The 72089-nt window shown below is 42.5% G+C and overlaps 1 protein-coding gene across 1 annotated transcript; it reads right to left on the bottom strand.

The window, feature by feature from the left end:
- Positions 1-37322: 37322 nt before the first annotated feature.
- Positions 37323-59865, bottom strand: SLC35B3 (solute carrier family 35 member B3). Its single transcript, XM_081918292.1, has 10 exons — positions 59727-59865; positions 53969-54224; positions 51973-52094; positions 50736-50890; positions 48830-48937; positions 44810-44907; positions 43932-44024; positions 43338-43449; positions 39974-40043; positions 37323-38416 (listed from the first exon to the last, which is right to left on the bottom strand). The coding sequence occupies exons 2-10, from the start codon at positions 54167-54169 to the stop codon at positions 38266-38268; spliced, it is 1110 nt and encodes a 369-aa protein (XP_081774418.1). The 5' UTR covers positions 54170-54224; positions 59727-59865; the 3' UTR covers positions 37323-38265.
- Between the last annotated feature and the right edge of the window lie 12224 nt (positions 59866-72089).

Below are 72089 nucleotides of genomic sequence, written 5' to 3'. Positions count from 1 at the left end.
AATGGAGACTGGGCACCTAACTGTCCTATTTGTCTGTGAACATTTCTCTTTTTCATATATTGTTGCTGTCTATCTTCATTCATGTGAACAGCCTCGGGTTGAAGGCGTCATCCACAACGTTGGGATGAATAAGTGCTTTGCATAGGGCTACACTGCGTAAGAATACATGGGGGCACGTCAACTCTGACTCTATTCCACTAATAAAGAGTTGGATAAAACAGTTCAAAAAAAAAGATGCATGGGTAATCAGAAGAGTTTCCACCAACTGGTGCTTTCAGATGACGATGACTAAACTGAGGAAAATATTCACACGATTTCTAGGAACTTTGCAGGCATGTGGGGTGAAAGCATGGACAATGGTTACACAAGGAAGCAGCTGAGTGTAATTGCGTCGGTGCAAGCCTAAATCCATGCTTTCTCAATGCCGACAGACATTTTTACCACTCTGTTTTGAAAACTGTGTTTGCCTGTGTGGACATACTGAAATATCCATGGGCACTAGAAAAATAGGTGTACATATTTTGATAAACATAAATATTTGGATATTGGATGGAACGTTCTGACCATCACCTTTGGTCCATTCCAACTCTGCCTTATCTGGCAGTGGCTTTCCAGGATTTCAAGCAACAGTTCTCTCTCAGCCCCACCTGGAGATGCTGAGGATTGAACCTGGCATGCAAAGAAGATGCTCTATCATTGAGCTATGGTCTTGCTCCTTAGACTCATTTTTGTTCCAATAGATGCCGGCTTAAGTGGCAGCTGCACTACCGCCAGCCTGGCCATTGTGAAATTCAGTAAAGAGTTTGCTGCTTCCTCTAGTGACCTACCGTGATGGAGCAAATAATGTAGTGTCTGCGACTTGCTGCTAGAATTCTTTGTTTTAAGACCCATGCTGTCTTAAATTGGAATTTTTCCCTATGGTTGGGATTGCTAACACGCCAACTTGCTTCCCCATCCCAATATCCAAATCAAGAGTATTTCATTCTATTCTGAATGAAGTAAATCCCCATAATTTAGCCTTTGTCTGCTGTCACTCGCATATTCTTCCATTTGTTACAGTGGAGTTGTTCTTGGTTTTATATTACAGTGAAGTAGAAAGAGAAAAGCAAACCTTGATTTGTGGCTGGTAGCCTGGGAGTAATATTTCATGGTGTTCCCGTCAATGTCCCAAATGTACACAGTAGTGTATATACAGACCGCCAAATTTGTAGGTAGCCCTTCTCGTTTGTTCAAGCTCTGATCTGCTAAAGTTATGATACTCATGTGTGTTTTGCTTCTTTTCTATATATATATATATATAAATAGCATTAACTGGGAAGCAGATGTTCCCATCCTCCCTGCGAATGCTATACAGTGAATCATCTTAGCCTCTCCGTAAAATTTTAACTTAATGGAGTCCTGGCATTTGTGATGAGCTGAGGAACTTAATTTTATAGAACAACCTATTGAACAAGCTGTTCTTGGACATTCCCATCTCAACTAAATGTTAAAAGTATTAAAATTCACATTAGCGCGAGAGGAAATTTTGCATGGGTAATCCTTTAATACAGTGTTTTATGGCTCTATTAGCTGCACAGCAGCTGGTGACATGATGAATTTAATCCATTAAAAAATTCAGTAAGAGGTTTAAAAGTCAGCTTTTTTAAAACATAATCTTGCTGCAAGGAAAGAGAACTTCTCCTCGGGGCCAGAGACATGGTGGGTTCACAGTGTGGCAGGTATAGCTATGAAAGACACCTGCATGACTGGGTTCCATATGCTCATGGCTTCACACCTAGCTGAGAGAGGTTATGGTGATGAGAGGAAACTCAGTGGAACAAGCAAATTCTAAAGGGGGCAGGCAGACATCTGCAGATAGCTTTCCCTAGCTTTCTAGCAGGAAAAAAAATATAAATCAGTTGTACTAAATAAAAATGTTTTATCTCTGGGTCAGGCCCACAACAGCTTGTGATCCACTAAACTGAATGCAGACTGCCTCCTTTGTATTGTAACCTGCTCTGTGATGGACAGCCCCTCTGATTTTGGAGCCCCAAGGATGAAGCAAATGAAAAAAAGAAAGGTGGGAAGGGAAGCTGTGAGCTCCTTGTGGACTTACATATGGCTGGTAGGCCAATTCATTGAATGCATCACAACTTGCACAGACCTACTGTAGGAACTCCTCCTCCTCCGACCCATTCCATAGTGGCTTTGGGAATTTCTCCTGCCAGGTGAGCTCTGACACTTTCAACAAACATTTTTATAGCTTGTTCGAAGTAAAATAGCACTGGAGACCATTAGATACTGAATCCAGTGCCCCCCTCCCACATGGGTCCCACTATAGTGTTATGTTCCTAACCCACAGCGGGGTAAAAACACACACAACTTCTTTTGTATTCCTTTTGGGAATTATAGGGTCAGAACTATTCAAACTGTATAGAAATTTATTCATCTATGTGACTACAGCAGCAAGAATGTTACTTGCCCAAAAATGGGAAGAAGTCCCAGCAAAAGAAAAATGGGTACAAAAATTTATGGAATATGCAGAAATGGCTAAACTCACTGAAAAAATAAGAAATCAAGATATTTTTTTTTAAAAAAATGGAAATGGTTTATTGAATATTCACAGATAAACTGTAAACAGATAAGAACATTGGCAGGGTTATTGTCATAACCTGCAGTTTTACAGGAGTATATATTTAAAGTAGATGGAATAAATGAGCAAATTAGGTTAATTTGGATATGCAGAAAATATTAAAAATAAATTTAAGGAACCGCAGAAAGAGGGGGAAGGAAGTCAAGTTTTGAAATGTTAAAATGATTGTAAAATTATTGAAATGCATAAAATTGAAAATCACTAAACAAATCCACAACTCAGTAATCCAAATAATCTGAAAATGGACTGAGTGACAGTGTACGGAACCAAGGTCTGCATATATGATGGAGTGTAAAGGGGATCTCTGTTTCATGGCATACCACAGGGGCAGCCAATATGGTGCCCTTGAGACGTTACTAGACTCCACTTCTCATCAGCCTCAACCAGCATGGACAATGCATTATGCATCTGCCGTATTGATTTTATTTCAGAGTGTCTATACAAATTATTTGTGTGGCCTGATCCTATATACACAGTTTCTTAGAAGCAAATCTCATTAACTTTAATGGGACTAATTTCAAAATAGATGCCCTAAGGGAGAACTTTCTTAGAAGGCGAAAATGGTGAAGAAAGGTCGGATGGTGATTTTGACTTCAGGTATCAAAATATTTCACATAAAAATCAACAGCTTTTTTCCTTCTCCAGTCTTCCACTAGGGTGAATGGTAAAGGTAAAGGTAAAGGTACCCCTGCCCGTACAGGCCAGTCTTGCCAGACTCTGGGGTTGTGCGCCCATCTCACTCAAGAGGCCAGGGGCCAGCGCTGTCCGAAGACACTTCCGGGTCACGTGGCCAGCGTGACATTGCTGCTCTGGCGAGCCAGAGCCGCACACGGAAACACCGTTTACCTTCCCGCTAGAAAGCGGTCCCTATTTATCTACTTGCACCCGAGGGTGCTTTCGAACTGCTAGGTTGGCAGGCGCTGGGACTGAGCAGCGGGCGCGCACCCCGCCGCGGGGATTCGAACCGCCGACCTTTCGATCGGCAAGCCCTAGGCGCTGAGGCTTTAACCCACAGCGTCACCCGCGTCCCAATTGTACTCACAATTAAATATATAGGAATGAGTTATTTGTGCCTTTTAAAGCTTTATTAATATCAGCCAACTAACCTCCACTGTGTCTATTTAGCGTATAAAAATCTGCACTCGCATACTCAGGAGTAAGCTGCTTGAAAGCAATGGTACTTCCAAGTAAACATGATAGTATAGTGTTGTAAAATAAGCATTGTTGTTGGACTCAGAATGCATTAAAGAAAATCTAACAGCAAATAAAAGAGAAGCACCACCCCGTTCTTAATTATTGATACACATGATTTTAAATGCTTACTGTATACTATAAAATACGTGCCTTTAAGCACTGTCTGGAAAGCACGCATTGTCTTTATTGTTATAATAATAATAAATGTTACTGCCTTTTCTTTTATGTCTGGAAAGAGCTTTATATAAATAGATACTGCACTTTTAAAGACTTTCTGCAAGAGACATCATTTAAAATAACTTTTTTAAAAAACAAAAAAACCCCAAACACCCTGCATTTTAGAGCCTATTATGTTTTAAATATGGCCTTGGGCATTCTGCTGGAGGTAGTTTGGAATCGCTCATGATTTTATTCTTAAAAGGATTGCCTGACAACAAAATTTTCAAGAAATGCCAACTTAAACCACCCCACCACAAAATTCAGAGTAGGGTAATTAAGCCTTTGCTGGTGGGTTGTGCTTGCCTTGGTGAGGTCAAGTTGTCCAAATCCAATGAGATGATCCTCTGACCCTCAAGATGTATATAGTATCTGCACAGAAGTTAGCCAGCTCTTGAAAGCAGAATAGTGATTCAGTTAACACTCTTACCAGCAACATGGCCGCTTCTGTGAGCTATGAAGAGGACGAGACTCTCCTGGATTTCATTAAACTAGATGGTGAAATACAGTAGAACAGACCTTTAACAATCTGTGTTTTCTAAGCACTTCTTTTCAGCAGTAAGGGATAGCAATACAATTATTTCAGTGTAGTTTTCATGGAAGCTGTGGTGGTATTTTCATAGCTTTGACCTTTTCAAGTGGGGATGAGATATTTATCTTCCCTAACCTCAACTGCCGTCAGCAAGGTGTCCCTCAGCTTTGAAACTTTTTTTTTTTTGCATTCTGACAAAGGCTCTTTCTCGACGTGTCAGTTCTTGTTATCTACTTCATCTTCTTGACATATGACACATTTGTCAGCTCACATTCTTTTCAGGCCTCCCTTTGTCCGCCCTGTTATAGGTGGAATATTATAGCAGCTTGCAGGGTACATAATTTATATTTTCTAGTGTTTTAGTGGCTTTTCTTGCTTAATAATCTCATTCTCGTGTCACGCCTACACTCCAGTCCAAACACAACCATTCTAATAAATTCTGGGGGGCGGAATCAGAACAAAATTGGTTTTCTAAAATTTCATTTTTATCCCATAAATGTGCCTCTTGGGAGCCAATGGGTGATTTCCACCCCAGTGCAAAAAATAGCTGCAGAACAGAGATCACACACACACCCCGCCGCCGCCGCTTTGGACTGCCGCATTGTAGGAAATGTTAAAACCTCTCCCCAAAATGTTCTAATCCTATTAATTATTTTTATTTTGCTTATTTTATTTCAACAATGTATATATCACTTCATGACAATCGTTTCTAAGCAAGTGACTCAATACAATCATGATAAAAGTCAGTTAAAAATATAAAATCAAAATTTAGTTAAAATGCCTACTGAACTTTTTAAAGAGGTCTTCAGTAGGTGCTGGATGTTCAGTAGGGAATGGGGCTGTCTGACCACAAAGGGAAGGGAATGCCATAAAATTGGGCCCACAATACTGAACCTGGTGGACATGAGCAGTTTATCTGATCTATGTAGTCCCATTAACAGTGACGTCCCCCAAGACCTCAGTGGTTGGGTAAGGATATAAGTCAAGTTGTCCTTTTTCAGCTACCCACCTCTCCACCTGTTGTATTCTGCATTTTTAAGAACTCTGTGTAATAGATGCAAAGGTGTATTTAACGGCATGTGTAGTGCAGTCCTTAAGACACATGTCTATAAACATATTGAGAGAGATTCCTGTAGTAGAAGAAAACTTGTTATGTTTTGGTTTTTGAGCTTAGCACACTCACCTTAATGGAGTTTACTACATTCAGGGGGTATGTGATCAATCTCCAGTAAAAGATGGTTAACATTTAAATAAAGAACTTTCCCACTTGTTTCCCTCTAACCTGGTCTTGGTGATTATATTATAATGAGCTGGTAATAGAGTTTTTGGATTTGATATCCCGCTTTATCACTACCCGAAGGAGTCTCAAAGCGGCTAACAAAAGTGTGACTAGCCCAAGGTCACCCAGCAGCTGCATGTGGAGGAGCAGAGACGCGAACCCAGTTCACCAGATTATGAGTCCACCGCTCTTAACCACTACACCACACTGGCTAATAGGATGTTAGCTGAAGGTGGTACTGCTTTATAAGAATTCAGTGCAGGCTCCATCTTCACCAACAGAAAGCTCCTTTTTCCCAAGGAGTCTTGTAAGGCAAGGTGGACAAAATAGGAAAGGACAATGTCACACTTCTGAAACATGACAGTGCCATCTGGAAAGCGACAGAGGGAGAAGAAAAACAACTAACTCATCATTACAGCACAGGCTTTTCCTCTGCACTGATGATGGACTGCTAATATTTCACATTTCAGCAAATGCAACAGAAGGTGAAAGAGGCAACTGCTAAGTTAATAGCAATGGCAAAGAGTAGGCAACACATTTAGCTCGAGTAGTTTTTAATTTTATGCTGCAAAGGAGAGGAAAGGAACAAGAAGATCTTGTTCTGTGTGTGATTCAGTAACATGACCAGTGGCTATTGGCAACTGAGCTAAAGAAAAAGAGTCCACTTCCTCATGATTACATTACCGTATTTTTTGCACCATAACACTCACTTTTTTCCTCCTAGAAAGTAAGGGGAAATGTCTGTGCGCGTTATGGAGGGAATGCCTACGGGTGGCATGCCTACAGATTTTCCTCCTCTAAAAACTACATGCGTGTTATGGTCGGGTGCATGTTATAGAGCGAAAAATACGGTAATTACTATAGACCATAGGTGCTGCCTCCTTATTCTTCCTTTTCACCCTTCTCCACATAACCTACTGTTGGTACATTCAGTCTGCAATTCTTCTCCTTAATCTTCTGCTAGCTGTAGTAGACTCTCTAGAACATCACCACCATACATGCAGCGTCGGCCTGTGCAACATCATACTTGTAGCTACGGAAAGTGCTTTTTATCTAAAAAAAAATGTTTAGGGGTACTCTCATTTTCCTACTCATATTGAAATACTGCCCCTCAATGAGGCCAAACTTAGATTCACAAAATGTTTAGGGGTATGCGTACCCTTGTCCCCCCCAGAAAAAAGGACTGGCTACGGACGAATGTTCCAAATGACAAGAGTATTTTAGAGTAGCATCTTAGAGTTTCTCTACCATATGGGGGTGGAGACTGGCTAAAACAGAGACATGTCACCATAGCATAGCTGGGCAGTATCAATGTGCATTGTAGCATTGCTAATCTATCTATGAGGCATGGTAAGCACGGCTGGTTGGTAGCTATAGCACAATAAAAAAGCTTGCTCCAATAGAGGCTGGAGGTGGAGGCCCCTGTCCTCAGTCCACCCCTTGTAAGCTCCACTCCTTTGCTTAGAGAATATAGTTTCTTAAAGGGCCAACTCCCAGGCGTAAAGACAGGTGATTATTCTCTCTGTGGCCTCTCATGTGGCCTTCTCCCTGCGAAGTTGAACAGGAACAGAAGTGGAGGAGGCACTTGCTTCTTTGAGCTCAGGAGAAAGTGCTGATGAGGGTCATGGCTGTGGTTTGCTGGGCCAATGTGGTGTAGTGGTTAAGAGCAGTAAACTCGTAATCTGGTGAACTGGGTTCGCATCTCCGCTCCTCCACATGCAGCTGCTGGGTGACCTTGGCTAGTCATACTTCTCTGAAGTCTCTCAGCCCCACTCACCTCACAGAGTGTTTGTTGTGGGGGAGGAAGGGAAAGGAGAATGTTAGCCGCTTTGAGACTCCTTAGGGTAGTGATGAAGCGGGACATCAAATCCAAACTCCTCCTCCTCCTCTTCCTCTTCCTGTCTGCCAATTCCAAGCTCAGCCAGTTCCTGACCTCCAGCTTCAGGCTAGCCCCCAGTAGCCCAGTCCAGTTCACCAGCCACTTGCCCACCAGCCATGTGCCCAGCTGACTTCTGCTGCTCATCTGAGCTTGAAACTGGGGGGTCATGAGACCCTAATGGCAGCTAGTTGTGTGCAGTGCATATGATACAGTTCCTGGCAAGCCACAACAAAGGACGCATTTGCTGACGTGCTCAAATCTGAATCCTGATTAGCAAATGATACAACCACTTAGTAACATGTGAAAATGCAGCACATGCAAAATTTCCAAACAGCTTTCCTGCAACTAACTCTTACCTAGAGCGGTATGAATTGGACTTCAGCATCAAGCATTGCTGGGAATAACCATGTAACGAATGTTTCTTCCTCTGTCAAGGACATTTCTTCCATTTCATGAACATGAAGGGACAAATACAAAGTTGCATGGTGTTCGCAGAGTTTCATGAACACGGAGGAACACGTACAAGGTTGCTCAGTGTTCACAGAGAGTCACAAATCACATTTCATTTATCAGGCCTACGGATGACAGGATATCATCTAATCTCCAGAGAGTCATATTCATTAAAAAGAAATCTTAAGTAATTACAACAATTAATTGACTTGAAACAGTTTCAGATGGCGAAGGTTTACATAATTCATTTTCCAGACAAAACAAGCCTGATGAAGTCAGAAAAGCATGTTACTTAGAGCATTACAGTAAACCATCCCAACCATAATCTTGGTAGTGGATTTGCAATAATTACATTCAAGTAGGTAGGACTGGAAATAGGTTTCATTGTACTGTGATCACAGCAAAAAATATGCTAGATAATACATGTTTTAATTGTTATAAAAAACACTACTGTGCAATCTTATGCCTTACTGTTTAGAAGTCCCACTGAGTTCAATGGGGTAAGTGGGCTTAAGACTACAGCCTCAAACACTTTCTTCAAAGCTATAACCAAACATGTAATTGCTTCAGGTGTTTCCCATGTGAAAGAGTATCATTCAAAAACATAATGCAATGTTTCATCATTTGATGGTGTGTATAACGTGTACATTGTCTTTGTCGAATAATAATAGTTCCACATGACTAGGGTCAATAGTCATTATACCCATTTGTCACAAGAGCAAAGACTTCAGGCATGCTTAAACCTGTTGATTTCAGTACAGTCAATCACGCCTGATTCAGCGTTGGAGTGTGACCAATGTGTCTAAAACCAGGGACATCAAACCTGGTTGAATGGTCAGCTAAACAGAAATACTGGGAAATGAGTAGGACATTCAACTATGTCCTACTCATGGTAAACGCGTTGAAATCAATAAACCTAAGTGAGTCATGTTTATTACCTTCAATGGGTCTACTCTGAGTAGGACTAACATTAAATACCAACCACAGTGCAGTAGTTTCAAAATATTTAAGGTGAAGTAATGTGAAAGTTCTGTCTGTGGCATATAATCTGTAATGGTTTCTCAGTAGATGTAAATTCTCACTTTTTCTCACAAGGGCAAATTCTCTGTGTGTATGACGTCTCAGGTCCAGAAACAGAGAGCTTGAAATCAGTTCTTTTTCTTGTCTTTTACATTGCATGCGACCCATTTTTTTATGTGTGTGGACTACAGCTCCTATCATCCTTGACCTTTGGATGAGAGTTAATGAAAGTTGGAGTCTGGCAACATCTGGAGGGCTACAGGCTCCCCACCCCTGTTTCTCATATTGTGCCCCTGTGTGTTATTTGTCCATGTGGCTTTTCTATGCTATGTATAGATTCACTGTAGAACCTCAAGGACAATGTTCCTCAGCCTTGAAGTCCCCACATGCTACTGGATTACAGCTCTTAATATCTGTGGCCATTATCTAAGGTCAAAGAATATTGTTTTAGAATGAGGCGTTTGTGTGTAAATGATTATGAGAAAGGTCCTTGTTCACATTGCTCCATGGAATAATGGGGAAGCTGGGCCATGACATTTCTGAGTGTTGGCTCTGGCTATTATTTATTCATTAACATCATTTGTATACCACCAATTAACAATATCTTCTGGGCAGACAACAATAAAACATAACCATGAAAAAGCCGAACCCTCAAAATCAAACAGAACAAAACTACTGTTCAGTTTGAAGCTAGCTAAATAAAATAATCAGCAGCAAGAACTAAACAAAAAGAACTTAAAACAGTACAGCTAATAAAAGAAGAAAAAACATGAAGAACTTAAAAGGATCTTGAAACACCTATGGAAATGAAAAGGCCTGCATCCGGCAATGAAAAGGCGATAACATCAGTACAAGGGGAGCCTCTCTGTAGAGGGGCCACTCCCGAAAAGCCCCTTTCTCTGGTGGCTACCCAATATACAGTGGTACCTCGGGTTACATATGCTTCAGGTTACATATGCTTCAGGTTGCACACTCTCACACTCCACTAACCCAGAAATAATGCTTCAGGTTAAGAACTTTGCTTCAGGATGAGAACAGAAATCATGCTCCAGCGGTGTGGCGGCAGCAGGAGGCCACATTAGCTAAAGTGGTGCTTCAGGTTAAGAACAGTTTCAGGTTAAGAACGGACCTCCGGAACGAATTAAGTACTTAACCTGAGGTACCACTGTACCTCATTTGGTGGGGGACCTTGAGAAGGGTCTCTGAAGCAGATCTTAGTGTGGCAACCTAACTGTTTGGGGCTTCAAAGGTTAAAAGCAGCACTTTGAGTAGGTTCACACTGGAGGTTTTGTTTATGGTAGCGGAAAATGGGCAACCTCTCAGCCATGGTCTGGAAAGGTAGTTAGATGGACATGCCAGGTCCTAGCCACAGAACTGATACCTTGAGGGTGTGTGTGTGTTCCATTTCTGTGGGGAAGGACCCATACGACCAGTTCCCTACTTGCGCTGCTAAGCAATTTAAACATTGCCAGTTGCTCGAGAATAAGCAGATCCCACCACACAGCTGAAGTGATGTTTAGAAGAACTTGTTTGGGAGACCCTTAACCACAGCTGGGTTAACAGCCACCCCTGTGATGTAGTAAATAAGGTGAATGGGTTCTTCTTATCTCATTTCACAGCTGAGCAGCATACGGCAAGATAAATCAAATCAGGGTAAATGGCTTCATCTAATAAACTGGGTCAACATATAATGTATTTGTTCAAGTTTACACATTCATTGATTCTCATTTGATTTAAGAAGTGATATTTCAGTTTATGTCTGCAACATTTTTAGTATCGTCTTGGAGAGAGGTGGAAAGAGGGAGGGAGAAGCTGCGTGAACTGGCGACATGAACTGGAGAGAGAAAGTTTTTCTGCCCTTAGTTCCTTTTCATCTTTATATGATGAGGAAAGAATTGGTAGGCTGGACTTGGGGGTGGGGAGAGGAATCAGAGAGTTACGGCTATCTCTTCATCTGCATTTTCCCAATAATGTTTTAGTGATGTTTGCTAATGTATCATTCATTAACCATCAGCCACTATAAAAAACATAATCTGTCTCACAAAGTGGACATTATTATCACATTAAATCATTTCACAATATACCTGAACGGTTCCACATGATGGGCCTGGCCTGACTGCGCTCGGCTGCCTTGGGGGCAAACTCTTCAACAGTAATGAGATACGAGGTCTGTCTGTGATGAATACGATATTACTCGTGTCAGTGGCTGTGGACTGCACCCAGAATATTTCTTCCTACAGGTCCCTCCTCCTCCCTCCACCCCCCGACTATCGCAAAGGAACTCAGGCAAAGCACTATTAACCCAGTAAATGAAGCTCTAAAGATCACAGAGTGTGTTCATTAGTTGACAAGATTGTGACTAATCCAATTTTTCTTGCAGGGAAAAATACGCATACATCTGCAGCATCAGGGTTATCGCAGGCTTGGCAATATTTCAGACATATACATGCAGAGGATGGTGTTTCATTTTTTTTTTAAAAAAGCAAACAAACAATGTCTCTTTTCACCCTCTGTATAGGCCATTATTATTTTATTCTTCAGCTGTTATTAATATTTTATTCTTTGGAGGAGATTAAAATGTTTGTGGATGGCGGCAGAAATGTGAAGATAAAAGCCAAGGAAGGAATGGATTTTTCAGCTTATTTTTGCTATTAACATTTACTTTTGTTATTAAATACATTGCATTGAATTCAGTACAGGTTCATAAGCCAAAGTCTAAAGGGCTTAGCAGTAGTTCTCCTGTACTGCCTTTTGGAACCTACTTTCTAGAGACAATTGTAGCTACATTTATTTAGCAGAATGCTGGTTTCAAAAGGCAGTGGAGAAAAATGCCCAAAAGATCATTCTACTCCCTTATATGCCCAGACAATCACTGTTCTGTGCAGGTGAGGGCCTACTGTAAGTCCATGTCATACAACATAGGAGTCTTGCCTTTAGTGTGGTGGCACAAACCCCATACCCTTCAACTGTCCCGATAAAACTGGGGCAACCTGTTTTTTCATGTGAGAGCATGGTACCAAAAACCATGCATCTTTGGAGACCACGATCTCAGATGGGTCATGTAGCTCACATAGGAATGCAGCCCCAGAAGACACATGTCCCAGTTTTTCGTCTTGACATGTTGGAGGGTATTCTACCCTATGGAAATTCTTCTGGGTACATCTCAGGCTCCATCTCTGTTTTGGTTTTTTTTTTTGGCCTCTATTGAAGACCATCCTCTTCCAGCGAGCTGTGAAGTGGAGATCTTTATCCAAGTCTGCATTTGTATGAGAACTGTTTTTACTTTTTCACATATGGAGTTGTTTTTAAATATTTTATGCAAGAGGGAGGGCCGTAGCTCAGTGGTAGAGTATCAGCTTCACATGCAGAAGGCCCCAGGTTCAATATATTCCACATCTCCAGGTGGATGTTAGAGAGAACCCAGTCTGAAATCTAGGTCCTGAAGAGTGTCAGGGGGCTGTCAGGAATGCAGGTTCATCCACAGGTCAGGAAGAGGACTCGGGACACAACCAGTACAACCAGCTTTTATTCACACAAATAAAAACACAACAGAGTTCATCTAGGCTAATCTGCCCTAGTAGAAGATGTTGCTGGGACTGGTGTCTGGCTCCTGCTTCCCTCTCTAGACTCCTCCCAAGCAGCCATAAACTGTGGCAAGCTCTGGCCCTTTCTGGCTCATTGCTCAGCAGCTCACAAAGCTCTTCGTGATCCAGGTATCAGTGGAGGAGGACAGCTAGCTAAAGTGGGACTGTCCATCTGGCTCTTCTCTGTCAGGGTCTGAGCTCACACTAAGACCCTCAGCACTGTGCCCTGTCCTTGCACAGCTTTCCTCTTTTGAAACCCCCCTCCCCATGTTCACTCAAATCTCCTGCCTCTATCACCCTCCCAGCTTGTCCCTTCCACAGGCCGGTCCTCAGTGTACCACAACCACTGTCCTGGGTCTAGGTTTTCTCTCTCTTTGCCATCCCTGGGGGGTTCTTGGGCTGGTGTCTCCCACCACTCTTTATCATCCAGCCAATCCCTGACAAAGAACCACTGCCACGCATAATGGGCAGCTTCCTATGTTCCTATAATTTTTTTTTTTTACAGTTTTCTTATTTTACAGTTGTTGTTTTATAATTGTGTATTTCATGGTTGTTACCCACCATGGGACCTTATGGTAAAGGATGGCGAAGGTGTTGAGTGAACAAACAAATGCTGACCAAAAGAACTCATTTCCACATGGAATCTCAGAAGTATGCATCCATGGTCTCTACATTATCAAATGCTGCTGAGAGGTCTGGGACAATCAATAGGGTCACATTGCTGTTCATCCATTTTCAAGCATAAGTTGTCCCTTCCACAGGCTGGTCCTCAGTGTCCCACCACCACTGTCCTGGGTCTAAGTCTTCTCCCTCTGTGCCATCCCTGGGGGGGGGGCGTTCTTGGGCTGGTGTCTCCCACTACTCTTTATCATCCACTGCTCTAGGCCTAACCTGTTTTAGGTACTTTCTTTTCAGACGGACCCCAACACGTAAACATGGAAGCAAGAGATGATCAGTGGGACTTGTTTTGCATTGGTACCAACTTTTCCTCACTTAACCATGTTAATATATTAAAATATCATAACAGCAAGTCTGGAAGAAAGGTGAGGATTGCCCTCACACTGGATGTGAGAGACTAAGGCAGCAGCTAGCGTGAAACCACATGGCTGAGAGAAAAGATTCATAGCAGGACTTCACAACTCATTCTCTGGGGATTAAATAAAACCATAAGAACTTTTTAAAAAACCTGAGAGAAAGTGAAAGCTGCCCTTGCACATAGCAGGTATATAGGGAAGGGGGCGGGGAAAGCTTAAAACACTTAAAGTAGGGAGCTGAGATAAATAAATAAATAAATGCAATAGTGACAGTAAAAACCCCAAATCAAAACAAAACCACATCAGACTTCTTTTCTCCCTCTGAAACTAGAAATAAAGATCCCACTATTGTACTTCTCTGCCCTTCCTGGAATAGGAAGATATCTATACTGCTCCAAGAGATCTTGCTCCTATGAAAGATTTCTGAACTATTTATATCTCTAGAAGCTGGACTCTATGAGGATGAGTGAAAAAATAGAAATGAAAAGGCAAAGTCTGTGCAAGGTATATTTCTTAATTATTATTTCCATTAGGTTTTTGTGAGACAAGTAAATATTATTGATAGCTGTTCATGTTGCATACAGGTCAATTTACAAATAAAAATGAAGAAGGGAAAATTATAATTCTGACCTTAGCGACTCTGATAAGATCAGTTCTTTACTGATTTAATATTGTTTCATAGTTTGTGCTGCTAAATCAAAAGGTTATCCATAATACATAATGTGAAGATCAGGGGTATTCAACAGACATTTATTCATTATTAATATAGATAATAAAGGATCATTTATGAGGCTACAGATGAGATTTTTATCCTCAAAAGCTTAAAAAGGGAAATTTATTTTTGCTCCAGGACAAAGATGAAAAGAGTCAGTAATGGGAAAATATAAGCACCAGCACAAAACTGTCAGACTCATTTTGTTCCCAAAGATGACTCGCACTTTACTTCGACAGATTAAAACCAAAATAAAATGTCTGCAATGTAAGAAAATATGTTTAAAATCTTAATTGATGGGGAATTTGGGAGCTTGTTCTGATTTTGTCCTTTTGTCTCTCTTGGAGTACAGATCTTGAGTGCCTTATGGAAAGACTTACCAGGCAGAAAATACATCACTGTCTGAAGAGCTTTGGGAAAATTTTGACAGATACTTTCTGAGGCGCCAATGTCAGTCATTGGACCATTTAATACACAAATACCAGAATTTGAAAAAGTGTTGTGGTCGCACACACAATGTAGCTTTCTCATTAACCCGATAGGACCAGCCCTCCCTGCGGGTTCCTATAAAAATAGACTGGAAGCTGGTTCAACGTATTTTTAAGTTTGAAGTGCAATCACTACAAGTTTCTTTGGTTTTTCCATTCACAGGAGTGCCCCAGGATCCCTTGCAATTTATGCTGTGATTGTTGTTCTTTAGTCGTGTCCGACTCTTCGTGACCCCATGGACCAGAGCACACCAGGCACTTCTGTCTTCCACTGCCTCCTGCAGTTTGGTCAAACTCATGCTGGTAGCTTCGAGAACACTATCCAACCATCTCGTCCACTGTCGTCCCCTTCTCCTTGTGCCCTCCATCTTTCCTAACATCAGGGTCTTTTCCAGGGAGTCTTCTCTTCTCATGAGGTGGCCAAAGTATTGGAGCCTCAGCTTCATGATCCGTCCTTCCAGTGAGCACTCAGTGCTGATTTCCTTAAGAATGGAGAGGTTTGATATGCTGTGATACAACTCCCCAATTTAAACTGTTTCATTGATGCCCCCTGTCAAGCTATGAAGTGGTAGCTTGGGTGACTTAATATAGGTACCATTTGGGTACCAATTTTTGTCTTTTTTTATGCTCCACCATCTCCACCACCAGCCTCAAGCTTGTTTCTGAATGGTAGGGCTGTCTCCTCTCTTCTGCAGCACAAGAACTGCAATATTACTTAAGTTGAGACCTTGGAGAGTTGTTGGTGGTTAAGGAAATCTTCCCTCTGGGACTAGGGTGGTGATTTTTACATGTGATTGCCTTCTGTCTTTAGCCCTAATGTTGCTGTGATCATGGATTTCTCAAGTCACTGAGAAAGCGGTTCATACTCTATATACCATCTATTTCCTGAAGCAAGGAAAACCCTATCTTATAAATTGGCCATATTTTTACATGTGTGTGTGTGTGTACTTGACAAGATGCAAAAAAATCCCTGCTATCACATCTGGCTCCACACTAGTCCTTGTACGCCGAGAAGGTGAATTTAACATTTGATTAACCAGAACAGTTTATAATAAGAAAAGAGGCCTTTAAATTAGAAGTTAATTTAGATAATTTGTCATCGCCTACCAGTGTCCTCCTCTGCCTTTCCCTACCAGCAATATGCTAATGCATCACGTAAAGTAATTGTCAGTCACAATTGCATATCATTCTGCCACTGGAACAGTCCAAGATCTAATTAAAGCCACAGCGGCAGCAACATCTGGGGTTTCTCCTGGATACTGATTAGGGACACCTAGGAAGAGGCAGCGGCAACCTTGAAACTGCAGTGAACCTTGAGAAGGCATGGGGAAGGCAGAAACCTGATAGCAACATTACACTACCTCCCCTGCCCCCAAGCATAATGGTTGTGATTTGTGATATACTTTGCCACTGTCGGCTCACTCCTTATTTTCCAGCCTGGTCAGATGAGCTTTTGACTACAGCCAAGTCACCAGCTAATGTTTAACTTGGGCCACACTAGCAAGTGCTGAAGCACCAACCACTTTGGCTCTGCCAGACTTCGATTCATTCTTATGAGAGCCAAGAGATTCAAAGGGCACTCCTCTCTGGTGCGAATTCTCTGATGTACCTCAATAGTTCACTATTATTGCATTCATTTATGACATTCATGAGGGAACCAGGTGGCGCTGTGGGTTAAACCACAGAGCCTAGGGCTTGCTGATCAGAAGGTCAGTGGTTCGAACCCCCATGACGGGGTGAGCTCCCGTTGCTCGGTCCCTGCTTCTGCCAACCTAGCAGTTCGAAAGCACGTTAAAGTGCAAGTAGATAAATAGGTACTGCTCCAGTGGGAAGGTAAACGGCGTTTCCGTGTGCTGCTCTGGTTCGCCAGAAGCGGCTTAGTCATGCTGCCACATGACACGGAAGCTGTGCCACATGACACGGAAGCTGTACGCTGGCTCCCTCGGCTAATAAAGAGAGATGAGCGCCGCAACCCCAGAGTCGGTCACGACTGGTCAGGGGTCCCTTTACCTTTACCTAAGACATTCATATCCTGCCTTTCCTCATAGCAACTCAAGGTCACGTACAGAGGTTTCCCCTTCTCCATTTCTGTCCTCACCAAAACCCTGTGAGATGGGTTGCGCTGACAGACAGTGACCAGCCCAAGGTCAACCAGTGGCCTTCATTGCTGAGTAAGGATTCAATTAGGGTTTCCTCAAACTTATTCTGACACTTGAAACATCACTTTACAGTGGCTCCGCTGCCCTGTGTCTTTCTTTGCTTGTGTAGTCAGTCAAGCTGAGATGCTTCTGACAGAGCTTCTGTCCATGCTGGAGAGCGAAGGGGATTAATGAGTTCTTTGCCTAAGGCGAGCTGACTTGTGGGGTGCATAATATCAGATTCTTAGAGCTAGAATGGACCACAAATGTCTAGACCAGCCCCCTGTCAATGTAGGAAACACACTGGGGAAGAGGGTCCATTAAGGCAAACAAGGCACTGCCCCACCAACCTCAGTTTGTCCTTAACCAGTCCAGGGAGTGGCACTAGCTGCTTGCTTCCTTTTCTGCCATCTCCGTGTTGCACTTGCAGAAGTCAGCAAGGAAGAGGATGGGGACAAAACTAGAATTATTTGCTTCCATTTATCATTGGCTCTGACTGCCACTGGTTCCAGCTATGCATACTGGTGGCCTCCCTGCCTGCCAATGGACAACAGCCACCACTGAAACCCACTACTACAGCATCCTAGAAAGATGTATCAAATATCGCCAGTTTCTTCTTGAAAACCTCAAATGAATGAGAGTCTACCACCTTCCAAGGCAGACCATTCCATTATCAAACAGCTTATACAGTGAATAGGGTTTTCCCCTTATGTTCATTCCAAATCCTTTTTCTTGACAAATGTAGCCAAGAGCATTCCTAATAGCCTTTTTCTTATTAGTAACCCAATCAAGCAATGATTTTCCCAGACCTAGGTTTCTTTCTTCCAGAGGGATCTTCATACTGAATATTATAGATAGATAGATAGATAGATAGATAGATAGATAGATAGATGATAGATAGATGATAGATAGATAGATAGATAGATGATAGATAGATAGATGATAGATAGATGATAGATAGATAGATAGATGATAGATAGATAGATAGATAGATAGATAGATAGATATAGATAGATAGATAGATATAGATGATAGATAGATGATACTGTATATAGATTCATAGTCTTCATTGCCCTTCATCAATCAGATTAATTTATACAGAGGGCATGTAATTAATTAACACTTATAAATTTTGAAATGAAAAGACCTTTGCAGAGATTATCCCTGATTTTTGTTTGTCCCATTAAAAATGGAAGAGGCAGAAAGACATAAAAAGGGGGACAGGAAGAACTCTGGAGCTGGGCTTTTTGAAGCAAGTGTTCCCTCTCTCACTTCTTTGATCTCCAGACAAATGAAAACATCAAATGTTGCCCCACACTGAGGAAACTGCTCTAGATGGCTGCCATTCTATTAACTGATTATTAAGCAGTATATATATATATTATTCAGAATGACCTTTAAATAGTTGGAAATTAAATTATAATTTACAGAGAGAGATAGCCAAAGCCATGTAGCTATTGCAAAACAACTAGCTTTTTGGTAAGTTGCATAAAAAAAGTGTGTGTTAATTTAATAAAATCTACAACAAAAGTGGGGATTTTGACAGTACAAAGAAAAACAACTTTCTGACTTTATTAGGCATGATTTCAAACAATTATATTTGTCCCCTTTACCAAACAATCCAGGCAGCCTGAAGTTGCATGAAAACAAAACCTGATGGGCTGCAATGACTTGAGGCAGCACCCAGGATTTTGATATGAAGGTATTGTCAGATATCAGGGTTTAGATAACAAGAGGGCAGTGCTAGTATATTTAATGCTAGCAGCACCATATGTGGTCTTGCTCCAGGATAATGAAAATAAATAAATCTGTGCTGTTTTGAAAAGTTCAGTCCACCATCTTGATTCAAAATGGCATCCAACTGAATCTAAACAGTCAGTCCAGTGTCCTACTGCCTGCCTTTCTCATCTGGTTAGCATAACAGCTTCCTTCTGAGGGGTTGCTGAAGATATTACTTTAATCATACTTCCTATCCCTATTAACTTTTATATCAGCTTTTTCCCTTCCTCCCTTACTGATAAGTATAGCATCCGATATACACACATTCAATGATACAGTGGTACCTCTGGTTATGTACTTAATTCATTCTGGAGGTCCGTTCTTAACCTGAAACTGTTCTTAACCTGAATCACCGCTTTAGCTAATGGGGCCTCCTGCTGCTGCCGTGTCGCCACCGCATGATTTCGGTTCTCATCCTGAAGCAAAGTTCTTAACCCAAGGTACTATTTCTGGGTTAGCAGAGTCTGTAACCTGAAGCGTCTGTAACCTGAAGCATATGTAACCCGAGGTACCACTGTGTATGATTATATGTGGTATCATGAAGCTAAAAAATGTAGGGAGAAAAAAAGATTTTCTTCAGAAACTAGTTAACTCGTTTTGATGTCAATGGAATTGGCAATCCAATTCTGCATAAGTCCTTCTGAGTTGAAAGGATTTGCTATGAAGGAAGTGCTGACACCATTGTTTATTCTACCTTTATATTTCCAGGTGATGTCTGAATCTTCAACTATAGACACATCTGAATCTCTGTATCCTCTGAATCCTCTCCAAATTCCTGGACTAGATGACCCTGTAGGGCCCTTCCAGCTCTAGGATTCTTTGAATTCAGTTTGGGTGACTGCCTAGGAATGAGAGCACACAACTCAACCCCTAAATTGTGTTTAATTGCCTGTTTCTTTCCACTGAATCATCATAACCATTGAAGAGCCTCCAGGCAACCTAATTACTATGTCACACGGGACTGCATACATTAATGTTGCTCTTATTTCTTCACTGCACTGGAAACCTATGGCGATTTTGGGAGGTGGTTACTGCGGATGTCAAAGGGGTCAGGGGTTCGCTTCAAGTGCAAAATGTCTGATATTCACAAGACTTGGCTGGTTGGCTGCTTTTCTCTCCAGAACCAGTAAAAGGAGACCAAATCACAATTATTTGGCAGTGTAATTGTTGCAACCAGGGCTTTCAAATGATTTGGGATGAAGGATGCTGAAAGGTTCTCTGGCTCCCACCCCACACCTCATGATAACCTTCTGGTCCCAATTGTAGATCTGCAACTTCTATACACGTGATACAAAACAAAGGAACAAACAGCAGAATTGGCCATGACTGAAGAATGTGCAATGGTTGGATACAGATGAGCTCTCAACCACACGGAGAGCTGGTATTCTCAGTGGGGTCATTGGTGCAAACCTTTGGGGCAAACATCCAGGTCCTCACTTGGCCAAATGTGCAGGAGGGTTCCTAGATAGCCATGTTTTGAAGTAACTGAAGCAATAAAGACACATTGCCATCTAAATCCACCGGCTTAAAACTTTCTTTTTTACCACACACCCACATTGAATGAAAACTGGCGATCATGAGTGTGGTGATAAGATTCTGCTCAGCTCACTGTGGATTCTACTTGGCCATTGCAAAAAAGGCTGCCCATTGGGAAATGGCTATATTCACCCAGTTTTAAGACAGCTTCATTCATACAACAGGACCAGTTCCACAGCTCCCATTAGCATTCCACAAGTGACAGTAGTTTCTCCATTTCATTGCTCTGCTGTCCCTGATCTAAATCATGCCGGATGCTTTTCTGCTACAAATCAAACTCAATAAAAATCTAATCCTCAAAGGCAGTGACGGGGAGGATAAAAATTCCACAATATGTATTTATGAAGTTGATTGAGCATGGCAATCTCAGTTTAATAACCTTATATGAATTGGTTTTGAGCTGTAGGGTATTATTTCAGCAGTTAAGCGCAAGTATCCAAGGCTATATACTAGTTAGGGAGATCAAAGTCCATTTTTGCAGATGGTCCTCAGTGCTGATCACAAGATATTAGTGGCACTAATTAAGGTTGGAGGAGGGGCAAAGAGAGAGAAATGCCGTAATAGGAAGTGCTATTTTCTAGGGAAACAGAGACACTCACAATTAGAATAATAGCATTTCCTTTGTCTGCACTTGCTATTAACGTATTGTTGCAGAAGTAACTTTTTGTTTGCTACTGAAAAGCGACCCATGGCAGTAGGAAATGTCACTTATTAGTAGGGATAGATATACCTGCCAACTTTTCTTTCTTTCATTTTCTCGTTTTCCCAGTCTGTTTGCCCCAAATCTCCATGAAAAATCATATGCATGTCTTTGATTGCACCTTTGCCTAATACATGCTCCCTCACAAGTCAGTTTCTCCTAATATAACACATTTAGTATGTTATTTTAATTCATGTACACCTGTACACATTTAAACAAATGTGGATTTCAGAAGATCACAGTATTTCCGTTTGTATATTGGTTCAGAAAATGCAGATTAGGCGGGTTTTCATTAAAATGTGTACTGTATGCATTTCTCCTTCATCCCTACTTACAATTTTTAAAAAAGTTTGAAGTTCTTTTACAAGGTCTGGTCTAGAGCAGAATGGTGAAGCAGTAGAATCCTGAGGTTGTGGAGTGGACTGTGCCATTTTGGGTTGTAAGTGACCATTGTCTTTTAAATATTCCCCCATATTAATGTTCTTTTAAATGTTCCTCTAGCAGAGAGAGATATTATAGTCCAGTCTGTTGCTTGTTGTCCTGGTTTCTATCAAGAGGGAACTTTTAATCCTATGGGATGTGGTGTGCATTCATTACCTCACTTATTTATAGATAATCTTTTTCCAATAGGCATTCAAGGTGAGTCAGCTGATTTTCATTGCTGAAGTCCATGTGACCGTCTCCTTCTTCCCACCGACAATCCCACCGATTTGGAATTTCATGTTCTATTGCTGGGGATGGAGGAGACAGGGAATGGGGGTAGCACCATAATGAAGATGGAGGAATGTGTGTTTTCAACAGGGTGGGCGAGTTCCAATTTCAAGGGCTTCTCCTCCTTTCTGGGGTGATCCCAGCTAATCAGAGAACACATAGTGAGCATGACACCACGCAAGTATGGCTGTGTGATGATGTCACTAAGGGCCAACAAAGGCAGACCTCACCCTGAAACCTCATTCTGGCTGTTGTCTACTCTGTTGTCAAGAGAACCAGGTCAGGGATAACCTGCCTGCTGCACCCGTTTCTAAATAATCTTGCTTTTTCTACAGGGGACTGAAGGCACCCTTGGAAAAATTACTGGAAGGGAAGTACTATTTTTAACCTCTGTTTAATATGCTAATACCCCCACCCTATTTTTGGTATCTTACCAGTAGCACAATAGAGGGTGGGGGTTTGACCCTCCAAGCTTGCCTTCATCATGTTGTGCACGGGACCACACAGCAATAGGTCTTGAATCAAAAAGGTATACTTTTGATATTTTTAATGCATATAAATGCAGGGCAGCTGGAAGTCTCCAATTTTGGCAGCCCCAATAGGCCTGTGAGCACATGTTTCAGGGCTTACTGGAAAGCTACCAAATTAAGGGTGCACCATGGCCTTTGGCCTTTGGAGGGTGGCCTTTTCAACTACATTATTAGCCTTTTGCTGGTGCTTAGTGTATAAGACACACTGCCCACCCTAATAGCTATTTAAAAGGTCTGTGCATCCCAGCACAGTTGCATTGCAGCTTTATTATGACTCTTTGCTAGCAGGGCTACATGGCGTTGGAACATTATAGCAGGGGTGTCCATTAATCTTTAACTAATGAGAGCAGACTAGTTAAGATGTTAAGATTCACAGGAGTAACAACACCAGAAACCTCTCCAGGTGATTTATCAGAGCCTGCAAGGTACTATAAGAAGAGGTAGAAACCCTGATGAACGGAATCAGGATTTGCATCTTAACAACGTCACGTAAGAGCGTTACATGACATGACATTCTGCCCGTAGCCACTTCAACATTACTCATGTTGACACCGCTCCATGTTATGACAAAGGGAACAAACCAAATCACAGCTGCACTTACTGTTTGGAATTGGGCTGAGGGGGGAAGGAGAGAATCAAACACCTGTCGTTATTTATTGGCTGTCTACTTGATAACAGCCGCTGCAGTTCCGGCCAATTGTGACTAGAATCAGAATATTGGAATTCCATCCTACAGTGTTTGAAACTAAAAGCCAATTTGCTACGCCATGCAGAATGGTAAGCATAAACGTAGCGGTAAACATAAACAATATTGATAGCAGGAAACATATAGCAATTAGGTAATTAACAGAATAAATGTTAATAATTTCCAATAATGCAAAACAGTTTTCTAAGTCTGGTCTACAACCTACGTATGAGACTTACATGCCTGAAACCCTCTCTCGCAGGGATGAAGCCCTGCAGATGTTGTTGGATTGCAAATCCCATAATACCTGGACATTGGCTGTTCTGGATGGAGCTGTTGGGAGTCCAACAAAACCTGGAGTGCCACAGCTTCCCAATTGCAACTGCTACCTGAATCCTACAGACTTTTTGAAATGAGTAAACCAAATCATGGTATGGGGTGCTTCTACCAAATGGAGGTAGGGTGGGTTGGATTTTCACCTTTTTGGTTGTGGCGCCCTGGTTGTGGAGTGCCCTTCTCAGAAAGGCTCATCCGGTTAGTGCAACTGGGCATCAGTGGTCACCTTAACTCCTTAGATTAAAGAAAAAGAAATGAAAAGAGTAACAGTGGATTGTCTGCAAATGGACATTGCATGAGTGTTCTCTAGTCAGTACATATTAGAAGAGGATGTTCAGAGCAGTCCCCGGACTTGCAGTTAACCAGATTTCTGTCCCTGTCAAGAATGGCAGTGCTTCATTATTACCATTATATATTTTTCATTCTGTTTCTATACCACTTTATATTTTTAAGAAAAATTAATAGTCTCCAAGCAGTTTACAGCCTACATTAAAATATCAAATAAAACAATTGAGAATAAAACATTACAGAAGAAAGTCAAGGATACATTCAAAGCAACATAATTGACAGAAAACTAAAATATTAAAGATTTTTTTTAAAAAAAACATTGCTAAAGGAAGTCAAATATAAAATGCCAATGGTGGTCATGGCAGATGGTGGTTGTGGAAGCACAGGCTCAGTGACCTGGGTCTGCACTTAGAGATAGCTAAGAGATAGCTAGGGTCTCCTCAGCTGCCTCAGCTTCTGTAGTTGGAGTCAGTCAGGGCCCCGCCCTTCCAGGCCAGGTGGAAATAAGGCCTACAAGGCAGGGAGCAGGTCTTCCAGGACCAAGATGCTTAGGTCTTGAGGACCTTTTTATTTTATTGAGGTGGGGGCGAAACTCCCTCAGCCCCTAGGAGTTGGCTCCTATGGGAGTCTGCAACATTAGGCAGGTACCATGAACCTATTGAACCTGATACAAATATTGCCAGGAGGGCTACCCTTTAGCAGTTGCCTGGACTTCAGGCTCAAAGCTTTTGATCTTCAGGGTCAAAGCTTCAGCTACTGACGTCAAGTTTCCTGAGATGGGGAGCACACGCTCAAGGTCTGTGTTTTGTGACACTGCCTCCAGCCCCTAGTGTCACCCAGACAGGACCTGTAGGAATGTATAATGCACAACTACACACATATATACTAGGAGGCAGTATTTTACAGGCATATATTCCACAACTCCCCCCCAAAGCTAGCAAATGTACGAATAACATGATAGCAAAGTCTGTGATAACAGTAGCAACATCCATTAGCCGAGTCTATGGTGACGGCGATGCCACCAATAATGTTCCATCTCAGGCAAGGCAACAGGAGGGTTAAAGCTGTTTGTACCAATTATTGACTCCAAGATCTACAAACGATTGCATAAAATTTTCCAAAATATGCCTGCAAGCTTTTATTATTGATGTTGTGCCTTAAGATGTGCACATATGGGTTTAATTGTCTAAATGGTTTTATTAATTAAATTGCTATGATTTACCTCTCCCATGCTAGCATTTACGGTGTATGAAATAGCCCTGTAATTAGAAAATGACTACATGGATGTTGCTTGTTTACTTTGCAAGCAATACATAATAGCACCATCTCCTGCGTTTGAAGCCGCCCTCCTAGACTCCTGTCCCCCCCCCTTTCCTGAATAATAGGCAAATGCTGCTGGTGCGTTAAATTGCTTTTTGGGTGACGAGGAGAAGATAACTGTGCAGGGTATTTCTCCCCCTGTTGAAACGCATCCATTTGTTCAGGCAGAGTTTGATCCAGAACATACATACTTTTAGTATTTTCTGCTAAAGTAAGACTGAGTCCATAAAGGAGGGATTACACAAATTTCTTTCATGAAGACAAGCTAGCCTTAGGCTGAAACTACAGATGACAGCAATAGACTCACGTCTTTAAACCTGAACGCGTACCAATCACTGCGTCTGTGTGTCCAATTTTAAAAGCAAAAGGGCACATAAGCAGTGTGCGCTGAATCTCCCCCACTTGCACCTTCTCCTCCCATGGACTATGTACACATTAGCGGCTTTCGATGCATGGAGGTGATTTCCCTGCAGCTGCGTTCAAGTCACATGTGCATGTTGCTGTACACACCAGAGAGGGGATGGGATTGTCTTCACCTGATTTGGTTTCTCCACATCTGTACCCCCTTCTGCCCCAACTCCTCTCATCTGAGAATGTGCAATGGCTGTCTCAAATGTACGCCCCTCTGATTAACTGCAAAGTGAATGCAGCCTACATTTTCAAATGTGGTGGACGCAGGGGTTTTTTTTTGGGGGGGGACCCACCAAATAGCTGCATTTCTCAAGGATTAAAAAAGCAGGGAGATCACCTTGCCAACAAAGGTCCATATAGTTAAAGCCATGGTTTTCCCAGTAGTGATGTATGGAAGTGAGAGCTGGACCATAAAGAAGCCTGATCGCTGAAGAATTGATGCTTTTGAATTATGGTGCTGGAGGAGACTCTTGAGAGTCCCATGGACTGCAAGAAGACCAAACCTCTCCATTCTGAAGGAAATCATCCCTGAGTGCTCACTGGAAGGACAGATCCTGAAGCTGAGGCTCCAATACTTTGGGCACCTCATGAGAAGAGAAGACTCCCTGGAAAAGACCCTGATGTTGGGAAAGATGGAGGGCACAAGGAGAAGGGGACAACAGAGGACGAGATGGTTGGACAGTGTTCTCAAAGCTACCAGCATGAGTTTGACCAAACTGTGGGAGGCCGTGGAAGACAGGAGTGCCTGGCATGCTCTGCTCCATGGGGTCACGAAGAGTTGGACATGACTAAACAACAACAACAAAGGTAAAGGTAAAGGGACCCCTGGCCATTAGGTCCACTTGTGACCGACTCTGGGGTTGCGGCACTCATCTCGCTTTATTGGCTGAGGGAGCCGGCGTACAGCTTCCGGGTCATGTGGCCAGCATGACTAAGCCGCTTCTGGAGAACCAGAGCAGCACACGGAAACACTGTTTACCTTCCCGCCGGAGTGGTACCTATTTATCTACTTGCACTTTGATGTGCTTTCTAACTGCTAGGTTGGCAGGAGCAGGGACTGAGCAATGGGAGTTTACCCCGTTGCAGGGATTTGAACCACCGACCTTCTGATTAGCAAGTCCTAGGCTCTGTGGTTTAACCCACAGCGCCACCCGCGTCCCATAATCATGGTTGCAAACACCAATGGTGCGCATGCACTGCAGCCAAAGTAAAGGGTAATGTGTATGCTGCTATAGTCTACACAATGAAACCACTATTCTCTCAGCTGGGCTTTAATAGAAAGAGTTAGATTGGCTGGGACAATGGTGCCTGGGCAGTTTAGGGGTCTTGTTGGGGGTAGAGGATCTGGATGGGTGTGCAAGCCTGAACACTCCTCAGTGGAGCACCTTTTTTTGCTCTTTAAATTAGAACCTAATCCTTGCTTCAGACATGACTGTAATAGATCTTTAAGCATATGGCTCTGCCACTACGACACGTAGTTTGAGCCTAATAGCATGAAGTCAAAATTCTGCTCAAAGAACCTTTTTATGTTACAGCTAATGGTGTTTTGATTTTTCTTTCTTTAATGAGTCATTTCATCATTTGTTTAAAAAACGTTACAGATGTCTGCCTCGAAGTCATGCACATCTGGATTTACTGGATTTCTAAACAAGTGCAGAGCTTTCGGTATATGTGAAAATCATCTGACTGGACCTTGTGATTTATAAGTAGATGTCTTACTGGCATAGACTGTTAATGCTCTTGTTCAAATAGCCATTCCCCCCCTCCCCTTCTTGATTGTTATTTCTAGCGAGCTTCTAATTAGGTTTAGATTGGTACATTTTTCCTCTGTTGTAGCGCTTGTGCATTATTATTTTATTAAATCCCTCATTAAGATTATAAGGCGAGGCAATTTTTTTTTGAAAACGATCAACCATAATCCTATGCTTTTCAAACCAGATAGTTTGTAATGTTTTAGTTTGCATGTTAGGACAATGACTGAAGACAAAACCAGCTCCTCCCCAGAGTCTGCAAAGCTGTTCGACGCCCAATCAGGCGAGCTTCCTCTGCCTACCCATGAAACAGCAGTGGCGGCAGCAGCGGCGGCAGCCTCTGGGAAGGTAAGCGCAGTGGCTGGGGCTGGGGTTGGCGGTGGGTGAGGAGGAGGACTACTTGTCCCCCTCACCTCTTCTTCCAGCTCCCCCCCTGTGCTGTTTCTCCGGCCCGCCACAAGGTCTGAGGGACAGTGGACCGGCCTGCAGCTAAATTTTTTTGCTGACCCCTGGACTAGGAGGAGTTAACAAGGGAAGCAGTGGAAGTGAAGGAAGCTAGCATGGGGCTGTCTGAGGTGACATTTCCTGGAGTTTTGTGGTGAGGAGGAGGAGGGAGCCAGCAGCGGACATTTTGCCAAAACCTAGACATTTTGACAAATTTTAAAAATCCACCCGGACAGACATTTTAGCCCTGAAAAATAGAGCATGCCCAGGAAAATACAGACACATAGCAACCCTAGCCTATCTAGGAAACATGTGTTGTTGGTTTGACTGCATTGTAAATATTCCACAGTTGCATGCAATGGCAGAGCTTCTTGTAGGCAGGGGCGGGGCTGGCGCATGTCCTGGGGGTGGGGCGCCCAGCGCAGGCGGGGGGGGGCAGCTGCAATGGCACCCTGCTGTGATCACGCTGCCGGGGGCAGTGTGCTCCCCCCGCACGCCTCTTTCTCCGCCAGTGGTTGCATGGTACTGATATGTCTTCCCTTTGCTCAAAGATTGTGAATATATTTCTACGAGGGGAAAAACCGGGCACCTATGGTGCTTTTACCAAGTTGTTTTCCTTTCATATTTAATATCGCTCCATTTATATTATGCATGGACACTGCTTCTTTGAGTGGCCTATATTTGGTTATTATACATGAGTATATAACAGTGAAAAGTTGGAAAAAAATCAGGCTCCCAACTATGGTGCAAATAGTTAACCTTTATTAATTGCCACCAATGAAAAGGTGAGTCCATGTACATTGTCTCTTTGATAGTATCCCTTGTGCCAATATTAATCTTACATTTCAATCTATGACTTTTGTGTCACCACTTTCCTTCTCATTAAGTGCTATCCAAATCCTATATTACTTCTGAGAACAAAAAGAGCCACTGGTGTGAATTCGTCATTAACATGCTAAAGAGTTCTGCTCTAATAACAGTGTGACCTGCTCCTTTGTATGTTAATACAGCTTGTGTCTAGGAATCTTGAATGCAGCCCTTTGCTAAACACAGGGAGACCACTTGAAGACACAAAGGGAAAAGAGAGGTGAACCAATAATAATGGTAAATGGTTAATGCATTGCTTTTCACCAACACACACTCTACTGAATGCTTCTGCAAATTAATTATACATTCCATTAAGGAAGTTGTTTGCAACAAGAAGGTTAAGGGGAGAGAATTTTGCCCGCTGGAAACAGAAACCACTCTCCCCGGAGACATGACTTTTCACATCTAAGCAGCACCATTTTGCAGGAGCTTGTGCTTTAGCTGGTGCAGCAACCTTGGAATTTCCAGCCCCAATTCCATGCATAGGTTTCAAGGATCCTCTTTGCAGGGCGACAAGGGGCAAAGGATAAGGTACCTTGGGTTACAAACACTTCAGGTTACAGACTCCGCTAACCCGGAAGTAGTACCTCGGGTTAAGAACTTTAACTCAGGATGAGAACAGAAATCACGTGGTAGTGGTGGCAGCGGGAGGCTCCATCAGCTAAAGTGGTACCTCAGGTTAAGAACAGTTTCAGGTTAAGAACAGACCTCCGGAATGAATTAAGTTCGTATCCAGAGGTACCACTGTACATAAATGTTGACATGGGAGTAAACATGCATGCTTGGCCTTAAGAGAGAGGCAAATGATCTCCCGTGTGGGCATTTCCAGTAGCAGCCCATGGGGTGGGGCAGGGCTGCCCTCCCAACACCGTTGCTGCTAACCTAGAAGGGGTGGGGAGCAGGGTGGTGGGGTCAATGTGCAGGTGCACCACTGGGACTGCCTGACTGGCCAGTGGTGGCCCCTCTGGTGGCCCCAACCTCATTGCCACCACAGACCAACCTCAGCTGGGGAAGCTGCACCAATGCTGTGTTGGGAGGGCAGTTCTGCCCCACCACCCACACCAGTTCTGCGTCAGGTCCTGCTTGAGGGCTTGCCGTAGGCATCCAGTTGGCCAATGAACAAACAGGATGTTGGCCTAGGTGGGCCTTTGGCCTCATCCAGCAGGGCTCAGCTTGTGTTGTTAAGAGGAGGAGAAGGAGCTCCACTCATTCAAACGAAAACTAGCTATTTATAAATTATTATTATTCTAGAAGACACCTGAAGGCAGGGAGGTTTTATTGTATTTTTATATGTGTTGGAGGAGGCCGCCCAGTGTGGCTATCAAGAAATAGTTGAGAACTTTCTGCCCTTAAAATCCTACAGAGGAGCCTTCCTCCTGGTTGTGCCTGTTTGTGTTTGGCAGGAACTCCAGAAAGTCCCAGATTTTGGCACTCCCTACTAAGGGAGACTTGTTTCACTGCTGGATTTCCACTAGGAGGCAAAAAACTCAGTTTTTCTCTACCACTCTGTGTTTTAATCTGCATTTGTAAAATTCTGTTTTTAAGTGGCTGGCATTTGCAGTAAAGCATATTAACCAACTCATACCTCATTTTTATACAGGTTGATTGTGGAAACGCCTTATTATTTCACTGGATTGGCTTAATGCTGAGGATTTTATTGTTGCTAGCCATCTAGAGCTTTATGAATAGAATGGTGAGGTAGAAATATCATAAAGAAATGAGAGAGCACTGGACATTTACCAAACACTCCCCTGCCTGCCCAATTAGAGGCACAACAGTGTGAAAATTTAGGGAGGCCCCAACACGGATGTGGAAGACCCAGTTTAAAGCTCCATTCAGTAATGGAGCTACTGGGTGGTGTGGGGCAAATCACTACAAGGAAGCCTAACTTACCCTGCAGATGTAATTCGAATAAAAAAATAGCATAACTTCATTAGAGTCTGAGCTGCTTTGAGGAAAGACAGGTTACAAATGTGACAAATACTTTGAATTGGGAATGAAAGGATCTGTCAATTTCCAGGTTTTTTCAGTTTCTCATCTTTCCAGTCTTAAATTCAGTTCCCCACCTTTCTGTAGCAATTTGCCATTATTATTATTAAGAAAAATCCTCATTAAAATCATTCAGCATTTTAGTGTAGTTGTTTTCCTGCTAAACACGTTTTTGTATGCAGCTTTGACAAACGTACACATTTTTGCAACAAATTTCTTTTAATATAATTCATTTTGGTATGTTATTTTCACTAACATCTTCATTTCTTATGTCCACTTTTGCCTAGCACATATATTATTGAAAACACTGGCTGGAAAACCGCATTGCAAAATTCAGATAACTACGAATTTTGAAGGATGCCTGTGTTTCAATTCTCATTGTTTTTGGAAGATAATAAAGTTGCCTTTAAAGGAGAACTGAATCGAATCCTTTTTTTTTTTTTTTGCCCCATCCCTATTCTCGGTTATAATCTGTCATAATTTTGAATTCTGATTCCATAGAAAAGTCACACCTGAGGGGAGCAGGATGTCTGTATTACAGCCAAGCATAGAAGCTATGAGATGCGAGAACAAAGCAACACGAAGCATCCGTTGCGTGCCAGTAATCCACAGTAAATAATTGTGAGAAGAAACCCAGGATGTGTGAAGCGTATGAGAAAAGAAGGGAGACTTCACTCACCCCCTCCCCTTTTGCCCTGGGAGAAGCTGCTGAGGTAAATATACAACAAGATTCCCCACCTTCCCCCTGTCAGCAGGAAGCTAGGAGTCTATGACAACAGCAAGAAGAACAGCAGGATGAAGGGAGGGAGAGGGGAAGAAAAAAAAAAAGACTACCTGCAGCTAAGTTCAAAAAAAGGTAAATCTTGTTCCTGGACTTTCAAATTGTTACTGTATGTATTTATTTTTACAGAAATACAAATGCCCTTTTACATTATTTAAATGGCATGTAATTAAGTCGCAAGGTTCTTGGCTGCTGGAGAGAGAAATCCAGCTTGTGCTATGATTCCAAGCCCAGAGGGCTACAGCAAAGCACGAGAGGAAGAGAAAGAAAAAAGAGGGAGGAAGGGGGGAGGGAGGAGGGAGGAGAGAGAGAGAGAGAGAGAGAGAGAGAGAGAGAGAGAGAGAGAGAGAGAGAACAGAGTGTTTAACATTCAGAATTTGTCCACCGCCGATAATTTATTGGAACTCATCTGTAACAAGGCCTGGCACTGATTTATAAGTTGATTTGAAAAATAAATAAAAGTGATAGAAACCTGCATTCGGTTTTAATGATAGACTGTTGCAGCGTGAAAAGTAAGGATATGAGACATTGCAAGGAAATTAGATATTATGCCCTCAAGACAACTGCAGCTACCAGCCCATTAATTGTTAGATATTTATTATTAAAAATTTCTTTTCATGACTGACTGCAGAATATTTGCGCTGTTAAAGTTGTTGAGTTCTGACATGAATGAAGTGCATGGAGGAACTCATTCTCTCTTCCTCTCTCTCTCTCTCTCCCTCTCTCCCCACCCCCACCCCGCCTCGCCTTCAGCCCTTTTTGTCTGTGGGCTTGTATTGTGCGCGCCTGACAAGGCAACTGACCTGAAAGAAAGGGTGGATTTTTATTTATTTATTTATTTTTACTGCGCAAACATGAAAAAGAACATATACGGCTTCCAAACTTCTTGGTAAATCTTCAAGGGCAGGAAGTTATATCCTGAGAAAGTCCCATTCATTTCAGTGGGGCTTGTGCAGAAGGACATAACAGGTGGATTGGGCCCTCGTTGTGTGTGGTATGTTTAAACTTGAAGTCATATTTCTGCTAACACTCAAGTCTAAGATGCTGGCTCTGGTGTAGTCAATAGCAAAATATTACACCTGCTATTCTGACAGAAGTGTGTTTCTAGTCCCAACAGAAAGTCCACAAACTAAACAGATGGGCAGCATTTGAAGCTATTCAAAACCACATTATTATTTTTTTGATAGTGCCCTTTCTGAATTTTCTTGGACCACAGCCTTCATCATCCCTTTCCATTGGACATGCTGGCTGGGGCTGAGGGGACTGCTAAGTTGGCAGGAGCAGGGACCGAGCAACGGGAGCTCACCCCGCCGTGGGGATTCGAGCCGCCGACCTTCTGATCGGCAAGTCCTAGGCTCAGTGGTTTAACCCACAGCACCACCCATGTCTCTATTAAGTAACAGTAGGATAGACTATAATAATAATAATAATAATAATAATAATAATAATAATAATAATAATAATAATAATTTATTATTTATACCCTGCCCATCTGGCTGGGCCCCCCCAGCCACTCTGGGCGGCTTCCATAAAAACCAAAAATACAGTAAAATCACACGTTAAAAACTTCCCTGAACAGGGCTGCCTTAAGATGTCTTCTGAATGTCAGGTAGTTGTTTATCGCTTTGACATCTGCTGGAAGGGCGTTCCACAGGGTGGGCGCCACTACCGAGAAGGCCCTCTGCCTGGTTCCCTGTAGCTTTGCTTCTCACAATGAGGGAACCGCCAGAAGGCCCTCGGCGCTGGACCTCAGCGTCCGGGCAGAATGATGGGGGTGGAGACGCTCCTTCAGGTATACTGGACCGAGGCCGTTTAGGGCTTTAAAGGTCAGCACCAACACTTTGAATTGTGCTCGGAAACATACTGGGAGCCAATGTAGATCTTTCAAGACCGGTGTTATATGGTCTCGGCGGCCGCTCCCAGTCACCAGTCTAGCTGCCGCATTCTGGATTAGTTGTAGTTTCCGAGTCACCTTCAAAGGTAGCCCCACATAGAGTGCATTGCAGTAGTCCAAGCGGGAGATAACCAGAGCATGCACCACTCTGGCGAGACAGTCCGCAGGCAGATAGGGTCTCAGCCTACGTACCAGATGGAGCTGGTAAACAGCTGCCCTGGACACAAATTTAACCTGTGCCTCCATGGACAGCTGTGAGTCCAAAATGACTCCCAGGCTGCGCACCTGGTCCTTCAGGGGCACAGTTACCCCATTCAGGACCAGGGAATCCTCCACACCTGCCCGCCTCCTGTCCCCCAGAAACAGTACTTCTGTCTTGTCAGGATTCAACCTCAATCTGTTAGCCGCCATCCACCCTCCAACCGCCTCCAGACACTCACACAGGACCTTCACTGCCTTCACTGGTTCCGATTTAAAAGAGAGGTAGAGCTGGGTATCATCTGCATACTGATGAACACCCAGCCCAAACCTCCTGATGATCTCTCCCAGTGGCTGCATGTAGATGTTGAAAAGCATGGGGGAGAGGACAGAACCCTGAGGCACCCCACAAGTGAGAGCCCAGGGGTCTGAACACTCATCCCCCACCACCACTTTCTGAACACGGCCCAGGAGGAAGGAGCGGAACCACTGTATGACAGTGCCCCCAGCTCCCAGCCCCTCAAGACGGTTCAGAAGGATGTTATGGTCGATGGTATCAAACGCCGCTGAGAGATCCAGCAGAACTAGGAAACAGCTCTCACCTTTGTCCCTAGCCCGCCGGAGATCATCAACCAGTGCGACCAAGGCAGTTTCAGTCCCATGATGAGGCCTGAATCCCGACTGGAAGGGATCCAAATGGTCCGCTTCTTCCAGGCTATATATATTTATCGAGAAAACATAAATCATTGGCAAGTCTTACCGCGGTTTCTGCTTCAACACTCAAAACTTTGAGCCTCTTTAGATTTGGATGCTAAACATTTTTTCACAAATTTGTCACATGCTAAGAGTACTTTGCTGTCTTTTTAGTTGCAATACGACTCCTTTGCCACCACGGAGGCCACCTTTGGATTTCTTGATACCCAGCCTCATTGTGGATCCAAAGTTATTAGTGGAAATGAAAAATGGTGTTTGTGTCTCCAACTGTGAATATTCATATTCATTCATCTTTCGTGCATGAAAGCCTCCACTTAAAGCAAGAGGAACATAACATTTCTCATCAGTTCTGATCTGTTTAAACTTCATGGTATGTATAGTCAAACTGTTGACAGGGAGAAGGTACTGTTCTTCCCCCTGCCAATAAATTGTCTCTTAATGGCATGAGCTGCCAAATGCTAAGTGTTATCTTTTGGCTTAGCAAAATATAAAAGCTTTCTCTCTTTCGATGAAGCAGTAGAATACCCCACCCTCAGGACCACCAGCACCATAGCCAAGAATCAACACAGGAAAAATCAAGATATCTATAGAAACTGGATTTCTAACATTTGGAAAACTGTCTCCCCTCACAGATGAGTGTGATATTTTTATTTTATTTCAAACATCATAAAAACAATGAGAGGGCTGAATTCAATGCTCAACAGCTGCTCCTTTGCACAGTATGGGCTCAGTTCCACAGAACAGGGGTGGCCAATGCTGTACTCTCCTAAAACTATGGACTGTATCTGCCATCATCCAAGATAGGAGGCCATGCTGGCTGGAGCTGATGATACCTCTAGTCCACAAATACACGTTGGCTACCCTTGCCACAGAACTACCACAAGGAATCCAGCCCACCATGGAATGGCCAAAGGGTCTAGTAATCAGTGTAACAAGTAGTTGAGCAGAAGGCTCTCTTACTTCAATTGCTGCAGACCCAAAACTGATTCACAGCTGAACAATTCACAAAGTATTAGTGACTTGTGATGGGTGGGGAGTAGTGAGGAAGAATCCAGTGGCAAACACTTAGCAATTCGAGCTATACTTGTACATATAGTTATTCCAGGAGTTAAATTCCATCTATAGCAAGATTAACTGGGCTGTTTCTCTGCATGTGTGTACATCACTTGTGGGGTTTTTTGAGACTTCTTAACTGTACACACTCTGTTTGGCTGCTATTTGAGATGGTTACAGTAAAAAGCATCATTAGGAAAGGTCTGTGATAATAGATGAACAATAGAACAATAGATGATAATAGATGAACAATGAACAATAGATTCACAGTAAGACATCAGCCCAGACTATGTTGCCGAGCTGGACCTGGATACAGGTAAGTAAACTGTCAGAGAACGATGGACTTCATACCATCTACTCCATATAAAAACAAAATGGAAGCTTCTCCCGTCTCCCACACCCCGCCAGCAAACAGTCCATTTCCCTACTCTTTATTTTAAAAAGCTACATTGATTGGGGTCAAACTTCCGTTTCACCAGTTCCTCTGTTCAAAATTCTAAAGAGCACACCTTGGCAGGTGGGCAGGGTATCTGCTGCAGGAAAGATAATTAAAGATCCTTCTCATCTTAAAAAGAACTTTTAAGAGATAGTGGTGCAACGTTATGATTGTAATCTATTGCCATTTCTTTCCCTTCGCTTTTTAGCCCGTTATTGAAAATACCTGATATTCTTCGTCTCTCTCTTCTCCCATTTGCCCCTTCATCTGATTTGGGTGACCTCTACTATTTCCTCTGTCTTGTGCAATAAATAATGGGAGACTCGAAAGCTCATCACAACAGCAAATAAGGTGCTGTATAACACATCATCCTCTCAAAATTGCCACAGCAGGAAGGACTGGCAGCCCATCCATTACCTACATTATTTCAGGGACAAGCTTTCCCTATTTGTCCTTGGACATGGTAAGGCAGCAACTAAGGGATGGAATAAAGAGAGTGTTTTAATGTAGCAGTCTGAATCTTCTTCACAAGGACCTAGTCTTATTTGCCATTTTAAAGATGATTCCCACCCCCCTTTTTCTAGGTAAAGAAAATAGTGATGGTTATATTACACATTCAATATTCAGCATGTATTGTCCACTGTATGTAGGCGTCCCAGTGAACTGCAGTCATTTCTTGCTCTCTGCTACTACAAGTCTACATGTGTTGGGAATTACAATTCTGGAATGAATATCTTACATTTTTATATGTAAAAAAGTAGGCCATTCAGTGACAGCTGAGGCTAAAGGTCTAAGCCCTACATAATGAGAAGTACTGTAGAGAATGCACAGTGGCGAGTAGTTCTTATCTGTGTATATTTAGAGATTTCTGGCTGTTTCACTTTGCAAATGCATACATATCAATCCCTTTTTAAGGCAGGAGACAGATCAATAAAAGGTTACAATATATGTGCTTATTTTGGTACACCATACTTCAAATGTCTACCTTTTCTAGGGTCTGCTCTGAATACATCTGTTTCTATTTTGTTCCTCTTTTGTGTTGTTGGGGGTGCCTTGTAAAACCTTTTGTTAGTCTGCACACACCTCCAGTTGAGTTCTTCAGGTTTCAGAGTCTCCCACTTCTCTCTAAGAGTTTAAAAAAACTCTCAAGATGGTTAATGGTTAACCTCGATGGTTAACCTCCATACCAATGCACATCTATGTAAATAGCTTCACGCAGACACAAAATGTCATCTTCTCCTTTTGGAGTTGGAGAATCTGTGGCTTTCCAGTTTTTCTGGCCTCCATATCCCATCAGCCCCTACCAGCATGGCTAATGGTGAGGGTGTATGTGATCTGTAGTTGAACAACTGGAAAACCATAGGTTCCTCATCTCTGGCATAAGCTATGAAGAAAAGAATCTGGTAAAAGACAAAACCATACCTGTTTTGAATATCTGTATACAGTACAGAAGTGACTGTAACAGCTCATGAGATTATAAACTAATGTCAGGATTGCCTATATTTTTCAGTTGCAACCCAAGGAAGTGAAAACCGGGATTATGTGCAGTATTCAGCACCCTGAGAATTTTCATATTTGTTTAAAAGAAACTTCAAGCTCCTAAGTCTATATATAGGCTTAAATGTGTTAAGAAGTTAAAAGGGAAAGCTAAGTAACAGGTAAAGGTTTGGCACGAACATTCTACAGAACTATAGTTCCCCATGATTTGCAGAAGCAAAAGGAAGAATGTAAAACAAGCAAATACACACATGTGCAGAATTTATTCACGTTGCGGAATTCAGCTTTTCATGGCACAGAATTTGTTAAAGTGCACAGTATAGAAAGCGCTCCACTGAACGAGCCCATTTCTAAGCTAATTACAATATGCAATAATCAAAGTAATCCATCCTCCACTCTTTTAGCTACTTTCCTAGGTCCCACTCATTTCATTACAATATGGAGAGGTAGCAAGGAAATGAGTTGTCCGGTGCATTAAGACCTTCTTGATACTTTAATGTGAAGGATCATTCCTTATGAATCAACGAGAGAGAGAAAATGCATAGACAGGAGGCTGGTTCCTTTAAACGTGTTTCAAAGCCATCCACTTGAAGTGAATTTCATTTTGCTTTTTCCTTCAGAAGAAAACCTTCAATACCAAAAACAACGGGAATAGAAGCTTTAAGACTTTTTTCTTTAAAAAAATCAAAAATAAAAAAGTTATGGCATAATAATTAAAACCTCGTCGGCTTAACCTTTCAGTTTAGTCAATCAGGTTCTGATTAGTTTCTATCTTGTTTCAAAACAGCGTTACATTTAAATAAACTGATCCCAACAATAAAACACAAAAGACCCACTTGATTTCAAGAGCAGCAGCAATTAAAATGCCCAAATTAATCACACACGCCCTCTCCTATGTGCCCTATTTGGAGTGAAGATTTCAACAGCTCACACAAGAACCACTGTCCCTCAGAGCCCATCGTCAAATGCCATTATCCAGACCGGGCCCCCACACAGGATGAGACCCGAGAGCTTCCAAGAGAGGGTTTTCATAGAGACGCTGATGTTCGCCATCTGCAAGTCGACGAAATGCCTTTGACTCCTTTGGTTTTAGTGTCATTCCCTTTGGAAAACGAGTCAGCTGGAGACTATTGCAATGTAGTAACAGCAACAAACAGTCCAGCGCAACACATGGCGCAAGCCACTGCCTACACCGTTTGGGACAACGTCCTTGTCTGTTTTTCTTCGGTACATTTATTCCAGAGACTGCGCACTGAAGGGAGTCTGAGTTTATCCATGTTCTTGCTGTAAACATTGAGGAATATACCAAGGACAACCAGCAAGCCTGACCACACGTACCTAAAATGGAGAAAGAAGGGTGGAACAACACATTAGCAACTGTATGTATGTATGGCAAGGGTCTTGTAGGAAGCAAAGCGGTAGTCCCAGAATTTAAAATTGAATTTGTAAAGGAGTGGAGGAATATGGTAGACCGAAAAAATTAGCTTCCATAAGTATTCATCTGCCTCGGTAGAGCTGAGACTCTTAATGTCAGGGCTGTGGGTCAAGCCACATGTTGGGCAAAAGATTCCTGCATTGCAGGGGGCTGGACCAGATGGACCTCGTGGTCCCTTCCAACTCTATGATTCTAGGATTTATAATGCATCTTCTAATTTCCATATAGCAAGATGGGTTTGTATTGTCTCTGAAACCAAGGTTTCCATTTATTTCACAAGTCAGTTCACTGCTATTACAAAATGTGCGTTTTCCAAATTTTGTGAGTGCTAGGACATGTTTTTGCTCTAAAAATTGGGTGAACACTTTGCTGTTATACCTATAAAGGTTTATTCTTAGTGACAATAAGCTCTGCCTGCCTTCTGAGCATCCCAGCTTCTGTGTATGGGTCATGGAAGGAAGGATGCCACACACACAAAAAAGAGGCGGCTCTCTATGGGGGGGGGAGGGCTCTTCAGCTACATCTCTGTATGGAGAGCAACTGAGTGCTCCCCCCCAATCGTACCTGGTGGAGAGGTGGGCAAACATTATCAACCCCGGTGAAGACTGATTAGGAAAAGAAGAAGAAGATTTGATACCCCACCTTTCACTTAAAGAGTCTCAAAGCGGCTAACAAACTCCTTTCCCTTCCTCCCCCACAACAAACACTCTGTGAGGTAAGCGGGGCTGAGAGACTTCAGAGAAGTGTGACTAGCCCAAGGTCACCCAGCAGCTGCATGAGGAGGAGCGGGGAATCGAACCCAGATTACCAGATTACGAGTCCACCTTAACCACTACACCACGCTGGCTCCTGAACACATAACAAAGCACACATCTTCTTTGGGTGGGGCCTTAGTTCATTTTAAAAGTCCGTTTATGTTTGTGATGGCATATCATTTTGGGGTTTCTGCCAAACAATGTAACAACCTCCCATTTATAGTCATGTAAAATTAATTTCTCCAAGTGCCCCTTAGTTCTGTTCTTGCTTCTGTTCTTCATGTCTTAAGCTCATGCACCCCGCACGAGTCAAGGACGCAACAAAAACAGAAATCCCACTGCGGGTGTAGCAAAGCATAGGCTTGCTTATGGGGTGTAGTGGTTAGAATGCAGGATTAGGGCTTGGGAGACCAGAGTTCAAATCCCCACTTGACCAGGAAGTTCAGTGACCTTGGGCCAGTCACTAACCCTCAACATCGTTGTGAGGACAATATGGAGAATGGGAGAGCCATCTATGCTGCCTTGGGCTCCATGGAGGAAAGGTGGGATACAAGTGGAAAATAATTAATAAATAAAAAATCCCTGCAGGTGGGCCATAAATTATCAAAAATTTTTATAGGATGCATTCGGTGATTACATTTAAATCACAACATTACATACATTAGGTGTATTAATTAAAGTCAATACGTGTAGATGGATACTTACTGGAATGTAAATGGCTTTGCAAAAAACAGAAAAGAAAGTACAATTGTCATTGCTTTTCTTCCTGTTGTGACTGAAGGAAAACAAGTCCGTTAAAACATTAGTTCCATCCCAACTAAAATGCAGTTTCAATGCACCAGAACAGAAGCATCATGCAAAGGATGGCAAACGCGGTAATCACAACCTCACGCCTCACTGCAGCTTGCATTTACTTGCAATAGACTGACATCATGGCCCCCAATACAGAGAAAGTTAGCTGCACTTCAGCTCCATCAGAATGAATGGCATTTAAGTTAGGTATCACCAACTTATTCTACTGTTTTCACATCTGATTTTTTACTAATCTTCTCTGGATTTAGAGGGCTGGTGGCCACATGGGTGCTGCTTTACATCTGCCACAGTGTGCGGTCTATGTAATGGCAAAGCATCAAGGTAAAGTTATTCCAATAATAACTTTATCAACATTCACCAGGCTGCAGTCACAATATAAAAACCATAACCCTTTTCTTAAAAAAGAGACACACAAAAAATCTGCTTGATCTAGAGCTCTGATCCAATGCTGGAAGAAAGCTCCCATTGCAGGCTCTCTCAGCTGGGATGATGATGTGCAATGCTTGAAGGTGCTTCTAAAGGGGTCCCAAAATTTTGGGATACATGGTCGCCCAGAGGTGGTGAAGAAGAGGAACCAGAGAGACCAAAATCATTGCATGGGATCTCTTGTGTCTAACTACATAACACGGGTTTTAAATTTGTGGATCAGTCAGCAAAAGGTTTAGTTGCTTAATCAATGGGGAACCAATTTTAATTGACAAGAGTACATTGTCATTGGTGAGGTTTCCAGTTATGCTTTATGCTTGTTTTGATCATGATTCATAACTGCAATAGGTTTTTTTAAAAATAAATAAAAAATAATGCATTAAAGGTAGTTTGCTGAACTGTGAGTGGTAAGGTTTGGTTCTATAATACAGTGGTACCTCGGATTACATATGCTTCAGGTTACATACACTTCAGGTTACAGACTCCGCTAACCCAGAAATAGTGCTTCAGGTTAAGAACTTTGCTTCAGGATGAGAACAGAAATCGTGCTCTGGCAGCGCGGCGGCAGCAGGAGGCCCCATTAGCTAAAGTGGTGCTTCAGGTTAAGAACAGTTTCAAGTTAAGTATGGACCTCCGGAACGAATTAATTACTTAACCCGAGGTACCACTGTAAACTGCAAGTCTCTTCCTTCCTTCAGTATCTCAAAATGGGACCTACTGTCTAACCAATTCAACTGATTAACTGGGAAAAAGGCAGATGATCAATCTATCAACTGGATCGATTGCTCTAATAAATCTTGCAGCATTGCTGGCTGGTTACTACAGCTCCAGCCCATGGTAAGCTCCTCGTCCACAGCACCTTTAGGCATCTATACACCCAAGCAGACTTCACAGGGTCTATGACTGTGCATGCTGGAATTCCCCTGCAGGCACAACAAGGTCAGCAAATTATGTTGCTCAGGCTGCCTGTCAGTCTTCGGCTTGAGCAGAAGATTTTGTAGTTATGAAGCCTTTTTTATAGGGCGTCTTATCAGCCTTTCACCATACCGTATATCTGTCTCATTCTGCCACAATCCCCTGCAATGAAATAATACGCAGCAGTAACACAGAACTTTCCCCCCCTTCTTCTTCAATGGATAGCCAAAGCACTTCTTTATGGATGTGTTAAATATTTTATTCCCATTTTATAAAAAATGAAAAATGGAGGCACGAGAAGGTGAAGCGATTTGTCCAAGGTTATTCGGCTGTTTGTTGCTAGAATGAAAAGGGGAGCCTGACTTTAATTGGGGAGGAGGAGACTGTTCCTCCTATTTATGCAATTTTTAAAAATAAAAAAGCATTGTTTTTCCAGGTCTCTTAACTGCATTTACCTAATGGCAGGGCTCAATGAAGGCCGACAATTGAGCAGCCTAAGCTCACACTTTAGCTGCTGTGGTATAAAAGTGGAGACTTGTATAGCTGCCAAAACTGCATCCTCTGCTGGACAAATGGAGCAGTAATATGCAGCACTGGCCTGTGTGCCATTTAAACAACTATACTGCAGCATGCTTGGCACTGGCACCAGTCAAAGTGACCGCAACAGCTTTCAGAAACCACCAGGCAGATGGCAACCCTTTCTATCCTTGCTGACACACTCCTCTCTAAATGGGTTTGCATATACAGCTGCTTCCAGGGAAGGCTTAGGACCTGAAATGAGAGATCCTGTGGCTCTTCTAGATGTGTCTGGCCCTCACCTCCCATGAGCCCTGACCATTGGCCATGCCAGCGGGGGCTGATGGGGGCTTGGAGCCCAACCTCTTGGAGGTGGGGGGTAAATGATCCTTTTCACCTTCTCTGTCCTAGTGCAGACACAGACTCCTTGCCTGTTGGACCTAAAGATGCCTGGAAATGTTTCCAGGGGAATGTTTCCTGCTGGACTATAGGGTACAAGGCCGAACGACCCATCTCCTCATCAGTGCAACAGTAGGCTATCTGTCCAATGTGGGTCATTTGATCATTCTCCCCAAGTCTACTATGCTGTCAGGGAAAATTCTTGGATGTGGATTTAAAGTAAGGCAACATATGCTTCTAATATACAAAGACTAGCCCCAGAAGTCAGTTTGATGTATTTTTCTAAAATAAATTTTATTAGGGTTTATAGAGAAAAAGATAAAGCTTAATATCTTATCCCCCCTCTTTTTTTTAACCAAACCAAGACTTTTATCTGCTTGATAGATGGGTATAGGATCCTTCTAGAGCTCACCCCACCCCCTTTCTAAGGTTAATATTTGGTCCCACCCACCACCAAATTATTTCCAGTATTGATTCTGAGAACGTATTTGTCATGCCTGTATAACTGAGCAGTGAATGTAATGCTTTAATGCTACTGAATTGACAGAATTCTTATTCGTATATAATTGGAATCCTGTTGAAGTAAGGAAAAATGAAAGACACTCCCCCCCTCCCCAATTTACAGTCAAGGAGCTTAGAGATGTTATAATTTAATCATTTCTTTTTCTCTACCTCATTTGCTTTTATACACATTTCTTTTCCATTTAATACATATCTGCCGTGCATTTTTGAATTGCAAATGTGTGGAAGGTGACATTTACCTCTGCTGCAATGATCTATGTATTTGCGCAAGCAGTCTGGTAGGTGGAAGCATTGGATCAAAACAAAAAAGCGGTACGTATCTAAGACACGCTACCCCTCGCCACATGAACCCATTAAACCATTCACAGAACAAAAGAACAGGAGACGGAGCAGAAATAATGTACAAGCTTTATCCCAAATCAGGATTTTTTTATTCAATTCTTCTATTAAAAAATGAACTAAAAAAATTGAACTGTACCTGTCACAGCTAAAAGAGCTCCAAAGATTTTAATCAGGGCTAGGACAAAAGAGATTCCAAAATAGCCAGTCAAGGAGAACAAGAATGCGTAGCCGTATGTTTGAACTGGGTGCTGCAGGAACAAGACAAAATATTAAACGGAGGAAGATGCAAAACAAAGCCCGAGGTACTGCAAAATGAAATAAATGCCTTTAATCAACTGCCCGAACCAAAATAACAAAATCTTAAATCATTCACGATTTTATTTATTCTTATTGGAAAATTGAGGAAAGTCTTAATGAAATGATTAAAAAAATTACTCCTGGACTTTTTGAAGAATAAAAGTAATTTCTGATGAGGCTGGGTACATATACCCAAGTCAAGGGATCAAAGAATCAACTTTAATGCACATTTGTTTGTTTGTTTATTTATTGCAGTATAATAAACAACCAACTCATAAGAAAAGTATCAAGTGCAGTGAAAAATCATGAATGCATCATAAAAAAAAGTTCAAGCAGGAATGCAAAGCTTCGTAATGTGATTTGGTCAAAAATAATCTAACAGCACATGAATGGAGGGGGGATCACACTTTTTTAATGGAAAAAAATTATTTACCTTTGAGCAAAATGTTACTGCAGGGGTTAAGCCACTAGTGCATGTCAGTCCCAATAAAATATACAGGAAACCTATTGAATAGGAATACAAAACCTGGAATAGTTACAAAAACAAATTATTTTAATCTTGTGGTATTTTTAAAATGCCATATATATTGTGCGCTCTATTAGCACATCTCTTTGCTGGAAGAATGTAATCTCTTTTGAAAGTTACGTTTTTCAAGTATAATACAGGCAATAACCTCAGATATTAGCTTCTGAGTGACTTGCTTGATAAACACGCCTCAAATGGCAATTGATATACACTTACAAGGTGATTCTCTGGTTAACAGATCTGCCGTTTTATACAGCCTTGTTCTGAGTGATAGTTACAGTTATCATGAATTAAATGGCAATTGCGTGCATTGGCCTTACCCAAGCTATACAGCAGTAGTTGTTGGTTGCGAAGACAAATCTTTTAATTTTTAATAAAACTCTGTCTGAAGTTGCGCTCCGGTCTCTTATTTTTAAATTCACAATTTCTCTTGCAATTAACTTAGGCCAGAGCAACAAATGTTTACTATTGGCAACAACCAGACAGGACTATTCCTGTACAGGCAACCCTCCATTTACGTGGGGGTTATGTTTCGAGGTACCGTACACTAAAGTGAAATCGCGTATATTTGAAACACCATTGACAAAGCCTAAAAACACTCTGTTCTGCCTCTGCCTCACCCCATTCCTCAATGTTTTTGTGATGTTTTCAAGTCACTTCTGGGTTCAGTGCAATGCACATTTTTAAATCATGGCTGACCGACTTAAAATAGTAGACAGAAATAGAACAGAACTCCGCCCCACAGCTCCCATAACTGAATGAAATTATAGAAGGGGAACATTTACCATTTCAGAGTTGGAGCCATTGTGCAACTTCATAGCCTTTTCCTGCACATTTCCTATAATGGCGTCTGCACAGAGGGCAAGGGATATAAGGACCACACCTTCAAGGAATCAGAAAAGGACATAACATAAAATAAAGCAATAGACGCATACTCTAGCATCATGGATAAAATTCACTGTTGCACTAAGGCAATTGTTCTGTCAGTACAAAAGTTTTTGCTCGCCAGATCAAACTCTCTCTCCTCCTCACCAAAACTGGAATTGTCTCATTTGTGCAAGTGGGATGCCACAAATAAATATTGCCCATGGTTCTTCTGGTGTAGACCTATTGGAGTCATAGGTGCCAACTTCCTGGGGCCCTGGGTGCCTGAGCGCCCACAAAGTTCCCCATGAAGGGGCCGAGCACCCACAAAATTCTGCGCCAGGGCCATGGGGCCAATTTGGCACTCCTGATTGAAGTTTAGAAAACAAGGGTTATACATTCTCTTATTCTCTGCACTATTAAAATCTGTGTAAGACCTGCTTTTTACATATGATGCAAAGAACAACACAAAAGCAACCATATTCTCCATTTTGAGGGGGGGGGGGGGAAGCAGAAGGGAAGACAAACATTTAGAGGGATATACTTTGCAATATATATTCTTTCCAGATAGCAAAGAAAGCAACAACAGCTTGACGTGCAACAATATTTAAACATTTTAAATCAATCAAATCAATTAATTAATAAAATTAACAGAATGTGTATTGCTGCATATTTAGACTTATTGTATTTCCCCATTTTTACACAACATCGCTTACCATGTTCTTCAATACTATTAAAAGAGCCTTAAATCTAATTTTCCAGTCTTTGATGGACACAATATGGGTCATACTGTTCACACAGCCGATACTTTAAATTCACTCAGTTTTTATGTTTCTAACATTTGTATCAGCAAAAATTACAAGTTCCGTTTAACCTCAAAGCTCAGTTTTGTCTCCTTGGGCAAAAGCTGTCACATGTAAATAGATTTGCCCTTGACAATGTGAATGTTTAAAGAATTTTGATTAAATTATGCAACTCAAGAAATGCTTCAGCTAAGAATAATACAAGCTTGAGTGTAAATGCTTCCACAACAATTTGATTATAAACTAGTGAAAGGAAATCTAATATTATTTAGTGACCAGGAATAGGGCTGCATGCACTGCAAGGCAAGTTAAGAACTTGACATTGTGACTGACTTATGAAAACTTTATTTCAGCACAATGACAGCAAAACATTTTGCTCGAGACACATAATTTTTTAGCAGGACCCAAGGCAAATTTGAACACAATGGCCGTACTGGGATGTCAACAAAACCATAGCTTAGTGATGAGATCAAGCTGCCTTCTGTGCTCCTTGCTCACACAATTACAAAGAAGAGTTTTGAAGCGTTTGCTTAGGTTTGATGTTGACTTGTGACGTTAACATTAGCCACCGTTGACAATGCCATAAGCCACAGTTAAGCAGAAACAAAATTGGAACAGTTCTGAATTCCTTGTGGAGGAGGGACAAAGGGCAGAGTTTAACCTCAAGGCTTGTTTTGATTTGTTCATATCATGCTAAACTATAAGTTGGTGCAAGGGTGGATAACCTTTAGGTTCTTCATATTCCCCCACTTTTGACAAGTGGGCATCTCCACCCATCATAATGACATCAGGTGAGTTATCCCACACACCTGTTAAAGGTGGTCCACAGGGTTGCGGGAAAATAGTGACTTCACGGCACTACACAAAGTTTGCACAGTGTTTCAAAGTGCTGCCGACCAGCAGGCTTAAACTCCATCGCCCATCAGCTGAGAGGGAGGGAATTCAAGGCTGCTTTCTGTGGGGATCAGCTGCATGCACAGGTTCCCAGTGGATAACTTCTGCAGCCAAACCAAGCAGGCTTGAACTCGCCACCTATCAGCCGAGGAACTTGGTCAAGTAGCTGAATCAGCTGCCACTCTACCTGCCCCACATATGACATCGGGGGGCAGGTAGGTGCCATTTAGGGGGAATGATCTGGTGGGTCGTATTTGGCCCACAGACTGGTGGTTGCCCAACCCTGGTTTTACTGTGACATCTGAATTGGCAGACTGAATTTCCTGCTATAGTGTAAACGTTATTTGTTCTACACCAGGGGTCAGCAAACTTTCTCAGCAGGAGGCCGGACCACTGTTCCCCAGACCTTGTGGGGGCCGGACTATATTTTGGAAAAAAATGAATGAATTCCTATGCCCCACAAATAACCTAGAGATGCATTTTAAATAAAAGCACACATTCTACTCATGTAAAAACACCAGGCAGGCCCCACAAATAACCCGGAGATGCATTTTAAATAAAAGGGCACATTCTACTCATGTACTAACATGCTGATTCCCAGACCATCCACGGGCCAAATTTAGATGGCGATTGGGCCAGATCTGGCCCCCGGGCCTTAGGTTGCCTACCCATGTTCTACACCCTACCATCCATGTACGCAATACTTTAAAGCACAAGCGAAGAAAGAAAACCAACTCCCTATCTCAAGGGAATTTAAATTTGGACAGTGGCAAAACAGATGAAGGGGGTAGCCAAGGTCAACATAAGAAATATGAGCAAATGCAGTTTACATAAACTTCATTGCAGCTGTGCATAAAGACTGGGGGTTAAAGCAAAAACCTCAGAGAAAAGGGAGGACAGCTGGCACCATCCCTACATGTTCAGGCTACTTTATTGTACGGATCCATGGGTTATATGTTCCTCCTTCCATCTCCTAATGGGTTGACAATTCATTTCTCTTAAGAAAATAATAACACTGATAAAAGTAGAAATATACAAGCCTGTTGCATTACATGCCCAAATTCTGGGAGTAAAGTAAAAACCTGTTTATAATTACTCAGGAGTCCTAAACACCATCTCTTTTTTTGTACAGCAAATACACACATGTAGAAACCAGCGATAATATTAAGCACTGAAGGAAAGCGATGGCTTTACATAGATTTTTTTTTTTTTGGAAACAGACATATGGGATCAGCTTTGCCCTCAAAGTGCATAGTCTCCTGCTTCATTAAGTATGCATCTTGTAAGGTTCGACTGCTATTCAGCAAAGGGTTCTGCTTTGCAGAACTCATTTTCCTGTCTTTTTAGTTTTTATTTTCCACATTGAAAATTGCATGCGAAAGTATATTCCCAGGCTGACTGCAAGTGAAGTATTGAATAATCAGGAAAGTCTAATTTAAAATTGAAATTTTAATTAAAAAATAAAGCTAGGATGCAATGTGGAAAAGTACAGCATTCTGTTATATTGCGAGCAGAATGCAAAGGGGTATATGGCTGGCTGGCATTCCTTCAGGGGAATGGATTCCAAACCTGACCTCTTCAACCATTATGAAAATAGCTTTTTCTTTTTCTTTGGTAAAATCAACAAGGAGGTTCTCCTTCACAATAATAAATAATCATAATTTATTATTTATAACCTGTCCATCTGGCTGGGCTTCCCCAGCCACTCTGGGTGGCTTCCAACCAAATATTAAAATACAGTAATGCCTCAACCATTAAAAGCTTCCCTAAACAGGGCAGCCTTCAGATGTCGTCTAAAAGTCTGGTAGTTGTTGTTCTCTTTGACATCTGGTGGGAGGGCGTTCCACAGGGAGGGCGCCACCACTGAGAAGGCTCTCTGCCTGGTTCCCTTTAACTAGGCTTCTCGCAGCGAGGGAACCGCCAGAAGGCCCTCGGCGCTGGACCTCAGTGTCTGGGTAAAACGATGGGGGTGGAGACACTCCTTCAGATATACTGGACCAAGAAGCTCTACAGAAATTTTCTCGGTGGCTCTTAGGGCACAGTCCTAATCCTAGATCCATAATCCTAGATCCACTGGGATGAGAGAGTTAGGACATGGCAGATCTCCAGCTCAGCCAAGCAGGTTCCCAGCTCAGCTATGCCACTGTATGTCCCCCAGCCTGGCTCCGCTGGAGATACGCCAGTTTTCTTCTCCAAAAACACATCAATTCCTATCAGAGTACGAATTTCCATTAAAGATTTTACCTGTTAAGTCAAAATTCGGTGCAATGGTGCTGTCAGCTAGAGTAAACCATATTAAGCCCAAGCTCATGCACACTGCAGCAGAAACGTCCGCAATATTGTAACGTTTTCCTGTGCAGGAAAAAAGGGAGAAGTTGACACCATGCAATGATGGAAGATTTAATTCTTTGGTTCATTTGGTACCGAGTACACAGCAAGTAAACAAATATTAAATTCACCGCCTAACTCAAGCTCTTGGGGCCAAATCCTAAATCTCAACCTTGTTGCTGCTTGAACGTGGTCTTTTTCCACACTGGTGTAGTAACATATATAATAAAAAGAACCAATGGAAAGCATGGATGGAGTTACACTCTGGCATTTGGGAGCCCAGAGTACAGTCACACCTTGGATCCTGAACGCCCTGGAACACAGACGTTTTGGCTCCCAAACGCCGCAGACCCGGAAGTGATTGCTCTGGTTTTTGATCCTTCTTTTGGAATCTGAACGTCCAGCAGGGCTTCCGATTGGCTGCAGGAACTTCCTGCAGCCAATGAGAAGCCGCGCTTTGGTTTCCAAATGTTTTGGAAGTTGAACGGGCTTCCGGAACAGATTTCATTCGACTTCCAAGGTACAACTGTACTGGCATGAGAAGCATCCTTTGTCTCCATGGTACGTACATTTGCTGGACTGTTGTGTGACGTAGCAATGCAGAGGCAGCAACCATGCCACTGGAGGAACATATGAACCAGCCCTCGGTGGCAATATCCTGACACCTAGTATCAAAATAGGTGGCCTACAGATACATTTTCTGCCAGACTTGAAACTTTTAAACATATAGTTTTGTAACTATGTCTAAAATTGTGGGGCATGTGTATACTGGAATTTTGCAGGTGGTATGTTTCACCTCCCATTCTAGATGCTTCAAAGGTATTAAGAAGTGTTGAGCCTAGACTGTTTAGTTTAACAGGTAAAGAGGATTTCAAGTCTGAAATCAATCTCTGAAATCTAACTTCATTATCATTAAGTAAACCAACAATTATTACTACTGTTCTCAGCTGTTTCACTTCATAACCAAATTCAAAAAAACTAGCCAGCTGCACTCACTAAAAGCAACAAGAATGCCAATTCCAAGTGCGGTTTCCCTAGGTTTCCCATAGAGTAAAAATAACCCATATAAGTGAGCCTCTCTCCATCAAATGAAAGCAGTAGCACCTTGGGGATTTCATGAACGGAGTTAGTAGATAAATTATTCTAGGCTCAGGCAAGAAATGTCAAACTTTTTCAAAGTGAAGCCACCACCACGAGCCTCCCCAAAAGCATTAACAAGACTCAACCCTGCAGTGTTAACTTTTATTCAGTGGCTGAGGTGTAGCATGATCAGCACAAAAAATGAAGGCTCTGGTCATATCCTTAAAGAAACACAAAGACTGACTTACTTGCCTCTCCTTCCCAAAAATAATTCAACACAATAGAATTACACCCACTTTCACCAAACAGGGTGTGTGTGTGTGTGTGTGTGTGTGTGTGTGTGAGAGAGAGAGAGAGAGAGAGAGAGAGAGAGAGAGAGAGTGTGTAATGGAGGACTATAGGTCTCAAGAGACACTCAATGCAAGTTCAGATAATAATTCTGCCTCAATTACCAGCTATTTACATTTTGGACAGTCTAAATCAGGAATGCATCAAAAATACTTTCCCAATCACATTCTAAGATTCTCCACCCTACAAGCTGCTTCTAGGCCTCCTTTGCAGTTTTGTTTTGATTCATTTTGGTTATTGACTCAAATTCAAAATCAATCCAGGATTTCAAAGTAACTTAAGACCTCTATAGGGAGGCAATGGATAGAGAGGGTTTAGGGAATAAACCACTGCTGGGTCTTTACAAGTTTATTTTCTGAAATGAATAGCATTCAATAGCAAGAATAAGGCATACCTTGTATAAAGACTCCTCCTATCATAACTGGGATCAGTTTACAGCACTTGAAGATTACTTGTGTAGGATAATTCAGATATCCCAAGGAGGTATTTGATAAACCCATTGTACCCACTGTTAGAAAAGCTATTATCATGTAGGTTTTGCCTGGGATCCTGGAAAATATAAATGAAGCTCTGTATTGGGGAGCAAATGTCAACACTAAAAGAGAGGCTTTAATATTGTGGCAAGTAAAGATTAATAACCAAACTGGTGACTTTTCATGGAATTCAAATTAGTGCTGAAATCTGAATTTATTTTTTTATTTAATTAGATATAATAAACCAGAAAACTTAACTACTGTATTATCATTTACTGCCAGTATGTTGGCGATTTATTCTGTTTTACAACGGAAGATATAAAAGCATGATATTTCATGCCTTTCATTCATTGCCCTACACAGACATGCAGAATACAACATATTCTGTACCAATTTTGGATTAATCCAAAATAACTGCCCTGAGAATATTGACTTTCCTGTAGGTTCAGATAATATAAAACCTTAAACCCCTGAACTCTGTATATTATACAGCCCTAGAAAAAAAAATTTTAATGCCCAAAGAAGAGTTGGGATATGAACAGCCCACATTCTATTATGAGCGGCCTTTGGATTGAACTGGAAGGCTCCTCTTTCAGGTCTTCCAGATTTCAGGAGTAACTTCTTAGGAGTTACTGGATGGGAGATCTGTGATCAGTAAGGTCTGCTTCATGCATGAAAGCTCCCCATACAGTCCGTTGGATCCTAGCCTTTTTGCAGGAGTTTCCATTGTAACACGACTCAAATATTTCAGAAACTCGGGAGTCAGCTGACATCTTGCATGTGATGTGAACAGATTATAAAAGCCACAAAGAAAAATGTTTCTCTTTTTCAGTATAAAATAAACGAGAAATGTATGCATCTGTTGCTATGTTTTTATTAATTTTAAAATTTGTGCCAATTAAGTGATCTTAAAGTACTTCCCCATATTAAGAGGGGAGGGAGAGAAATTCAATGCTCATTTTTCATTGGGCTGACAGCTCCACAAGTCAACACCATGGGCATTGTCATGGAATCTCACTAAATCAGACAAAATGTTTAGAAATAATATTTGACTGATTCCTGCCCCAATTCAACTCCACAAATTTCTGGTTAAATAGTTAATCAAATTTAACCCACATAATAATCTGAAAAAGTAAGACTATATAGATAATATCATACCGTCTCCTTTTGTCCTGAATAAGCTGTAGTTCTATGAGTCCAAAAATGGAATAAAACCCAAATTGCACTAATGTAAGATACCACCCAAAGGGTTTAAAACCTTCCACTGAAAATATCAGTTCCTGGAAGAGGGAAAACAGAGAAACATATTTAAAACATTGCCTATGTGACCATGTTGTATATTTTTAACTTTTAAAATTAGACTTACTCAGAAATTTGCTTTAACATTTTTTTGCCTCCCAACTTAAAAATATTGAACAGAATTATCATTAGCTTAATGAATCTGGCTAACCATCCTGTCAAGTTAAGACTTGGTATTCATTTGAATACTCTTTCTGACTTGTTTTTAATTCATGTACTTTGTTTTTGAACATCAGTGTGAAAAGCAAGCACCAGCATTAGATATCCTATTTTGTTGGCACATTGGGTGGGCTTTAAATTCAGAGAAACGTCCCCTTCATCTACTCACCTCTTGTGCAAGACTCCAGCATCACATAAGTACATAAGGAAAACCCTACTTGATGAGTCCATCTAGGCCTGCCTTCCATTTCTAAGACTGATGAGACAAATAAGGACCACTCTCAACACTTTGCTCCTCAGCATCTAGATTCAGACTGCTTCCTAACATGGAGCTTCCATTTGGCTATCATGTAGCCATTTATGTCTCTGGACTTCTAAGTTATTGGCCATTGCTATCATTGCTGTAGAGAATTCCCTGTATGATTTATGCATTGTGTTCTTTGTTTAGTCCGTCCTGACTCTTATCAACCTGTTTCCTTGGGTGATCCCAATTTCTAGTGTTATAAGAGAATTTTCTTTGTCCTTCCTCTACACCATTCATAACATTATAAACTCCTATCATGCCCTCCATCCCCTAGTCATATTTCCCCCCTCAACTACAAAGCATTAAATCATTTTAAACTTTACTAAGATGGTAAGGCCATCTGAGGGCCTTCTTAGTAGTGGTGCCCGCCCTGTGGAATGCCCTCCCATCAGATATCAAAAAACCAATTATATGACCTTTGAAGGCAGGAAGCTTTTAATGTCTTAGGTCTCGTGTGTTCTTTTATATTCTGTTGGAAGCTGCCCAGAGTGGCAGGGGCAACCCAGTTAAATGGGTGGTATAAAAGTAATAAATCATTATTATTATTATTATTATTATTATTTATTATTATTATTATTTTCATTACCCTTTGCTGCACCTTTTTTCCAGCCGATGGTATATTTTTTAGAGATGTGGCAACCAGAACCGTACACATTATTCAGTGTGTTATTCATATCAATCTGTTATGGGCACATTTTACTGGTGTTTTCTTTAAAATCTCTTTCCCTAATAATCTCAGACATGGCTCTGGGAGATTTTACTGAAGCTGCACACCCATTTGATGTTTCCATTCCATACACCAAGATTCCCAAATCTAATTCTTGTTATTCACGGCTGGTTCAGACCCCATCACTGTGTATGTGAAGACAGGACAACAGGTCCCAAGTTGTGTCTTGCCAGCTGAAGCTAAGATCTGGATCTGGTGAGATGGAAGACATCTCGTGGTTCTACTGCCCTCAAGACATTCAGGATGATGGTAGTCTGGGAGAGGACATTCTCACCAACAGCGCTTAAATTGTGGAACTGCCTCCCCGAAGAGGTGTTGTGTGTGGCATCTCCACTATAATGTTTATATGCTTTCTGTTGTATGAAGAAGACACACCTTTTCACCCTGGACTTTGACAACTGACACTTTGACATTTTTAGGACCCACCCTATTATTGTGGCTGTAGTTTGTTTTAAGCTTTTTTTCGATAATTGCATTTTCAGACTGCTGTGGCCTATCATGAAACCTTTGGGTGACGGACAGGTAATAAATTAAGTAACAGTAGAAAATAAGCCCTCATATCTGCATCAAGCCACTACAGATTACAATAGAATTTTATTGAGTAATACATTATTCTGAAGAAGAAAACACAAACATTACCACAAGCAGTGAATTACAACACTTACCTGCAGATATCCATAAATAAGATAAAACAGAAAGACTCCAGAAACGCAGATTAAAAACTGGGTAGCCTTGTTAAATTTGCTGAGATTAATGCCAAGGACAACTACATCATCTACTGATTTGATGTGTGGCGACATAGCTTGGGACTTTGAAGGTACGCTGATAGAAACATACTTCCGAGAGGAATTGAATTTCAGATCCATGATTCCTAGCTTGCTGCATTCGGTGGCGATGAAATCTTTGATGTTTGTTTGAAAGCTGGAAGAAACAAGTTTAGACTGAAACACGACAGCATTCAAATGAAAACCACGACAGTCCCACATTCCAAGCACAATTTTAATTTCCATTGAATCAATCTTCTTAGATTGATATCCTTGTAGAAGGATTTTAAAAATTCCATTATTATGGAAACCACCATGCCAACCAAGTAAACAAGCATGCACCATTCTTTCTATATGACTAAAATCTCTGATCCGGATTCTACAGAGGCAGCAGAATTAACATAAGACTGACTATAGATAGGAAATTTGACAATTCCCAATTTGGTTGGCTAAACTCGACACAGCTGCTTAAAAATCAAGCTTCAACAAATGTGAAACCAGCACACTTCCTTCTTTTTGAAATTGAAGCACACCCACCTTGGAGGTGGGGGTAGATTTAAGATCAGTTATACTTTTTGCTGCATCAGCCATCTTTCTGTAAAAATACACTTGCAGCAGGAGCATCCCATGTCCCTCCATAGATGCTGGATAGAGAGAGTTCCCTGCTCTGCTACTATAAAATGGTAATCTTAATTTGTGAAACCAAAACAATGTTTTGCATTCTCATCTCTGAGTACAGGATAAACAATGAGAATTTAAACATTGTTGTATGCTACCTTTCTTACAAGGTGTCTTGAAGAAACAGGTTAGAAAGTAAGGAACTATATATGCAATAAAAAATGTATTTATTAAACAGAATGCCTAGCTGGATTTGTCAGTCATACACTGCTTCAAAACACTTAATACAGTAATTGCTAACTGTGTTACACGACAGGTTTTTTCTGTTTTGCACCTTCAGGCTAAACATACTGTTCAGTCAATGCTCTCTTAAAAGTTCCTATCAGCAGCTTAGCTAGAAGTTAGTAATTAATTTTCATTTGCCTGGATATACTAGTAAAATGCAACTTTATGCATTTGGGGATTATCTATGGAAGTATCCCCTTTATAGTTCTTTACTTTGTGGTAAGTGTTTCTCCACCTGAGAGAGCCTTCCCCCAATAAAATGGATCCAAGTGGAGACTGTGTGTCTTCAGCGTGTGTTAACATCACAATGCTTATAAACTGAATGCATTACCGCTCTACTTATTCCTCCCCATGCTTTCTTCCTTTCTTTTTTCCAGAGTTAAGATCACAAGTTGCCAAACAAATCCTCAGCTGCTCTTTCAAAAACAAGGAACACCGACCTTTGCATCTGTGGATGTGTTAAACTGACAGCTGCCATTGATGATTAAATAATGGATCTCTTGAAATGAGCACACATCTTAATAGAACGTGTATCAACACATTTACTCTCCCCCCAAAAATCTTTTTTCACTTGTCTCCTTTGTCCTTGTCACAAGCATGCTTACTGAAGTCTGGCTAGCAGCTCTTCAAAAACGGATAAATTCTCTGTATGTGCCAAACTGGGCATAGCTTCAGATTGAAAAAATCAGAATACCTGTCTTCTTGGATGGAGGGTTAAAAATCTTCCAAGTCTGATCACATATTTTTTATAAAAAGTAGAGAATACATGTTTGGAGATGTGTGTGATAGGAACATACGAAGTTCCCTTACGTTGAGTCAGACCATTGGTACATCTAGCTTGGCAATGTCTACACTAGCAGCAGGTTTTCAGGGTTACAGATAGGATTCTCTTCCAGTCCTAACTAGAAATGTAATCTGGGCCCTTTTGCAAGCAAAGCAGGTGTTCTACCACTGACCCTTGCCCAAGAAGGGTCAACTAATTTATTATGGAAAAGGTGTCTGGCATAGGAATGAACACTTTTCCCTGTGAGAGTTGACCACAAATCACTTCTGTGGCAGGGACTCTGCACAAACTCTGCACCACCTGTTGACAACATGTCTCGGTCACCCTCCTTGGTCACACACATTCCAACTTGTCAACGTCCTTCTTAAAATTGTGGTGTCCAGAATTGCACACAGTATTCCAGATGTGGTCTGACCATGGCAGAATAGAGTGGCACTATTGCTTCCCTTCTTCTGGACGCTATAGTTCTGTTGATGCAGCCTAGAATAGCATTAGCTTTTTTTGCTGCTGCTGCATCAGATATCTAAAGGGCCACTATGGAAAGTGGATCAAGCTTGTTTTCTCCTGCTCCAGAGTCTAGGACCCAAACCAATGGATTCAAGTTACAAAAAAGGAGATTCTGACTAAACATCAAGAAGAACCTTCTGACAGTAAGAGCTGTTTGACAGTGGAATGGACGTCTTCGGCAGTTGGTGTATGTCAGGGAACTGCCATCGGAGAGTCAGGTGGTGGAAGGGCTCAAGGAGGCTAGGAGACCTTCGGATGCTGAGGAAGGAACCAGTAGGGGGAGAGGGAGAGTTCCTGCAGAAACTCAATAGGAGGAATGGCTCCAAGATGTTTCCAGTGAGAACAGCGGGGAGGGCTCAGGACCTCCGCTGGGGATGCCCACTCCGCGGAGGAAACTGTCACGCAGAGAATCCAGAAGGAGAGTTTCCGTCAAGGAACTCTTATGTTGGCGTAAATTCCGGAAGCGCCCACTGACGGATTCTGCCAGCGATTGAGGTAGCCATGCACCCATGGCTCCGCGGACTGGGAGAGTTTAGGAACTGATGGTAAAGCTTGGAGGGCTTAAACGCTTACGCACGAGCAGCCCCCTTTTCCCATTACAGTGTACTCTCTTTTGCTGGAGATTTTTAAGCAGAGGTTGGATGGCCATATGTCATGGGTGCTTTAACTGAGATTCCTGCATTGAAGGGGGTCCCTTCCAACTTTACAATTTTAAGATTCTATGAAGAGGATGCTAGCTCTTTGTATACTCTGTGTTCTGTCTCTCAGCAACAGGTGAAACATGTTTAAACAGAGATACAATTTCAGCAGGTTTTTTAAAAAAATATTGTTTCTTTTTGTTGCTTTTGTTGTAAGCTGTTTTGGATGGGCATTTGCCCAGAAAAGTGGCAAGAAAATGTTTTGATTAAAAAAAAAAACATTCTAAAGAAAACAGAGAGGCATGCAGCTCAGTGGCAACATAAAACTTATTGTCCCAATATTTTCCCATACACATATAACAGTCGTTGGTAAGAATGTAAATGTAAGTACAAATGGGTGGTGTAAAGTGCACAAGGGCAAAGAAATCAATACTGGGCTACAATTCTTACTTATTTGAAAGTAATTCTCATAGAACTCAATCTCACAGGTCATTTCTTAGTGCCTAGGATTGGGCTGCAAGCAAATCTTGAATATGCATGTTCAATTAAAGGTAATTTGGAACGAATGTTTTCACCAAAATATCCTCCACCATCAAATTAAGAGTTTTATACACACATGGTGTGGCTATACTGTGGCGAGGCAGAAATGGCTCTAGGATTGCCAAACACATCAACCACGACACAATTCCTTGCTTTAACAGCCGAAAAGAATGTGCCTTTCCCCAACAATAATATGTAGCAGTGGGCATATTTCATTCTGTTACAGTGTTGTTAAAAGGCACAATGGACTGGTTCACAGGTCATGCAATGCCAAACCATGACTTCATGTGAATGCGGGGTGTGTGTGTGTGTGTCCCAGGGAGGAGATCAGAGGCATTTCATTCCTCCAACACTAATGGATCCTGGTGGGTCACACACACTTTGCAAAGGAGCAAACTGTTTTCCTCTTATCTCCACATCCCCCCCCCCTTTTTTGCTCCAATCTTGCTTTGGCACAGTGATTTCAGGTAGAAATTTCAGGGCAAATGTATGGGTGGAAGGAGGCAGGAAAATAACTGGAAGGAAACAGGTTGTTTTCCTCCCCACTTCTTCAACCCGCAAAATGTGTGTGGCCCATTCAGAATCAGCTGGCGGTGGTGCAAACCCAGTTACGCAACAACAGTGACTTGTAAGCGTATCTGCCGCTGCTTTGCATCCCATCTTTTCAAAGAAAGAGAAGCTTATTGGTGCTACCTGCTGCTCTCCCGCCCACCGCACCACCCCAATCCACTCTGACTAGCCCACTTCTCCTTTGGCATCTGGCCTTGCCTCCTGCAGCTGCCATACAGCAAGGGAATGAAAGTCCCATTCTCCCCCAACCCTTTCAGAAAAAAAAGGCACACCTGAATGGGTGGCTGAAGGATGGAGCCCAGGAACCCACCCCACTTTTGTAGAGAGGACATTGCTGCCATGTGGCAGACATTGCTGCCATGTGGCAGACCCCTCACAAAATTAAAAAAAACCTAGTTGGTTTGCCTTGCCGCTGCCATGCAGACAGGCAAGGGGTTGTGCTCTTGGTCTTCTCGATCCACAGGAGAAAAGCACCATCTTTTATGCGCTTTGCAGTTTCCTCTCCTTGCACCAGCTTTGGGAAGGGAATGAATTTCTGTCATGAAATTATGGAACAGGAAATGTTAAGTATTGCATAGAAGGCAATATGCACCCTGGTTTCAGAAGTGGCTGCAGGGCTGGCCCAAGACATTTTGCTGCCTGAGGCAAAGTGGCAAATGGTGTCTCCGCGGCCAACCTTGCACAGCCAGCCAAGTTATTTTGGTGCCAAGGCAATAATAATAATAATGATGATGATTATGACCATCGCTTTCCCACTCAAGACAGTAAGAACACAACAACAAATCACAAACCAATTTGCTACCTTTTCATTAAGGCAACTGAAAGCAGCTTCCTCAACTCTTCCCAATAGAAGGGGCAGCCCAAAGCCATTTTGCGCAAGTTACTCTGAGCGTAAGCTACTTATGGGTCAGTGCACCTGTTTGCCAGATTGATAGCTTGAGCGCACCTGGGGGTTGGACTAGATGACCCTAAGGATCCCTTCCAACTCAACAATTTTATGATTCTACTTTCCTAACCCCAACACTAAATCTAGAATTCCTGATCAGCCAACCTCACTTTACGCCCGAAAGGGAAGGTTCACAGAGGTAGCAGCTGGCGAAACCATCTCCAGACTGAAGCCACCCACCCCTCCTGCCCTTCTCCCCCTTTCCAAATCTCTCCATGGGAAACAGGACTGCAGGGAGGGAGAGGAGCGGCGCCAAAGCAAGACCCGTTTTGTTTCCGTTTCCTTCGGAGCATAAGCCTGAAAATGCAATGCTAAATCCTTTTACACTTTCAAGCAAACAAAATAAACGCGACTCACACTTTTTAAATCAAGAGAGAAATCGCTTCTGTTTCTTTCAGAGCTGAAGCCTAAAAATGCAATGTTTTCAAATGGTTAAAAACAAATGTTGTTTGCAAATAAAAGGTGTGGAAAGGGAGGAAAGCCTCTGGCTGTTAAAGTAGAAGGTTGGTGGTTCGAGGCCACCCAGGGTCGGCGGTGGGAAGGATCGCAGGGGGGTTGGACTAGATGACCCTTGGAGGTCCCTTCTGTGATTGTAGGGCAGCCGAGGGAGGAGGAAGCCGCAAGAAGAAACAGCCACGGACCACCCGCCCCCCCCAGCCAGGCGTGGCTCAGCCTCTCCCTTCCCCGCCCAACTTCGGGAGATGCCCTCCCGGAAGCGGCCCTTCTTCCCTCCAACGCCGCCGCCTCCTCCCCCCGCGCCCATGCCAGTACCTGAACCCGCAGAGGCGGGCTGGATGGGGCCGCGGCGGGGAAGAGGAGCGCAGGCAGCCGGACACCGTCGCTCCGGCCCCCGCCGCCGCCGCCGCTCCCCCTCAAGCGGCCAAAATGGCGGGGAGCGCCGAGCTCATCGAGCCGCCGCGCGTCGGGTTGGTTGCTCGGCGCTCTTGCGGCTCCGCCTGGCGCCGCTCGCCGCGGCTTGGAAGCGGCCTTTCAAAGCGGGAGCTGGCGGCGCTGGCGCTGCCTCTGCCTTGCGCGGGCGGGCGGGGCAGGCGCGAGCCACGTCGACCCTGCAGCGCGCACCGAGCTAGAGATCTTTCCAGGGATCCAGGCGCTGCTCTGGGCATGCTTCCCCTCATCTTTCTCCACCACCTTGTTGTCTAGACTTCTTCTTCTTCATTTTTTTAATGCCTTATGTTTTACTACACACACACACATGCATTAAAATAATTGTTATTAAATTTTCTGTTTTACAATTTAAAATGCTCATTTTAACATCCGTAAAATATCAGTGATTTCCCTTCTTTTTGCATATCATAAATCCCTGCATACTATAAAAAACCCAAACCATTCAATATTCCATTATTGTATCCATCAAAACTAATTTACACTTGGATTTAGCTTAATGCTGCCAACGTTTTCAGGTGTACACAATTATTTCTTCTCTGAATGTATGTTCTTATTGTTTTCTTATTCTATATGTTAAGTCTGCAAGCTTAAGTTGCATTTTCTGTCAGCTTAAGTTGCCGTTCTTTGGTTGGGACCTCACTTGTTTTCCATTTTGGGGGCTAACAAAAAAAAAAGTTATTACGATTTTTTATGTGCTGTAAACTGCCCAGAGTGGCTAGGGAAACCCAGCCACATGGGTGAGGTATAAAACAACAACAACAATAACAACAATTCAGCCTAGCTCAGTTGATAGAGTATGAGACTCATAATTTAAGCCCCAAATTGGGCAAAAGTTTCTTCCAACTCTAGGATTCTATTATTATTATTATTATTATTATTATTATTATTCATGTCCCTGGGGCTAAATGGTTTGTGTTGGTTGCTGCTGGGACTGAAATGCATTGCACACCACAGAAGAAACTTTTCAGAATAGCTTTCCACCTATGCAGGTTGCCCAAGCCTGGCTCCTGTGCCTCCTGACCTGGGAGTAAGTCTTGTTGAACCCGGGCTCATTTCTTTCTCCTGGGATGCCTATCAGGTCACTTGCCATTCTGGATAAAGTGAGGGGCAGTCGGTGGGTTTTATATCATTCGTACTTTTGAACTTTTCATCCAGGTCACTTGTCATTCTGGACAAATCATTGTTTATTATTATTAGTTTTATTTATTAAATTTGCAGGCCACCCTTCATTGGTGGATCTCAGGGCAGTTCGCAGCATAAAATTACACCGTAAAAAGCACAAAATACATAATAAAAACAAAGCCAAACCTATAGTCCCCTCCCTCCCACAGCATATTTAAAAGGGCAACAGATGTCAATTGGCCAAAGGCCTGGTTGAAGGTCACCTGGGACCTAAAGGTGTATAATGATGGTGCCAGGTAAACCTCCCTGTGGAGAGCATTCCACAAACGGAGCCAAATAAGTGAATTTATATGATTTGTTCAATCACTGTGCAACCCTGATTAACAACTGGAGAAACCATTGCACTGAATTTGAAGCGCCATCTTACAGGGCAAGCGTATGCATTAAGAAATAAGTCCCGTTGTACAATTATTCCATGCAGCCTTCGCCAACAGGCTGTTCCCTGCATCCCACAGCTCTGGGGTGCAGTATGGTTTCAATTTGGACAGGGGACCGCATGTTGAGATTCCTGCATTGCAGAAGGATGGACTAGATGACTCTCAGATGACCCTCAGGGTCCCTTCCAACTCTACAATTCTGTAATTCTGTGATTCTATGCTGCTTTGCTAGATAGCAGCAAAACGGTGAATTCAAAGTTATGTGCAGCTTGAAAATGGCGTAGCATTGAATGGGCTGGGAGTTAATGGAATTGATGGCATACTTGGAAGGGAAAGAAGAAATAACTTTCTCTGGATTCAGACTCCACATTTGCCACATTACCCTTCCTTCAGCGAGCTTCAAGACTCCACATTTGCCACATTACCCTTCCTTCAGCGAGCTTCAAGATGTATAGTTCAGATTCCTAGCATGTCACCCATTTGTGTATTCCATGTTGGAAATGGAACTAAACTAAGCATTCTGTCCATTCTCTGACTCTTCAGTAGAAGAACTAGATAAAGCTATTAGCAGTCGAGTCTTCGCTTTCTTGGGTGTCTATGTCTGCAGCCTCCAGGCAGAGTCTTGTTTGTTTTCAAACAATGAAGAATGGGATTCTCTGAATGTAAGCCAAAGTTTGCAATATGAGGTGTAACTGAAACCCTGCAAAAGTCTAATGTTTCTGGATCTAGATATTTTGCAGAGACTGAAAAGGAAGTAAACATTTCTAGGCCAGAAAACAAATATACGATGGGATTATGAGTGACTCTCTTGTCCTTGGATGCTCCAGAACAGGTGGGAAGTAGATAGTATAAAAAAGATGTTATGTGACAATATGAAAGTCAAGGTCTGGTTTGGTGGGTGATAAACATATTTGATGGTGCTGGAGGAGACTCTTGAGAGTCCCATGGACTGCAAGAAGATCAAACCTATCCATTCTTAAGGAAATCAGCCCTGAATGCTCACTGGAAGGACAGATTGTGAAGCTGAGGCTCCAATACTTTAGCCACCTCATGAGAAGAGAAGACTCCCTGGAAAAGACCCCAATGTTGGGAAAGATGGAGGGCACAAGGAGAAGGGACGACAGAGGATGAGATGGTTGGATAGTGTTCTCGAAGCTACCAGCATGAGTTTGACCAAATTGCGGGGGCAGTGGAAGACAAGAGTGCCTGGCGTGCTCTGGTCCATGGGGTCACAAAGAGTCGGACATGACTAAACGACTAAACAACAACAACAAACATATTTGAAAGTGAATAAAGAACTTGGGAATGATGATGCTATATCAGTTCTGATTTGAGAGGACAGCTGATAATATTCATAATCTCCTTTGAAGAAATCATTATGTGCCATAGGCTCTTTCGCCCCACCATCAACCAAGTCTCTTTCCTCCCTAATTCCAAAAGCAATCTATCAGGAAGAAAAGTAACTCCTCAGGTTTTCACCTCTCAAGAGTTATTCCATCAGCTAAGGGAGGTGTCATAGTGTATTCGTGTTGGAGGTGACCCAGTCAAATTCCTATTTCCTGCATGCCAGCCTCCCCCACCTTTCTGGAACTCCTGGCATAACATAAATAGCTTTGAACATGCTTTTGCTTCCGTTCACCTTCACCTGATGTTGGTTTCAGAAATATATCCCAAGTTCCACATTTGTCAGTGGGGGCTCTGCTATGTAAATTTATTGACTAGCTAGGATCATCTGTTGACTATGGTCACCAAACCATCATACAGACCTTGGGAAAATCACTCATTTATTTTCTTTAACCGCTCTCACTTTACTCCATACTCTTGAGCGGCCGGCATCCATTTGTCTTGGGAGACAATGGCGAAGTGTACCTTTGGAAGTGAAGTCAAACTGTTGGAAGGTTACAGCGCCTGCTGTGGCTGTAGAGACTGATAAAGGAGAGACATGTTTTGTTGCAGCAGGGGCAGATGAAGGCGTCTGCTTGTGCTGTTGGCAGGTGTACCATGGCCTTTCTTTTCTCTTCGCTCCTCCCAGCGGTCATTTCTCCTCTGGACTTCACATTTGAACCACATTTTTCCTCTGAAAGTATTCTGGACACTAGTTCACCTAATTCCCAGCAATGCCTAACTACCATGCCCAGAATTCTTTGAGGTGCAAAATGTGCTTTAAAGGTATCTCTGTGTGTACAGCCTGACTCATTTGTCCAACCAGCTGGGATCCATGCGATAAATGTGCAAGGCAGCATGCTTGGGAATAACAGTTAAGTCCAGCTGGCAGTAACCAGCCATTTTGGGTGTTATGATCTTGCACACTTTTGCACCAAGATCTGGCCTCCCCCCAAGCACATTTTTTCAGGGCAGCGATCTCGCATGGTACCCCAAAATGTATGGCCCTGAAAAAAGTGTATCTTTTGGGCTACATGATCTCACGTGGGTTACATGACCTCTACAGGAGCACGTCCGGGAATACTCGTACTCTGGTTTGGGGACTCAACATGTTAGAGTTGTACGCACTCTGTGTGATATACTGTGCTCTGCAGGAGAGGGTCTCTTGCCGATACCATCTGATGAGAAGGACCATTCCATACGATACAGGAATAGGACTGCCAGTTAGATACCAAGCTAAGTTCAAGGTGCTGTCACCGGTGTACAAAGCCCTATACAGCTTGGGCACACCTAAAATATTCTTTACCTAAAATATTGTGTCATCCTTTAGATATCCAACTGATCACTGTGCTCTGCAGAATAGGGCCTCCTGCAGATAGATAGCATGTTATCGGGAGGTCCGTTCCATATGGCCTATGAATCGGGCCTTTTGCATGGTTGTACCTCTCCTTTGGGGATTCCCTCCCATTAGACAAGTCCTGTCTCTGTTGCATTTTGGCAACATAAGACCGTCCGTTTCCAACAAAGCTTTTAAGTGGAGATCTTTATCCCAGCCTGCATCTGTATTGGCCCTGTTTTAACTGTTTTTATATATGCAATTGATTTGAATTGTTTTATACATGGAACTGATTTCTTTATTGCTTTTACCTTGTTTTATGGTCAGAATTGTTTTCTAGTTGTGCATGTCATGGTTGTAACCTGCCTTGGGACATTACGGTAAAGGAAGAGTAAGAAATTTCATACATAAATAAGTATTGATGAGCTGACATCTGAATGCATCTCCTTATTTGTTTCTCAAGTTTGGCTTCATCCTACTTGTTTTGCAGAACCGCCAAAACTGATTCCGTGTCACGGGGTTGAGTTGTGAACACTGTTCCTCCTGATACAGCTCTCAAATAAAGATTTATCAAATCATAGTAATGGCCCTTTAGGATTTATTGCCAGGAGAGGTGGACATGGAGAGCAATGTTGCCTACAAACCTGGATTAAATCCTCTGGTATGATAGGCTAATGAATTCACATTTTTATTCTGTACATAATTCTTTCATTCATCATGGAGTATTAATTGTCCCCCATAGAATGCCTACTGCGGTCTTTTCAAGGTTTTTTTTCCTTCTTCTAAAAAAAGATAAACTGTTTGTTGAAATTAATGTGTTACGGGTGTACAACAGCAGGACCCCTTAAGAACTTAAAAAGCATGAATAAATGGATTCCAATTACCACCTAATGTAGGTAATAGGTTTATGGTACTTAGAGGATTGGATCTGTTCTCCGAGAGCCTGCAGACATTAGGAGCCCCTGATGGCCAGCTTGCAATGTCGACATTATGGAGTGATTTTTACTTTACTGCCTTTTCCATCAGATCATCCCCTTTCCTTCCACACACAAGGTTAATTCACTTCTTGATCACATTATTTCCTCGCTGCTCTTTGACAATATAAAAATTCTGAGTGGACAGCTCAATCCCTCTTCCATCTCAGATTTGATTGTTATGGTATTGCCTGGCATCCCTCTGAGGCCTCCAGCAGCCCTCGCTGCACTTTATGACACTTAAATGGCTGGGCTACAATTTCTCCATCTATTCACAAAATGCTGTTAATAACTCATTTCCAAAGAGGCCCTTCTTTATGTCGTGGCATTAAAGGATTTTTTATTAGGTGCCAGGATAGGTGACACACAGCCCCAGTAACCAAAGAGTTAATTAATCTGTTGAAATTTATAGCCTTTTATACTGCACTCAGTGTGACAGTCCCTAAGAGAAACAGATACTATATTTACAACCCAGCTGAAATATTCAGTAATATAGTCTGCATACTGACCCACTCCATCAGTGTATGCCTGTTGCTGGAGCAGCCATTAATCAACTGAGATGGATTTGTGTAATCTGTCTTCTTTCTTATTCTGGGATTCCAATAAATATTGAAATAATAATTTATTGATTACCCTGCAATATAAATGTGTAGTAAAGGGACCCAAGATATTTGCATGGTAATGCATTTTGAAAGCTCTTGGCATTCTGTAGGTATGAGAAAAGGAGAGCCGCAACACAAAGCAAGGGAATGTTTCTTCACAGGACACCAAATTTAATGTCAGTCAGCCACGGAGGCCTCCCCCCCCCCCACAGAATCGTAGAACTGGAAGGGAGGACCTCTTGGATACGGCAAAGCATAAAGTCTTAACGGCAGCCTTGTTACCCTCAGCTAAAGCAGAATGTCAGCAATAAAGCAGAACTGTCCAATAATTTGTCTACTGTACAAATATAGAAGAGTTTGAATCACTCGCCACCCCTCCCGTAGTTCTCTGTGGGGGCATTTTAGTACCTCACTGCTCGTATCAAAAAATGGCAAAGACTTAACTGAGTGCTCAGTGACTATGCTGCTCTGAAATCCTTCCCTTCATAACTCCACCTTCCTGTACTGTGCCCACCTCCCGCCTTCTCTCTCTCACACAGCCTAGTGGTCAGATAAATGTCCGTAAAAATTCAGCACGCCTTCGGGGAAGGGAAACGAATGCATCTTTTTACCATATCATCGCTTCACCAGATTCCGAGACTTGCTTCGCTTGCGGCAAAAGCTAGAGTTGTCCTTAGGGCTTGAGCACATTTCTTTAAGCAATGATGACAGATATTCATTGCACCTCCCAAGCACAGGAGCCCTTTGTTATTTGGCCAGCGGTGGCTCCTCGTTTGGGTTTTGCATTGTGCCAATATCCAATATCTTTTAACAAAGGGGAACGAGGAAAAAGCCCTTGCCAAAAATAGTGTGCTCTTAAAAACAACGTGTGCGCACACAACTACCGCACAAAAGTGGCACAGTGAACCACTACTCTGAGACAGTGTTGGTACAATAAAAACAGGCATTGCAGGATTTGCCCCTGTTGGTGCCCATAGAAAAGTGATTAAGAGGTGCCTAGACTGAAAAATGTAGAGAAGGGGCAATGTTGGAGGTGGGCTAACTAGCAAGGACTGGGGCAGCTTGAATACACACATCACAGGTTTAGGGCTAATCTGAAGTGCATTCAGCACACATTTAAAGCCTATGATTTACCCCCAATTAATCCTGGGAATTGTAGTTCCCTTCCCCACAGACCTACAGTTCATAATACCCTTAACTAACTGCAGTTCCCAGGGTTCTTTGGGAGAGGGACCTGTGCTTCAAATGTGTGTTGGATGTGCTTTAAATGTTGGGATGTGCTGCCAGTGTACCTTAAAGGTAAAGGTAAAGGGACCCCTGACCATTAGGTCCAGTCGTGGCCAACTCTGGGGTTGTGGTGCTCATCTCGCTTTATTGGCCAAGGGAGCCGGCGTACAGCTTCCGGGTCATGTGGCCGGCATGACTAAGCTGCTTCTGGCGAACCAGAGCAGTGCACGAAAATGCCGTTTACCTTCCCGCCAGAGCGGTACCTATTTATCTACTTGCAATTTGACGTGCTTTTGAACTGCTAGGTTGGCAGGAGCAGGGACCGAGCAATGGAGCTCACCCCGTTGCAGGGATTCGAACCACTGATCGGCAAGTCCTGCGCTCTGTGGTTTAACCCACAGCGCCACCCGCGTCCCTTCCAGTATACCTTAGAACAGAGCTAATTGAGTGGGCAGGCTGGGCAGTTTTGGAGCTCCTCACTTTTTAGATATTTTATTTTTTTATTTATTTATTAAATTTCTATACTAAACATCATCCAAATATCTCAGTTCCAAAGAAAAAAATACAGGATAAAAGCATAAATAAATAGTCAGAATAAAACAAAGCAGAACAAAAAATAACACCCCCCCAACACATTTAAAAGGTTTGTCAATCAGCCAAAGGTCCGGTTGAAGAGGAATGTTTTTGCTTGGTGCCTAAAGATCTTTAATTAAGGTGCCAGGCAAACCTCCCTGGGGAGAGCATTCCACAAATGGGGAGCCGCTGCAGAAAAGGTCTGTTCTCATGTTGCTACTCTCCAAAACCTCTCATGGAGGAGGCACACGAAGAAGGGCCTCTGAAGATGCTCGCAGAGTCTGGGTTGATTTATATGGGGAGAAACGGTCCTTGAGGAATTGTGGTCATGAGCCGTTTAACTGGAATAGCTCAGGTGGCTGTTAAAGGCTTAAAGTGTCACAAAAGGGGTCACCAGGCAGAACAGAAAGGAAAACAAATACATGCTCCACTTGGCTCCCAGTACTACTTGGACTACTGCAATGCACTCTACCTTCGAAGGTGACTCGGAAATTACAACTAATACAGAATTGGCAGGGAGACTGGTGAACGGGAGCAGCCGTCAAGACCATATAACACTGCTCCTGAAATACCTACATTGACTCCCAGTATTTCCCCGAGGACAATTCAAAGTGTTGTTGCTCACCTTCAAAGCCCTAAAAGGCCTCAGCCCAGTATACCTGAAGGAGCGTCTCCACCTCCCGTCATTCAGCCAGGATGCTGAGGGCCAACACTGAGGGCCTTCTGATGGTTTCCGCACTGCAAGAAGTGAGGTTACAGGTAACCAGGCACAGGGCCTTCTCGGTAGTGGCGCCTTCCCTGTGGAACGCCCTCCCATCAGATGTTAAGGAAATGAGTAATTATAAAACGCTTAGGAAGGCAGCCCTGTATAGGGAAGCTCTTTAAGATTTAATGTTTTATTATGTTTTTATATATTCTGGAAGCCACTCAGAGTGGCTGGGGCACCCCAGTCAGATGGATGGGGTACAATTATTATTATTATTACTACTACTATTAGGGCTGAAAGCGTGTCTTCAGAGAATGCTTCTGACCAGCACATTGGCAGCTGCAGCAACCTTCTTCCAAAAACTTAAGGTGAAATATACCTACAAGAAAACTCATAGTGCAGGACAACTCTCAACCAGAAACATATGCAAGGGACTACAGACAACTCCCCATTTCCCTGGGGGTTGCGTTCTGAGTCAAGGCGTGCATCAGCGGGGCGTTCATAAGCCAATCCCCATCCTGCCCCCGTTCCTCCCTCTTCCAGGTCAAAAAGGACCTGCACATTGGCACTCATGCGTCAATCAGACGCATTTAAAATGGTTGCCACCTGTACCCGTTACCAGTATGAACCTGATGAAACTCAGAAAGTCTAATCAAACTGTAATGTTTTGTTTGTTTCTTTGGCATAATAACCTTACAGCTCCACCAGCCTTACAGCTCTTCTAAGATCTGTTATCTTAAAACATGCACACAGGATTTCTGTCAGCTACTATCTGTGTCTCTTGCATCACCACCAGTCCTACAAAAATGCACTTTGTTGCAAAGTGCAGCTACCGCTGTTCTATCCAATCACAAATCATTGATGCAGTGTATTTTGAAGTTCCATAACAACACATCATAGTTTTCAGTAAATGCCTCTGATCTGGATAACTCTGAGGTATAGATATGGTGTACCGAGAAAATTGCCCTGCGCACATCTTTTCTTCTAGTGTCTTGCTGATAAGGTTAAAAAGATGGTGAAATGAAATCTCCTAAGGAACACAATGGATCATTTTAATATGACTTTGGAGGAGAGAGAGGGTGCTGGTGTTTCCTGCCCCATCCGCAAACGGAAAAGTCAAAACAGTTCATTTCCTTTAGGACGTGTACCTCCAAGTCTCCCACAGAAATGGTTATGAAACGAAGCTGAGTGACTGCTTTAACATACCTTAGATACATAAGGGGTGCATACATAAGGGGTATGTATCATACGTTAATCCAATTCACGTTTTAAATCGTTTTGTACAAGTGAGACCTGCGGCACAATGTAGCAGTGCGGCATGCTTCTGTTTCTAGAATTCTTCATTTTGCTTCCTCCCCACTCTTAAACTCCAAATACTCAGCATTTAGTATATATGCAAACTACTTTGAGGATGTGTTGTTGTTTTTTAAAGCAACCAAGTGACATATAGATTTTATGAAATAATAATAACAGTAATACAGTGGTACCTCGGGTTACAGAAACTTCAGGTTACAGACGCTTCAGGTTACAGACTCTGCTAACCCAGAAATGGTACCTCGGGTTAAGAACTTTGCTTCAGGATGAGAACAGAAATCATGTGGTGGTGCCATGGTGGCAGCGGGAGGCCCCATTAGTTAAAGTGGTACCTCAGGTTAAGAAAAGTTTCAGGTTAAGAACGGACCTACAGAATAAATTAAATTCTTAACCCGAGGTACTACTGTAAAGACAGTTTTCATGGTATCTTAATTTTTAATTCAGGTACCCAAACTGAATGATGATTTCTGTAACATAATTAATACTAATTGATATGAAAGCCTAATCAGATCTAGGCCTTATTTTGGTCATATTGCCAATGTCAGCATATACGTTGCATACATCCTTTCTGTGCGTTTTTGCTAATCTCCTTCTGTGCAATCTGGAATATAGTTAACCAGAAAAGGGCAGCTTTTTGCATAAGTTGTCCACAGCTATCCATGCTCGCTCATACAGAGGAGAAAGAGCAGTTGTTCAAGGCCAGTATGAAGTATTAAGTCATGAGCAGGAGTTATTGTTTGACTAGCAGCTGGTGGCTATTGTTCTCTTGGCCAGTGGATAGAGCCAGAATGTGCTTTCCCCTTGCTTCTGCAGTCCCAGGGCAACTAGAAGTTCAGGCAGGGAGAAAGGGTTGGAAGCAACGTCCCTGCAGCTGCTCCTTCTTTGGCTGATGGCTGGAGCCAGGTTGATCTCTCCCTTGCTATCATAGATGCCAACTACCTGGGGCCCTGGGTGCCTGAGCATCCACAAAATTCCCTACGAAGGGGCCGGGCACACACAAATTTCAGTGCCAGGGCCATGCATGCTGCATGGCACGCATGGCCCTAGGCACCCACGGCCCCAGGCACCCACGGTCACAGGGCCAAGCTTTCACTCCTGCTTGCCATGCTGTTCTTTCTGGGAAATGGGGGGGGGGACTTCCAGTGGTTCTTGATCCTCTGTTCTTGTGCTTCAGTCTCCTATCTTCTTTCCCCAAGCTTGTTTCAAGTAGAGCTGGAGTGCTGGTTAATACTGTGAATAGTGGCAGGAGCATAGGTGAATAGGCTGCTGCAGAAGTTGGGTGATGTTTCCCTCAATAAAATAAATAATTCCTGTCACAATGGGAAAATGGATTGGATTTGTGTTTATTCAGTTGACTTTATACAAACTAAGGCTGTGTCCTATAGCTTTAAATTCATTCAAAGCACACACCTTCTGTCAAAAAATTCTGGCCACCATAGTTTACCCCTCACAGAGTTACAATTCCAACAAACTACAATGCCAACTACAAACTACAATATCTGACCTTTGTTATAAAGCACTAATTACTTTTCTTTTAGCAGCGACACACCTACGGATGGCATAAAATTAGAAAATATTGGAACGTCTGCATATCTCTCATTGGAAGCAATGTACTGTATGGTCTATTGCTCTATAAGAAAAAATTAACTAGGAGATTACATGCATTTAAAAATACAAATGATGCGGACAATTTTGTTGAAATATGGCATCCTCTTATAAAACACTTTACTGATAACCCTGAAGAATTGGCAACTACCGAAATCACAGATTGGACTTGGGCAAACTTAACTAGATAGATCCCTCGTGGAGAGCAGGGGAGCTGGGGTTTTGATTTTGTATCTTTTCCTCTCTCTTTTTGTAATTGTTATATATTGGAAATCAATAAAACTTTATTTGTAAGCAAGCAAGCAAGCCAACTACGATGCCCAGGATTCCTTGAGGAAAATTATGTTCTTTGAAAGTGCTTTCAGATTTCCTCAGCTGTAGAGAAGATGGCAGCCTTTTCCAGCTTCGACCAGAAGAGGGAGGCACCTCCGCTACATCGACATCTACAGGTTTTTGCAACTTGCGCAGGTCTTTGAATTCCAGCTCATCAAACTCTTAGCTGGACGTACAACAAAGCAAAGAAATATAAGGCTTAAAAGATGGGCCGCTCTAATAGGTGATGTTTAAACTGTGATTTGTGTTTCCCAGGCTCGTATTAGCAAAGGACACATCTACACTGACAACAATTATAATGAATTAAAGGTTGTGTACACATCTCTGTTTGCTATGGCTCCAGTGCTTGCATTTGAGGCCTAGTACACATGACATTAGCCATAATCCAGTTTCCAGTGATTGCAGGCGCAGGAAAACAACCAGGCAATGTTCATCAAGCGAAGACTCTCTTTCTGGTGTGTACAGCAGTGTAATTATGCAACCTGAAATGTGGTGGTGGTGAGTGAGCTTGCTGCATTTTAAGCCACTAATATGTACTTACCTACCCCCCAAATGTACATGCACCACAGCAAAGTGAGCAATGCCAACCAAAGGCATTTTGCTTTTACAAGGGATG

This window comes from Podarcis melisellensis (assembly GCF_964234715.1).
Source record: "Podarcis melisellensis genome assembly, chromosome: 7".
NCBI classification, from domain to species: domain Eukaryota; kingdom Metazoa; phylum Chordata; class Lepidosauria; order Squamata; family Lacertidae; genus Podarcis; species Podarcis melisellensis.
This window is presented reverse-complemented; position numbering and strand designations above follow the sequence as displayed.

Bases quoted from the DNA above. Each gene is read 5' to 3' on its own strand.
- SLC35B3 (XM_081918292.1), bottom strand. From the start codon at position 54,169: ATGGATCTGAAATTCAATTCCTCTCGGAAGTATGTTTCTATCAGCGTA. The intron at 50,891-51,972 runs GTATGATATTAT...TATATTTTCCAG, and splicing joins ATTCAGGACAAAAGGAGACG to GATCCCAGGCAAAACCTACA. The intron at 40,044-43,337 runs GTACAGTTCAAT...GTTTTCCTTCAG, and splicing joins AGCTCTTTTAGCTGTGACAG to TCACAACAGGAAGAAAAGCA.